Source organism: Cervus elaphus, chromosome 16, assembly GCF_910594005.1.
Source record: "Cervus elaphus chromosome 16, mCerEla1.1, whole genome shotgun sequence".
In the NCBI taxonomy this organism is placed as follows: domain Eukaryota; kingdom Metazoa; phylum Chordata; class Mammalia; order Artiodactyla; family Cervidae; genus Cervus; species Cervus elaphus.
In genome coordinates this window covers 31335253-31407341 of record NC_057830.1, presented here as the reverse complement: position 1 = coordinate 31407341, position 72089 = coordinate 31335253, and the positions used below count along the sequence as shown (strand labels likewise).

Below are 72089 nucleotides of genomic sequence, written 5' to 3'. Positions count from 1 at the left end.
CATACTGGAAGGAAAAGACTGTCACTTTTTTTTTTTTCTTTCCTGATGACCCTGATACCTAGTATTAAGGCTCTGGTGTCTGTGGTGGGAGCATCATTGTTAATCCTGACCTGTCATGACACCACTGCCAATTGGGATGCCTGCTGCCGTGGTGGGGCTTGGCAAATCTCATGCCAGGGCTGCCGGTAGCTCTTGCTCGTGGTTTTCACCTCTGCACAGAGGTTGTTCTGGGAAAGCCATTGACTCCTCTGTGCTCTCAAAGCCCCATGGAGTGTCTGTGGGTGTTTCTTTCCTTTCGATAAACCTATCTCAACTTAGGACATGAGGCACGTATCCTTAAGACTGGAAGGATAATCTGTACAACAGGCACATATGTTACTCAGAAATCATCTTCCCCTCTTACCTGGCTCCTTATTGTGAAATGGACCCAGCATCATTAACCTTGATAATTTCCCCTGTGGCTCCTTTGACCCTGGTTCACATAGCCTCTATTCTCAGTTATGCCTGGGTATGCCTTAGTCTTAGGGTGAGAACAACTGAACTGGCATAACTGCACGTACTTGACTCCATTCCATGTAGGAGCAATTAGATGAGCTAAGAATCAGAATTAGCATTCTGCAAGACCTGTCCAACACATGGGTCAGAATGAGGTCTTTTCTTCACCTACCTAGGCAAGGACAGGCCTATGTTTTGTGCATATGTGGGTGCGGTGAGGTAGAAATTCTAGAGTCCACTTCAGCATATCTTTTGTACAATAACTCTCAAATATATGGTTCCAGTCTACACCTTTCTCTGTGTCTGATTCTCATCTTCCCTACAAAATGATTCTCCTCGTATGAGCCCTGTTTCCGTCAATGGACCAACAAGTTTCTGTGCTAGAATCACCCTTATATCCTCCAACCCCCCATAACCAAAAACAGTTACCAAATTAAATGCTAAACGTCTGATGATTCTAATATTAGTGGAGAGGAATAGAAGGTAAGGACTATGAGACCTCTCAGGAAAAAAGTACTGGAAGATAATAATCTAATAATTGAAACATTGAAGTAATACTCCTGTCTGAGTAGGGGGAAAACATTTCCCTTGTAAATATCATGGAATGAAACCAGTCAAAATTCTTTTCCTTTCACTTATTAATATCTTCAATAGCCAAAACAATGTAGACTTTAACTTGACTGTATTTAGGACATGGAAAAGAATATATTGTCCTAAAAATAAGCACGCTTGATAAGTACACATTTAGTGAAACTGCTGCAAGTGTGCGTGTTTTACCCTTTAGCGCAAGGTAAGGAAATTACTGGGTGTAATTGTTTAGAAAACAGTGACTGTTTCCTGCATTGTATACTTAAAAACATTTTATAGGATTTAAAAAGAATTGATGACCTATCTGTAAATGCCCCTTAAGAAATTACTCAAGATAGAAGGTAGATCTATTTGCTGATGGCTGGTTAGGTCTGTTGAAGGCAGGAAGGTCTCTGAGCCATCCAGGATGCCCTGGGGTCCTGGGCAGGGGAAAGGAAGCCTTCCATTCACATAGACTTCTGGTTTTCTGCACCTAGAGACCAGGGGTGATATGGGCTTCATCCTGTCTGTAAGTTCGGTTGAGTGTGGAACTGAGTGATGAGTGAACCCACTGAGGAAAGCCTTGCCTCATCAGAACCTGTGAATTAACAGTTTAACCAACTGAACATCGAATTCAACTAGTTAAACATCTAACCAAACTACTTCTAAACTTCTGCTGCAAACTCCGATGGTTCTCTGCAGGTTAGTTTTATATGAGCGCAAATAGCTGCATAAGATTTCAGGTATCTTGGGATATCTTATCTACTGTTACCTTGGGATATCTATTCTAGAACAAGGTAAAAAGACCCTTTAAGATGTTTAGAAGTTCTTTACTTCTATCTCTCACATTAAAATGGAGTCTTAGGTCCTAAAACTATGTAATATATTATAATTCATGCTCTGGTTGAAGAGAGAGTTATAATTTTCCAAAAGCAAACTATCTTGAGAGTTCAGTAAGGGGTTTCCTTACTGAAACAATATTTTGCAGTTTTCAGTCCTGCAACCAAAGGACTACTGAACATTGATTTATTTACAGTGAGGCATTAGTACAAAGCTTAGTTAAATCAGCACAAATAAATGTTGAGCCAGAGGAGGTTTTGGGTATTGGCTTTTCAGCCTAATAGTTACATGGCTTTAGACAATTGATTTAAATATGCTCTTTTTTTTTTCTTTTAAAGAGTATTTCTCCATTTACTTAGATTTTATTTGATTTTTTTCCACACTGTTTCATAGTCTTCTGGATATAGATATGTACATATTTTGTTAGATTTATAATTAGGTATTTCATTTTTTGGTGCTATTGTAAATGGTATTTTTAAAAATTTCAGTTCTAAATACCTGGAACCAATATAATATTGTATATCAAATATATTTCAATAAGAATTCATTAGTCAAAAATGTCAATTCTGATTGTTCATTATTAGTGTAGAGAAAATACACTGACTTTTGTGTATTGACATTGTACTTTGCTATTTGTTTTCTCTGTTCACTGTCATCAAGACATGAGATATTGAATTCATTTCCATTTCCCTCCACCCTCCATGGTACTGCAGATCTCTTTTTATCCTTTTTCCTTAAAAGAATTTTATCGTTGTAAGAATGTTAAAATTTTAATGGAGAATACAGTATAGTTATCTGTATGAACAATGTTGAACAGCAGATCTTTTGAATTTATTTGTCTTGCATAGCTGAAACTATATCCATTGAACATCAAAGATCTAAACATTCTGAACTTCAGTGTTTGTTTTTCTTAGTGTCAATAGGTTTTATTGGAACACAGCTACACACAATAACTTATACATCATGTATGGCTGCTTTTGCATTGGAATGCAAGCTTTTTCACCCATCTTTATTGAGACATAACAGTGTAAGTTTAAGGCATACAATATGATGATTTGATATATGTATATAGTTGTGAAATGATTACCTCAATAGGGTTAGTTAGCACTTCCATCTTAGATCTCAGAAGCATATTCATCTTAGAACTGAAAGTTTGCACTTTCTGTCAATATCACCCCTTTGCGTCACCTCTAAACCTCTGACAACCATCATTCTGCTCTCTGCTCTGGTGAGTTTCACTGTTTAAAATTCCACATATGAGTGAAACCAAACAGTATTTGTCTTTCTCTGAGACTTACTCTACTTAGCATATTGCCCTCAAGGTCCATCCTTGTCACAAAAGGCAGGCTTTCCTTCTTTTTACTAACTGAAAAATATTTCATTGTGTTTATAAACCACATCACTTTACCCCTTCATCTGTTGGTGAACACTTGGGTTGTTTTCATGTTTTGGCTATTGTGAATTATGCTGCAGTGAACATGGAGTGCAGATATTGCTTCAAGAGAGTTATTTCATTTCCTTTGGATATCTACCCAGAAGTGGGATTGCTGGATCAGATGGTAGTGCTCTTTTAGTTTTTTGAAGATCCTCCATACTGTTCTCCATATGGGCTGCACCAATTTATATTCCTACCAACAGAGTATAAGATCAAGCTGTGTTTCTTATCTGTGAAAAGGAGCAAATAATACCTACCTAAATTGTCAAGGCTAGGTTTAATATAATGCTTGTAAAGCGTTTATGGTAGAGTGCTGTGCTTCCTGTGAACAGAGAAGCTATTATTAACTACCTTAATTCTGGAGGTGATGAGAACAGTCCTGAATGGAGTTGTTGTCAGTGGAGTGTTTGATTCTGGAGCTAGTACTGACACGTGTGTGCGCGTGCATGCGCAGTTGTGTCCGGCTCTTGGCAACCCCATGGACTGTAGCCTGCCAGGCTCCCCGTCCATCGAATTTTTCAGGCAAGAATGCTGCAGTGGGTTGCCATTTCCTACTCCAGAGGACTTTCCTGATCCAAAGATTGAATCCACGTCTCTTGAGTCTCTTGCATTGGCAGGCGGATTCTTTACCACTCTGCCACCTGGGTAGCCCATAGCACTCACATGTTATATTCTAAGTTTTATATGCCATTTTCTCCCACTATTGGTCTCCCCTTATTGGTCTCTGACACCTACTAGGATTCAGATGCTTGTTTCTAAATAAGTAAATAATGAGCTCAGATCCTTAACTCAGAGCTGCTTAAATTTTTTTAGTAAATAATTTGAAGAAGTCTAGATGTCAAGTTTTTTTCCCCCTCTTTCTCCCTTCTTTGACTAAAAAGCAAGGAATCTGGACATTTGGCCTGAGGGAGATTTTGGTAAAGCAATTAACTAGAAGTGTACTATTAAATATCAAACCCACTACAAATTAGCATGAATCTAAGAATTGTGTTTTATGAGAGAATTCTTATGTTATTTTTTCATGATTTTTCTTTGAAGCTATTTTAGCAATTTGCCATAAGTGTATTCTGGGTTTAGTCAATTTGTTGTACTGGATTTTTCCCCTAGAGGTGAATGGTTTTGTTGAATAAAACTCACTCGTTCCACATCAAATCTACAATATAAGATTATTGAATGTATTTTTTTTTTTTTACTTTCTAGCATGAATTGGAACCTTATGGACATTGACTCTAGAAACATATGCTGATGTGATTTATATGTAGAAAATCTCTGTTCATATTATTAACAAAATCACTATTGTGCTCCAATCTTTGTTCTCTGGGGATGAATCTTAGTAAATCACTTCCTGCCATTCGGATACCTCAGATCTCAAACTGCCTGAAGCTTTAACAGATTCACCAGAATAGACAATTCAAAACTCCAAGAAGGTTCTGATGACAGGAAAAGCATTCCCCATTTCTCCTGCAAGGCTGGGGAGGGAAAGGAGAGAATTTTAGAATCTGGTTCTTCTATGTCTGAAAGACAGTTCAGATTAATTACTAGTGCCTTAAATAAGAAACAGGAAAACATCCTCCACAGAGACAGTCACTTTAGCCAGCCATAAACATGTGGTACTCATTCACAAGCTCCGAGAGCAGAGAAATTTAGACAGGTCTGAAAAAAGTCAGGCGAGCTTGTCTTTAAAAATGAAAACTGGAAGTAAAATGCATTGTGCTCAGACTTATCCACTCTCTCTGTCTTGAGTCTATCACTTTAACAACTCTGGGAAGTTCGAGGTTTCCTGGCTATGTGTGTATGTATATATGTTATTTCACCCCACCCCCCACACACTTCTGATAGAACATATTTTACCAGTTTAGTTTACAAAGAGAATTCAGTTCTTCCCTGTTGTCTGAACTCACCTATGACGTGGGGACTGTACATATGTTTCCATCTTTGAAGGAACTTTCTCTCATATTGCATGTCCTAGATGTGCTAACCTTATGTGAAAGGTTAAGTCACTTTCAAAATTTCTTCAAAGCAGGAACATCTTAGTGGAAGATAGTGTGTTATTTATACAGTGACAGGTTATGAAAGCATACCTTTTTTTTGAACAGACAAGATGCATCTGAACTTCCATTTCTTTTCCTCTGCAGCCCTGGATTTCTATTATGGGGACTATGATAGAGAAGGGGCTGAGAGTTTGGAAAAGGTTTGAGGCTTCAGATCTATTATTTTCCAATTCCTGAACACAGATTTTACGTACTTGTTGCTACCTGTGAGTCTGAATTCTTGGGAGATAGCCTAAAAATGCTGGCGGGTCTGCCTTCCTGGTTATGGAGGCTGATTCTACTTAGTAACCATTGCTGTGTTGATAGGAGCAGTGACTTGTGTGAGTTAAGATCATTCAAAAGATGAATTTGATGATGCTGGCTTTTTTTCTATGAAGAACTGATCCTCACATTACATCAGTTAGAAAAAAATCCATTTTTGAAAAAGGGAATCAACAAAAGAAAAGTGGATGGTCTGAGAGGCCATGTAGTTTTATGCATTGATTCTACCCATAAAGTGGGCGAGGAGCCGGTGGGGCAGGGGTTGATAGCTGCAGCTGATCAAGAGTACAATAGGATTCTGTATTCCTTCTGCTTCTCTTTCCCTGTCCTTATAATTTGCTTTCCAAAACTTAAGTAAAGGTAATCTCACTGATTCTCGCACTTGTTTAGACTGTGAATATTCTGCACAGACACTTTGAAAGCCCTGAGCTACGTATCACAACATAATAGGATAACCTACTGTATCCATCATAATAGGAACATATGTATCACATCATATGTATCATATGTATCACATCATAATAGGAAAAAAGATTTAGAGTTAGATTTGGGACCTAAAGATTGGGGTTGGACTTTATTGGATTGCTTTGTGTCAATTTCTTAACATTTCTAAATTGCCTAATAAGTAAAACAATAATAATATTATTTTTCTCACAAGGTGGTTGTAAGGATCCAGTGAGACCTTATGGAACCATTGAAAATTAACTTTTTTTTGACCTTCACAAACTGCTATTTTAAATGGGCAAACTCATATAAGCAGTGTTTTGTAAATTTTAAAATACCATTTAAATTGTAGTTAAAATAATATATAAAGTTGCTTTTCTTCTCATTTGTGAGGGAGAAGTGAAACTTTCCTAATAGCTGGAGAATAATCGTTACAGGAGGGTATGTGCAGCTTTTAAAAAGAAAGACTGAGGAAGATAATAATAAGTATGAAAATAAATTTTTATTTTTTGGGCAACCTTTTGTTATTTTAATATGAAATGATGATTACATTAATCCATTTAATGAGCTGTATATATGTAAAAGAGATCAAATTGCCAACATCCCCTGGATCATTGAAAAAGCCAGAGAGTTCCAGAAAAACATCTATTTCTGCTTTATTAACTATGCCAAAGCCTTTCACTGTGTGGATCACAATAAACTGTGGAAAATTCTTAAAGAGATGGGAATACCAGACCATCTGACTAGTCTCTTGAGAAACCTGTAGGCAGGTCAGGAAGCAACAGTTAGAACTGGACATGGAAAAACAGACTGGTTCCAAATACGAAAAGGAGTGTCAAGGCTGTATATTGTCACCCTGCTTATTTAACTTATATGCAGAGTACATCATGAGAAACGCTTGGCTGGAAGAAGCACAAGCTAGAATCAAGATTGCCAGGAGAAATATCAATAACCTCATATATGCAGACGACACCACCCTTATGGCAGGAAGTGAAGAGGAACTGTAGAGCCTCTTGATGAAAGTGAAAGAGGAGAGTGAAAAAGTTGGCTTAAAGCTCAACATTCAGGAAACTAAGATCATGACATCTGGTCCCATCACTTCATGGCAAATAAATGGGGAAACAGTGGAAATAGTGTCAGACTTTATTTTTTTTTTGGGCTCCAAAATCACTGCAGATGGTGATTGCAGCCATGAAATGAAAAGACGCTTACTCCTTGGAAGGAAAGTTATGACCAACCTAGACAGCATATTAAAAAGCAGGGACATTACTTTGCCAACAAAGGTCCGTCTAGTCAAGGCTATGGTTTTTCCAGAGGTCATGTATGGAAGTGAGAGTTGGACTATATAGAAAGCTGAGTGCCGAAGAATTGATGCTTTTGAACTGTGGTGTTGGAGAAGACTCTTGAGAGTCCCTTGGACTGCAAGGAGATCCAACCAGTCCATCCTAAAGGAGATAAGTCCTGGGTGTTCATTTGAGGGACTGATGCTCAAGCGGAAACTCCAATACTTTGGCCACCTGATGCGAAGAGCTAACTCATTTGAAAAGACCCTGATGCTGGAAGGATTGGGAACAGGAGGAGAAGGGGACGATAGAGGATGAGATGGTTGGATGGCATCACTGACTTGATGGACATGGGTTTGGGTAGGCTCCAGGAGTTGGTGGTGGACCGGGAGACCTGGCGTGCTGTGATTCATGGGGTCGCAAAGAGTCAGACACGACTGAGCAACTGAACTGAACTGATATATGTGAAATATTCACACCATTCCATGTTAGCAGTTCAGAAACTTAGCTATTCATGTTAATAAACCATTGTATTTTCAAAAGGCAAAACATTCCCTATTCAAGCCTCTCAATCAAAGCCCTCTAATTTAATAGGATTAATGCGGTCATTTGGATGATATTCACACATTGTATGAAGGAAAAGTAACTTGATGTTCGAGGTCATCTGAAATAAATGATCTGTATACTATTTAAGAAAATAACAAAGAGAAATATAACATGGCTTTTTTTTAGGTGATTATATAGTTCAAGTTTCAATAAAGTTTAGGAAATAAACTGGGTAACAGTGGTGGGTGATAACATTTCTTTTCTTATGTAGTTGAGACATGTTATACATAAAGCATATTTCTGCTTCCTTTCTTTCAGACTGATGTTCTGAAGCCAGAGTTAATAGCTTAGGCTTAAATCCTTTAAAAATGATTGTAACAGTCAAAAGTGGAAGATTTAAAAGTGCAAAATCTCTACGTTAACAGAAAAAGATCAACTAGGAAGAGCTAATATTTTCCAAAGATGCAGGAATCCTGTAATTATATGATTTCATGTAAAAATCAAATGAGGGTATTCACACTGAAATTCTCAGACGTGAGTTTTTTGTCTTCGGGTTTACAGTGAATTATGCAGACTGTTAACCTGTTTGCAGCTGTGCTTTCACTGATAAAGATGCTTCATTAAGGACTTGACTTTTTTTAAAAAAAATTTATTGGCATATAGTTGATTTACAATGTTATGTTAGTTTCTGCTATATAGCAAAGTGAATTGATTATACATACATACATATGTACTGGGGGTTCCCTGGTGTCTCAGACAGTAAAGAATCTGCCTGCAGTGCAGGAGACCCAGGTTTGATCTCTGGATTGGGAAGATCCCCTGGAGAAGGGAATGGAGACCCATTCTAGTATTCTTGCCTGGAGGATTCCATGATGAGAGGAGCCTTGTGCACTACGGTCCCTGGAGTCGCAGAGTCACACATGACTAACTAAATACTCACACACACACATATATATGTTTTAAAAATATTTTTTATATCTTTTCCCTTTTAGGTCATTACAGAGTATTGAGCAGAGTTCCCTGTGCTGTACAGTAGGTCCTTATTATGTATCTATTTTATAAATAGTAGTATGCATATGTCAATTCCAATCTCCCAGTTTATCTCTCCCCTGCATTTCCGCATGGTAACTGAGTTTGATTTTTTACATCTATAACTGTTCCTGTTTTGTAAATAAGCTCACTTGTATTATTGTTTTTTAGATTCCACATATAAGTGATATCATATAATATTTGTCTTTGATTTACTTTATTCAGTATGACAATATCTAGGTCTATCTATGTTGCTGCAAATGGCATTATTTCATTCATTTCCATGGCTGAGTAATATTTCATTGTATGTATGTACCACATCTTATTTACCCATCCCTCTGTCGAAGTACATTTAGGTTGCTTCCATGTCCTGGCTATTGTAAATGGAGAAGCGTGTGGAGGTTCCTTAAAAAATTGAAAATAGAGCTACCATATGATCCAACAACTTCGATCCTGGACATATATCCAAAGGAAACCATCATTTGAAAAGATACAAGCACTCAATGTCCATTGTGGCACTATTTATAAAGACTTGACCTGTTTTTCCTCTCTTTTTCACTGAGTAGAGCGTTTCCATATGTGCAGAATGTGCGTATGTGATGAAAATCCAGATGTTTTTGAGACTCTATAAAATGAGCTATAAACACTGATAAGTTTCATTATTTAGAATATACTGCTGCTGCTGCTGCTGCTAAGTCGGCTTCAGTCGTGTCTGACTCTGTGCGACCCCATGGACAGCAACCCAGTAGGCTCCTCTGTCCACAGGATTCTCCAGGCAAGAATACTGGAGTGGGTTGCCATTTCCTTCTCCATTGGAATATACTATGTACATACTAAGGGCTTCCCTGGTGGCTCAGTTGGTAAAGAATCTGCCTGCAACACAGGAGATACAGGTTTGATCCCTGGGTTGGGAAGATCTTCTGGAGAAGGAAATGGCAACCCACTCCAGCATTCTTGCCTAGAAAATCTCATGGACAGAGGAGCCTGGAGGGCTGTGGTCCGTGGGGTTTCAAGAGTCAGATGTGAGACTTCCCTGGTAGCTCAGGCGGTAAAGGTTTCCACCTACAGTGCGGGAGGTCTGGGTTCGAGCCCTGGCTCACTAAACCACCACAATATACTCAGAAACCCAGGAAAGATCTTTCTGAAGGAAACCTGACCTGTGAAGTTGTTCTAAGCAATCCATCTCACTGCGGGGCAAAACCCTAGTGGAAATAAAATTGGTTAGCCAAGACAAGTGTGAATCATACAGACTTGGTTGGAGCTAGGAGAAAAGAAGGAGGGGGTGTTTATGTCTCTTTCCCAGCATAAGGATTATTAGCCTCTTTATTTATGTTCAGAACTGCCTTAATACAGATGATAAATTGTATGGCCACCAAAGGTTCAGAGAGTGTTACTCTCTGGAATATAATGTGGGGGCTAGAATATACCAGAATTTCCTTTGCCCCCTCAGGTGGGTACCAGGTCTGTAAGAATGTTCACTGTGCCCCCGTTGTGGTTGATCCTCATGTTATCGCTCTGTATTCCCAAGGTGTTCAGTAGCCTGATCTTGTATTCATCTTGTGAACTTGTCTTCAGAGTCAGCAAAGAAAGGATGGGAAACCTACCAAGGAAACTGTCGGTGTCAGGGAGAGGAGCAGTGAAGATGGAGTTGGTGGTGGTCTTGGCATGGACCTGGGGTTGAGTTATAGAAAAGCCTGTGGGCTCTTCCAATGGTGTCCTGTTGAATTACCTTGTCATGATCATAGCACTGGAATTGGGAGTGGTCTAAGAAGTTAATCTAATTTCTCCTTTGGCCTCCAGTAGACCTCAGTTCAGTTCAGTTCAGTCACTCAGTTGTGTCCGACTCTGCGACCCCATGGACTGCAGCACACCAGGCTTCCCTGTCCATCACCAACTCCCAAGCTTACTCAAACTCATGTCTATTGAGTTGGTGATGCCATCCAACCATCTTGTCCTCTGTCGTCCCTTTTTCCTCCTGCCTTCAATCTTTCCCAGCATCAGGGACTTTTCCAATGAGTCAGTTCTTCACATCAGGTGGCCAAGGTACTGGAGTTTCAGTTTCAGCATCAGTCCTTCCAATGAATATTCAGGAGCAATTTCCTTTAGGATGGACTGGTTGGATCTCCTTTCTGTCCAAGGGACTCTCAAGAGTCTTCTCCAAAACCGCAATTCAAAAGCATCAATTCTTTGGCACTCAGCTTTCTTTATAGTCCAACTCTCACATCCATACATGACTACTGGAAAAACCATAGATTTGACTAGATGGACTTTTGTTGGCAAAGTAATGTCTCTGTTTTTTAATATGCTGTCTAGGAGACCTATGCTGACATTTTAATGGCCTGTGGAATCTTGTTGTTGTATGTTATGGCACCAAGTTACCCCCAGGCATATTCAATAACTGATTTACTTGGAGAGCCAAACCAGCCTAGGAAATGAATGTTTCAAGGAAATTAGTGGAGTAGGTTATTAAAATGGAAGTACTGGCTAACATCCACTGCTCATAATTAATATAGAGTCAGTACTCTGTATTTGCATGCCTTCCATCCATTTGTTGTGATTCAGTCACTCAGTTGTGTCCAACTCTTTGTGACTCTGTGCGCTGCAGCATGCCAGGCTTCCCTGTCCTTCACCATCTCCAAGAGCTTGCTCAAACTCATGTCCACTCATGAGTCAGTGATGCCATCAAACCATCTCATCCTCTGTCGTCCCCTTCTCCTCCTGCCTTCAGTATATCCCAGCATCAGGGTCTTCTCCAGTGAGTTGGCTCTTCGAATCAGTTAGCCCAAGTATTAAAGCTTCAGCCTCGGCATCAGTCCTTCCAATGAATATTTAAGATTGATTTCCTCTAGGATTGGCTGGTTTGATCTCCTTGCAGTCCAAGGGACTCTCAAGAGTCTTCTCCAATACCACAGTTCAAAAGCATCAATTCTTCAGCGTTCAGCCTTTCTTATGGTCCAATTCTCACATCCATACATGACTACTTCCATCCATGGATTCAACCAATTGTGGATCAAAAATATTTAGAAAAAGTTCCAGGAAGTCCCTCAAAGCAAAACCCGAATTTGTCTCACTCAGCAACTAACTACACAGTATTTATTTACAACTATATGCATAGAATTTACATTGTATTTAGGTATTAAAAGTAATCTACATTAAGAAAAAGTAATCACGAGATGATTTAAGGAAGTTTTTGATATGCAAATGTGATCCCATTTCACATTAGCGACTTGAGCATCAGTGGATTACAGTGGATTACATTATCCAGGGGAGGTTCTGGAATCAATGTACCTCAAATGCCCGGGAGGAGGGAGGACTGTGCATGTATGTGTGTGTGTTGTGTTGTGTGTGTGTGTGTGTGTGTATGTACATACACATATATGTATATCCATATATATAATTCCAAAGTGAGGGTGAAGAACAGGTTGGATATGGATAAAACCCAGTCTCATTAATCCTGTGTAACCTTGCCACATTAAGGTTTTGGAGATTGATGAGAGGATTTTTAATACTGTCTGTCTATGTGGTGTAAATCATCCCCAATATTGGGGGAGAGCTATGGTTGTCTCTTAGCTAATGTCCAGGGAGCTTGACTTTAATGGGACAATTTGGACAGTTTAATACATGGCCCCTGAGGTTTGGTAGGTAGCGTGAACCGATGTTGGACTCAAATTTAGAAATCTACAGGATGAGTGACTGACTGCTCGGCTGCTGTGATGATGGACCACAGGCAAATTTCCTGCACCTCTGGGATCATCCTGCACTCAGAGTTTGTAGGAGCACAGGATTCATGAGCATTTCTTATGGAACAGACTTGCTCAAGAGAGAAAAACCAGGGTAGGGTTGTCTCAATTCCTCCCAGGATTCCATCTAGAGGAGCACAACTTATTCAACACAAAGGTGTGAGAGGCGTGCTGCTTGAAAACTATCGCCTGCAGGAAAAGGTTCCCGCAACCAGTTGGAGTGGAGACCCATTTGCCCAGGTTGAAGAAACTGCAGGTTCGAAATTCCTGTTGAGAGAGGGAAATGATGCCTGAAAAACCCTCAAAAATACTCAAAAGGAAGAAAGTCGACCTTAAACAAATGTCAAGTCCAGAGGGCCCCGTGGTCCTGTTGTAGGATAGTAGCACCCAGGAAGAACTCCCGTAGCTCCTTTTCTCTTCTCTCTTTGCTCCAACCCTGGAGGGCTACCAGATGGGGTAGAGGAATGGAAGGTCTAGATGGGGAAAGAGAACATATTCCCGCCGCATCTCCTTCTCTAACTGCAGTGGACCACATTTGGGGGTCATAAAACATTCTTCAAAATTCGAAGTAAGATGAAAGCTTTACCTATTACATATCATTAGGCATTTAAAATCTGAAATTGACTTTGTGCTATGTGACTTGAAACACACACTGTTCATGTTATGTAAAAGGGGCTAGAAAAATAAAGGAGCTGATCAAGTTTTCTTCTAGGGTTGTGGAAGGAAATAGATCCATAGTGCACATTTAAAAGGACAGTAAAGAATAAAAATGAAGTTCTTTTCTGATGATACCCTATGATTTCTTCTACTTCCATATAATGTTTACACTGTTTTCACAAGTTGCAACCTTTGATTTTAAATAAATATATTTAGATTGTCTTTTTGTTTTTCTAACAGTACTTAAAATATATCTGGTCAGCTCATGATTTATTCATGTCACCTTTAAATTTGTTTACCTTGTGTTGTTTTTCTTATGAAACAGTTCAAGAATTGAAAACACATTTTCAAACTGACACTCTTATTAGTCATTCCTGTGTTGCTTTCTGTAATTTTACATTAGTTCTAGTGATCTACTATTGTTTTTTTAAGCTGAAATAGGCCTTCCCGTAGTTGTCAACAAATAAATCATATAATTGTCACACACGCCTGCACAAATTTTATTTGTTAGTCCTAACAGCTTTATATCAAGTTTCTGCTTCTTGGATGGATGGCATTAAAAAGGCACAGACATTCCGAAAGGAATAAATCTTGTCAGAGCAGCATTTTGTAAGGGTTGTCGTTGACCTGATGACTGAATTTAATAAAATTTAACTGAAATTTGTGTTTTCCCAATTCAGATATCCAACTTTAGTGACATATTTGCAGGAATTCCCTAATTGAAGTTTTACACCGGTAAGCAAAGGAATAATTGAGAATAACTGAACATACAGATAGGAATGAGGAGTGTATTATAAACAACAGACAGCAAACAGATGACATGGGTTTGGGGTTATTGTCTAATCTCATCTCAGTGTGAATTAGTGAAGGTAAAAGAGTGAAAAGCTTTCTCCATTATCTCTGGAATTTTCCTTTTTTCCCCCCTAAAAGCATAGCAAGATTATATTTTAATACACAATCAAAATACAAAACACCACAGTAAATTAGCAGCGATAAAATGTAGTATTTCATTTGCACTACACTAAGACATTGATACACCAAGGAAAATGAAAGGAAAAAAAAAACACCCAGAGCAAAATGAAATAACACAAGAAACTGGTAAGGACTAAGCATGTATGAAGATGACAGAACTGAACAGTAACAGAAGAAAAGGCAATTTCTTTGTAATATAATATTGCCAAAGAATAAAAATTGTAACATTTGTACAGTTTGAGGAAATATATCCACATCAACACTCCTGGTAAGATTGATGAAATCCTGTCTGTATAATAGAGAAAAATCTATTTTGTTTGGATGCAAAATTATAAATTTTGGGTATTCTTATCTTCACAGTTTCATTGGAATTATTTCAACAAATTCAGTTCAGTTCAGTTCAGTCTCTCAGTCCTGTCCGACTCTTTGCGACCCCATGGACTGCAGCACGCCAGGCCTCCCTGTCCATCACCAACTCCAGGAGTTTGCTCAAACTCATGTCCATTGAGTCAGTGATGCCATCCAACCATCTCATCCTCTGTCATCCCCTTCTCCTCCTGCCCTCAATCTTTCCCAGCATTGGGGTCTTTTCAAATGAGTCAGCTCTTCGCAACAGGTGGCCAAAGTATTGGAGCTTCAGCTTCAACATCAGTTCTTCCAATGAACACTTAGGACTGACCTCCTTTCGATGGACTGGTTGGATCTCCTTGCAGTCCAAGGGACTCTCAAGAGTCTTTTCCAACACCACAGTTCAAAAGCATCAGTTCTTCAGCACTCAGCTTTGTTTATAGTCCAACTCTCACATCCATACATGACTACTGGAAAAACCAAAGATTTGGATGGACACCTTTGTTGGCAAAGTAATGTCTCTGCTTTTTAATATGCTGTTTAGGCTGGTCATAACTTTCCTGCCAAGGAGTAAGCATCTTTTAATTTCATGGCTGCATTCACCATATGCAGTGATTTTGGAACCCTCCAAAATAAAGTCCTTAGGAATAGTAACACCTAATATTTCAAATAGAAAAAACAGAGGCATATGGATACACCTCAGCATACACATTTAGTTGTTATCTGTTCAAAAATGACAATTAAAAGAATCAACTTAAAACACTCTTCAATATCAGAATATTTTTTCAGTGTTTGAATGACAGTCATACAAATTAGCTATCATTACAATTCTTCTTTTAATGATGTATATTTCAGATTTTCAAATTATGTTATAATCTCTAATATATTTTCTTTTTATGAATTTGAGAATAATAGGTAAAATTCCATCAATAAGTTTTATCATTTCAAAAGTTTTACATATTCAGATTTTGATTGTCATTGCCAAACTGCTACACAAAATAACATACACTAATTATACTTCTAAGAAATTTTCATTATTTACATTATAGGCAACTGAGAACACTCTTGACATTGGTTACTGATTATAATATACAAATTTAACTACTCACCAGAAAATTTTCAAAAGCTCTCAGAAGAATAAAATACTCATAATCATAGAAATTCTGTTCTCAAACAGAGGTATATATGGAAACATTAAAAAAAATACATAGCCACTTAAACATTTAATATAAAAATTAACATTCATTTAGATATAAATGAAGCAGACTTCTACATATTTAAGCTTACAACTGAAATTCCATTTCCATTTTTTTAAAAAAAAAGTATAGCAATGAACTAATAGGTGATTAAAAAGAAAATTATCATACTTATAACCATAAAACTAATTTTACATATGTATATGTATATACATTTACAATATGTGTATATATGCATATAAATTTGCAAGCAGTAGGTTTATATAGTATAGCAAAATAACCATTGCCTTATGTTAACTATGAAAATAGCTGTGATTTAAATGGTAATTTCCTTTAATGTCTTCCTTTCTTCCTAAAGATAAAAATAAAATTCTTTGGGCATTTTTCTATGTTAAAAGTATACAATCTAAACTTTTCTTATGAGAATCTAACAATCTGAAGACATGGAGACAATCTGTGTATCCCTATGCCCCCAAATGCACTGCATAAACACCAATTGTAATGATAGACCCAAGATAGTGGAGTAGAAGGTCGTGTGCTCATCTTCTCCTGTGAGAACTCCAAAATTACAACTTGCTGCTGAACAAACATTGACAGGAGAATGTTGGATCCCATCAAAAAAAGATACGTTATGTCCAAGGGCAAAGGAGAAGCCCCAGCAAGACTGTAGGAGGGGCAGAATCACTTTTAGAATCAAACCCCATACCTGCCAGAGATGCTCAGAGGGCTTAAACAAAACTTTGTGCTCACCAGGACCCAGGAGAAAGGAGCAGTGACCCCACAAGAGACTGACCCAGACTTGGCCGTAAGTGTCCAGGGGTCTCCAGCAGAGGCGTGAGTCGGTGGTGGCCTGCTGCGGGGTCGGGGTCACTGACTGCAGCAGTGGATTTTTTTTTTTTTCCCATTGGTGATTCTTCTATGACTCTTCTTTATGGTTGTTTTGTTATTCTTATTTTTTTTTTTGCTTTTTATTTTTAAAATTTTAAATTCAATTTTTATTTTATATTGGAGCATAGTTGATTTACAATGTTGTGTTAGTTTCAGGTACACGGCAAAGTGATTCAGATATACATATACATATATCCAATCTTCTTCAGATTCTTTTCCCATCTAGTTCGGGATTAACATATACATACTGTCATATATAAACTAATCAACAAGGATCTTCTGTCTAGCACAGGGAACTCTAGTCAATGTTCTGTTATTCTTGAGATCTGACTGGTCTTGTGTCAGCCACTTGCAGCCTTGTGAAGGATCATGCCATCACCAGGGTCTAGGAAGCTGGCCCAACCCAGCAGTCACCCTCCCCACAGACCAAGGAACCACCAGGCTGAATGCCAGCCAGCAGGGAGAGACCCTGGCATCCAGGGAACTAACTGGCTGATAAGACTCTGCAAGACTCTGGCTTCCTCAGTCACTGCCTTGAAATAATGGAACCAGAGTGTGGAGCATGGAAGTGGGATGGGAGGGCAAGTGGATGCTATGTCTGAAGACAGAAGAGTTTTAGGGGCTTCTCTGGCAGTAGATCGCAAAGGCCAAGTAATGGACTCCCTAGAACATACTGCTTATGGATCATCTTTCCTTTTCTATTACTTTTCTGGACTTTCTTCTTCCCTTGGGAGTCTCCCTTAAAAATCCTTCTTTATTGTATGTATTATTTATTCAGCAAATGTATCTTGATGGTGCTAGTACAGTTCCTTGTGGGCTGTACTAAGAAGTACTTAGTGACTAAGCAACAACAGCAACAACCTGGGTGTGTGACGTGAGGAAATGAATGGGTCATGTATGGAAATGAGGAAGTTGGCAGGGGTGAGGGGTCATGGGAGGATAACCAGTTTTGTGGGATAAATAGGAACATTTCAAAACTTTCATGGACTCAAAAGCACATCACTAATTCACCTCTTGAAAATCCCCTTTTCAGGAATTTCCCTGGTGGTTCAGCAGTGATCCTGTTTCAGCTAAACAAACTGTCTTAATAATATATACATATATATTTTTTCTTTGTACATACTGGATCATAGTCAACTGGGTAAAGATAGTGATTTAAAAAAACTCTCTGTTTTTAATTTTGTGACTCTTTGCCAGCTTCTCTTCCTTACCCATTAAGGAATTCTGCTGTCAGTATCATTGACTCATTCAATATAAACAATATATTTTGGTTAACTTTCTGCACTTGTGAACAAAACTTTATCTTTTGTCACCCCAATTATATGTCCTCTAGAACCCACACTTACTTTTCAGTACATAGCCACAAACCATACTTAGACTTACATTTTACATTTTAAATGGCCATTTTCCTTCATTCAATAGAAAATAAGTGCAAAGAAAGGGACAAATTTCTTTAGCATAAGCAATTTGATGAAGATGTTTCCAGAGGAACTAAGGGGATAATTCAGGGTGAAAATTTTCTGGAAAATACACAGTTTCTATTTTTTAAAATATTAGTTGTCAAGGAAATTTCATAAACCATTGGTTAATATCTGAAGACAAATATGGAATTCGACAGGCTTTCCTGGTAGCTCAGGCAGTAAAGACTCTGCCTGCAATGCAAGAGACCCGTGTTTGATCCCTGGGCTGGAAAGGTCCTCTGGAGAAGAGCATGGGAACCCACTTCAGTATTCTTGCCTAAAGAATTCATTGGACAGAGGAGCCTGGTGGGCTGGAGTCCATAGGAGTGCAAAGAGTCGGACACAACTGAAGTGACTTAGCATGAACATGAGCACATGGAATTACACAGAAATATTTTCCCCAGAAATATCCCAGCTGTTCCCAACACAACCTCAGAGTCGCACTTTCATTCAGGATCTGGATTGAACCACAGTCATTTTAGGACGATGTTCCCCCATGCCAAGATATTTGTGGCTGGGAAAGTCAAGAGAGAAATCTAGACCAGTTTTATTGTACTAGTTCAGTAATTTTCAGTACTGGTTTAGTAATCACACTGGAAGATAACAGCAAAATATTTCTAATTCAGAATTCCTCAGTAAATGATCATTTGGAATTTAATATAAGAATTTCCTCTGGACCTCACTAAATTTTCACGAATCTGTATTTTTCTGGTTTTCTGTGGCTATCCCTTGTCTGAACCTGATGGTCTTGATGAATACACATTTTAGAATCAAAAAACACATCAGAAATTTACTAAGGTTGATGAAGCTTATATCTAAGAAGGAAGATAAGCACTTTGTTGAACACTCACCATTCCCTGACCCTCAATTCTCTTTCCCATTTTTAGGTGGAAAAGCAGAATGGCAATAGCTTTTGGTAGGTGGAATATTAATGCTCCCCATCAATGTAAGCTTGGTGTTTGGAACAAGGAAGCGAGATCTTTGGTTTCAGGTTGGTTCATATCTTGAGTTTGAGACAGATTCCCTGTTTCCCTGGGGGCTGTTGTGGAGCTTAATTAATCTGTAATTTGTAATATGCTTTGAAGAATAAAAGGACTTCATAGAAATAATACTGTTTTAACTACAATTTCTGTGTTTGTAAGCAAACTATTAACACTATTGAGGCTGTTTACACATCAAAAATGAAATGAAAACTTGGCCATGTTCCATTTGATTTAATAAACGTAGATAGCTAAAAGATATACTTCATTACAGAAAATGGACTTTTTTTTTTCTGGAGAAAGAGGTACTCTTTTTTAGAGTAAAATATTTATTTATCTTTAGCTGCATCAGGTCTCACTTGTAGCATGCAGGCTCTTTGCTGTACACACACCCCAGAGCAGGCTCAGTAGTTGCATCTCCTTTGCTTAGTTGCCCCGAGGCATGTGGGATATTAGTTCCCCAACCAGTGATAGAACCCGTGTCCCCTGCATTGGAAGTCAGATTCTTAATCACTGGATCACTTGGGAAGTCTTAAAGAGGTACTCTTGAACAAACTAGTTTCCCTGTCTGTTCAAATAAACTGAACAACTGTTAAATGTTCACTTTTATTTGGTAGATGCAGTTCTACAAGAATTGTGAGTGGTTTTAGTCATTTGTTTTTAAAAGAAAGTAGGTACTTCTACTGATGATGCTAAGTGTTGGCAAGGATAAGGGTTACCTGGCAACAAGTAGGAGGCTCTGTTAAATTTGAAATTTAGATAAATAGGCATAATGTTTTGGTGTATGCACATGCCATGCAGCAGTGTAATGGAGAAATAAATTGTAGTATATATAGCATAAATAGAATAAATTATAGCATTTATTCTACAACAAATTTTAAAAATAAATTGTAGCGTGTCCGACAAAAAGAGTCAGACATGATTTAGTAATTAAACAACAACAAATATCCCTATAATACAGTACTATACAGCAATGTAGATAAACAAACTGCTACTATATGCAACCATGGGGATGAATTTCAGAAACACAGTATTGAAGCAAGGCAACAGTCACAAAAAGTGCATACTGGATTATCCCACTTATATGAAATTTAAACAGAGACAAAACAAAACCCTGGGGTTAGGTCAGCTTAGTGGTTACTTTCAGAAGGTTGTGACTGGAAAGAGGTGGGAGGAGGCAGGAGGAGGCCATGAGGTGCTGGTCAAGTTCTGTTTCATGATCTGGGTGCCAGTTACTTGTGTGTCTTCATTTTGTGAAAATTTATTGAAGTGTTATAATTATGGCCCCTGAACTTTTCTATATGTATGTTATGAAAGAGTCAGTAGCTCAGTCATGCCTGACTCTTTGTGACCCCATGGACGTTAGGTCACCAGGCTTCTCTGTCCATGGAATTCTCCAGGCAAGAATACTGAAGTGGGTTTCCATTTCCTTCTCCAGGGGATCTTCCTGACCCAGGGATCGAACCTGGGACTTTTGCATTGCAGGCAGATTCTTTACTGTCTGAGCTACCAGGGAAGCCCCTGTTAGGTTATGTCTGAATACAATTTACAAGAAAAAAAAAGTAGCAATGTTTAACCTACTTTAACACATTTCTTAAATGTACAAAGTTTTCAGAGAGAAATTTGAGAAAGTAAAAAATGACAAATATTCACATGCTGCTGCTGCTGCTAAGTCGCTTCAGTCGTGTCTGACCCTGTGTGACCCCAGAGACAGCAGCCCACCAGGCTCCTCTGTCCCTGGGATTCTCCAGGCAAGAATACTGGAGTGGGTTGCCATTTCCTTCTCCAATGCATGAGAATGCACTCTTCCCCTTGGCAAACACAAGTCTGTTCTCTATGTCTGAGTCTCTTTCTGTTTTGTAAATAGGTTCATCTGTGCCATATTTTATGTTCCCCACAAAAGTGGTATCATATGATATTTGTCTTTCTCTTTCTGACTTACCTCACTTATTATGATAATCTCTGGTTGCATCCATGTTGCTACAATTGGCATTATTTTGTTCTCCTGATGGCTGAGTAGTATTCCACTGTATATATGTACCTCCTTTATCCATTTCCCTGTGGATGGACATTTAGGTTGCTTCCATGTTTTGGCTATTGTGAACAGTGGTGCTATATACATAGAGGTGCATGTATCTCAGAAACCTGCTTTTCAATGTAAGATTTTCTCACATAGGCCAATGCCGTTCCTACTCTCCACTATAAGCTTCAGGTACTCATTGCCTGTACATAAGGACTGTGTCAGATACTGCTGGCTACGTCAATTAGACAAGAATGTTGCTTCTACTGCAGGTATGTACCAGTCAGGATTAGCTTCATAATGCTGCAACAACAAACATCTCCCAAAAGTCAATCGCCAAGACCCCAAAGGTTTGCTTCTCATTTACATTATATGTTCAGTGTAGATAGGCAAGGGGACTGTGATCATTCTCTCAGAGCCCCAGGGTGTCTAAGCAGTTACCACCCTGAATCACAGACCTCTGTGGCAGAGGGAAGAGAGAACTTGAGTCTGGTACCAACAAGTCAGTGTTCTGTCCCGAAAGCAGCCCATGTCATTTCTGCTCTCTACTCATTGACCAAAACCACACGTCCTCATCCAATGACCTGGGAGCCAGAAAGTACAATTCTCCCCTGAGCCTAGGAGATTAATCACTTTGATGAACAGCACCAATAGCCACCACAACATTCTGAATAAATATTTGGTGACAGATTCACTTTCTTTCCTCAGAAAGAGCTCATGGATTTTTCTCACTTTCTTTTGGGTTCTTTTTTATTTTTCTTCTTGAGGACCTAGAGATAAAATGGGCCTATCACACAGAATCAAGAATGCATTTTACTTTTCAGTCTGTTCAGCTTTATTTTCCTTGCATTATTCATTCCACTCTGGGGACTTGTGACTTGTTAGTTCTCACCTAGCTTTGACGGTACTCTGAAAACCCGAGGCTGAACCTTGTTGGGCTCCTGACCAACATGGGAAAAAGCATTTTCTTGGCTTTCTTTCTGGGGCCTGTCTTGTGTCACACTTTTTTCCCTTGCAGATATTCTTACATTAGTATTACGAGATTCCTGAGCTTTCCTGCGAGAGCCCCACATTCTTCCCCAACTCCTCTCTTGAACTTTCAACTCCAGAATCTCTTAGGCCTTGTAAAGGGATTGTGTTGAGAAAAGTCACAGAGTCTTTTCAGAGTCAGTTCTCTCTACCAGTAAAAAAAGTAGGTTTCATAAAAGAAGGAGATATGCTAGAAGATAATTCTAGCTGCTTCCTACATTGTATCTGAATTCAGATTTAATGCCCATGTTGTGTAGTTTCAGTAACCACCGTGGTTGTTCAAGCCAAATCTGCAGTCATATGAGTTATCTACTTAGATTTTAAAAATAGTAGCTGTTAAGAACTGTACAAAACTAGCTTCTTCTGAGTGAAAAAGCTTTGTATTTTTAAAGAACAGACACATTGCTTATAATCAAACCCTTTAAAAACTTTGGTATGTATTTAACAGGCTTAAACTTTCCCATGATGAGATAGTTCAGGCTGAGGTAAAACAGACATATGTTTATCCAAACATGGGTATAGTCTTACTTGTAAGTCCTTCCCTTAAAGCCATCCATAGAGATACACACAGCTATAGAAATGTCTTTGCGATAGGGAAACACAATGGAAAATAAACCAGATCATGCCTTGCATTGAAAGCAAGTGATGTGATATATCGTAGGGCAGGCAATTTAAACACTTCTGTTAGGTCAAGCTCATTTTCTAGCCTAAGATCAGAATTCACACATGGCTAAGCTACTATATGTGGATCTCCGTACGAAACACATGTGAATAACATTATTTTTTTTGGAGAGATTATGGGCAGGCCCTTTCTTGTAAACATAATTATCAGGGATTATAGTTCAATTCCTGGCACTGTCAGTGAGGCTTAGGAGCTTCCCAGGGAATGGCAGTTTTTACTCTGTGTATGTCACAGCTCCATTTTGACCAAGAATGACAGAACATGAAGCAAGAAAGATTTTTTTTTTTCCCCTGCCAGGTGTGAGATGCTCCTGTAACAAGAGCGGCACAGAGGCTCCTTTCCAGAGAAGAAAAGGTGATAAAAAAATTGGAAAAAATTCAAGTGACAAAAAAATTGAATAGAACAGGCTTTTTATAAGGGTGTTGATTTTGGTTCCACAAGGTGGCGGTAAATATGTTCTTAAGTAGCCATGTGCTTGGGGGAAGAATGAAGTCACTCAGTGGCTGAGGAGTTACTGTGTATGCTATGGGAATTGATGCTATTGAAACCAGCGGAAACACATTTAAAGACTGGGTGAGTGTTGTTCTCGAGAATCCCCCTCTGCAAATTGATGCATTATCTCTCAGGAGGGTCATGAGGCAGAGGAAGAAAAGACAAGCATGACTGGAGATAGTGAGATTCTCCCAGCCGCCAAGCTGGGGACCCCAGGACTGGCTTTCTCTTTACTACTGTCTTGATGTTTTCTTTAAGTTAGATAATAAACAACTCATCTGTTGGCTTCAAGGCTGAAAATACAGTCCATAACTGAATGATGAATTGGACGAGAAGAAATTCAGAAGCACTGTACTTAGAGCAAGTGGTCATAGAATGACCGAATGATACTAACATCAGTTCATTTAGATTTTTACTTCGAAAGATAAATTCATCTAGAAGTTTCACATAGTTAAATTCAGACTTTTAAAGATGTCAACGTTTTAGTCTGGATCAGTAGAATGAGACTGATGGCTTTAAAGCCATGCTTTCTGATGCTATTGATACTGGAATAAGAAAATGTAAGATTTAGATCAGATATAAGAAGTTTCTAAACTTGGAAATTGAAGTCCCTTTTCTGTAGATTTAGCCAAAATAGATGATTCCATATGAATTATTTAGGACCCTCCTGATCCTGTGTCTGGATCAACATCTCTCCTCTAAGGGAAGCATCAGTCATTCAGCAGCATGTATTGGATTACTTAGTACAAATGTCAACAAACATTTGATTGAACAACCACTATCCAATTCAGCTTCAGAAACTCAAGGAAGGGAGAGGCACACTGTCTGCTCTCAAGAAAAGAAAGTCCCTTCTTCTTCATCTCTTTGTGAAAATTGGTTAGTAGCTTTGTTTATGACCCTTGTTTGCATATAAAACTTGAGAGCACAGCTGATGAAGAATTAATCTGAAGATTCTATTGGGTCCCTGAATAGGCATTTAGCTGTGCAGCTAGTCCTAGTTGAGTCTTTCTCATGACTTTTACATAGGTAGTGGAATAAGAGTTTCCATTAACTTTCCTTGGCAAGGGCTACAGAATAATTTTATTTTCCTCTCTGATCATGGGATAACCCATAACTACTAAGTAGCACTTTCTTGGGACAAAGTGAGAAAATAATGTCTAAAAATTTTTTTTTTTTTTTAGAAAATAATGTCTAAAATTTAATATGAACTTTACTTTCCTTGAAGACCTTGTTTCTAGTGAGTGCAGTCTGCTCCTTACAATGACTATCTCAAGGCATAAAACACAGAGAAGTGCATTGTCCCCATTTGACAGGTGGGGACACTGAGGCAATAGCAAATATATCATCTGTTGGGGGTAAAGTTCATAATGGGGTACTATAGTATGTTGTATAGCATAAGGCCTCTGTTTGACTAGAAAAAAATTTTTTTTGTACATTAGGAAAGGTGTACCCCTGGGCAGATATAGCCCCATGGGTAATTGGCTTGGTAAAAGGAGCATGGGCTGGATTTCAATTCCTACTCACCTCCTTGGTTGAGTACTTTTGTGCAGTACAGAACTCGCAAAACTCCGTGTCATCCCTGTTTGCTTCATGAAGCAACTTCATGAAGTTGCACCACTTCATACGTGGGAATTAGACTCAAATAATTTAGGGAGAAAAGTGAGCATTAACATCCAGAGACATGGCAGATGTGTAAGTGAGTGTTCAATGGATGGATTAAGTCAGGCATTCCATCACATGGGCCTGGTCACCCTAACTCCTTGTATCACCATGGCCATGGATCTCACTAGGAGGGCATGTTTGGGGCAGAGGCAGAGGGTGGGGTTAGGCATGATTCTCAACTGAGTGCCACCTAAAAATGTTATACTCCTTTGGAAGCACTTGCTCCTAATCCTTATGCAAAACAGATTAGAGGAATAAAACCACCCAGACCACTTGTCATTTCCTTGGAGCTGACCATACACCTGTAAGTAGGTGGGGGCACCCTGAATTGGGGGGCTGGGAAGAGGAGACCACTGACTGGCCTCCTCCTTTCATGCCCACAGGAGTTTTGGGCAAGAGAAGGTGTGGCAGAGGACCATTTTAGAGATTAGACAGACTGAGACTTACTGATACGTATATTTATACCACTTCTTCTTTCTCCATTCATCTGCTGACAGACATTTATGTTGCTTCCATGTATTAGCTATAGTAAACTGTGCTGCTATGAATCTGGATATATGCCCAGGAGTGGGATTGCTAGATCATATGGTAATTGTATTTCTAGTTTTTTGAGGAACCTCCATACTGTCTTCCATAGGGTTATACCAATTTACATTCGCACCAATAGTGTAGGAGGGCTACCTTTTATGAGAAGTTTTTTTTTTTTTTTTTTTTTGCCCAACAATAATTATGTTTAATACTTGAGAGATATATATATGTAAATAAAAGCTGCAGGGTAGACACTGGATTTAAATAAAGGTATTACAGGTGTAAGTCATTATACTTTGTATTATGAATAAATAAGAAAAAAGTGGCTACAAAGAACAGCAGAGATTTTCCAACATTCTTTAATAATTTGGACCCCCCTGCCCCAACTGACCTTACTTCCCATCATTAGACCAAAATGATGACTCTGCCAGGCAATTACAGCACAGAACCAGCCCTGGTTCAGAGGAAGTAGTGTTTGGCCTATGGCTCCACAGGTTTTATCCTAACCTGGTTCCAGCTTCAGAAGCACAAAGTGCCTTTGGTCACTTGAGACTCTTAAAAAAGCATCAACTGATGCGTTAGCTGATTTGGACCTTAAATGCCACTACCCACCAGAGAAGAGGTTCTCATTAGATTGCAAACTGGTGGACCTTAAATGCCACTACCCACCAGAGAAGAGGTTCTCATTAGATTGCAAACTGGTTATTTATTTTTCAAAAATCAAAGGAAGAAGAAACCTATCTGTTAACCGAACCAGGCCATCCTAGGAATGGACTTAAAATTTCTATTCAGCTTTTAGCTAATATAGGAAATTATAGATAAATTAATATAACCTCCCAAACCAGGTGTGAGGCTTAACGAGCAGCTTCTGAGTTCTGGTCTATACAGTTCAGAAAGAAACTCTGCCTTAAAAGGTCAGACTACTAACACTGTAGTCCTAGCAGCCTCTGCAAATGAGGCCTTGCCAGCTACCAGCGGTCGGACACATAGTGTCCAGCACCAGTCATTGGGCCCACCCTCCTCCAGAGTGTCACAAGCAGGATCCATGTGAGGGGAGCAGCCCGTACTCCTGGAGGACGGCTGAAGTACTTTCAAGGGCACAACCAGGACGAATGATGCCAAACTTTCCAGGCACAGACAAGTCAACTACAGTTGAGCCTAATCGACACTCTGGGCTCTGGCCGTCCCCAATGGGTCCCCCATCAATGATCAAGGACAAGTGAGGCCACAGGTCCTGGAATTCCTCAACATTCAGAGAGCTGGACTGGGAGCTGAGGTTGGCACTGGTGAGCGCGAGTGGCCCCCCAAAAACCTGGGCCAAGTCCTGCATGAAGGCGTGGTCAGGAATCCGGATGCCTACAAGAGGAGTGAAAGGATTCAGGTCCTTGTTGAGCTCCTCTGAGCGTTCCATTACCAGGGTCACTGGTCCTGGCAACAGGTCCTTCAGGAGCCCCTCGGGTACTCTCACATGGCAGTACCTGTAGACGTCGGCCACGCGGCCCAGGCATACGGCCAGCGGCTTGGTCTCGCTGCGGCCCTTGACACGGTACACGGCGCCCAGTGCTTCCGAGCAGCTCGCCGAGCAGGCCAGGCCGTACAGCGTATCGGCGGGGACGGCCACCACGGCGCCGGCGCGCAGCTCGGCCACGGCGGCCCGCAGCGCCTCGGTCCAGCCGCCGCGCTCCGGGTTTGCGGCCCGCACGGCCCCGCTCCCCGGGAGCCGCAACAGCCGGCCCCTCGCTCAACCCCATGCTGGCAGCCACCGCGGCCCTCAGCCCCCTGCACGGACGTGCCTGACTATGAGAAGTTTTTAATGCAAAAAAAAATTTTTTTTAATGTCAGGCACAATTTTAAATGCTTTAACTCCGTCAGCACATTTAATCCTCATAATAGTCCCAGAGGAGCTCTTCATTGTCATCCCCACCTTATAGACAAACATGCAGGGAAGGTGGACTTGCATGAAGGTGGAGGAGGTTGTCCAGTTCAGTGAGTGGCAGGGCTGAGGTTTGACCCCAGGCATCCTATGCCCAGTGACTGTCTGAAACCACGATCCCATCATGCCTCTCAAGCTGCCAATGTTTCAGGGTTCCCAGGAGGAACATGATATAAAGTGAAATTCTTAAAAAAAAAAGATACGCTTTTTGCTTTAAGTCTGTCTGAGATGTTTGGGATTTGGTTCAGCACTTAGGGAGGGAAAGTGGAATCCATCAAGGTACACATCAATGTACTGAAATCTTATCTCTGCTAATTTCCTATCTCATATTTCATGTTGCACATAAAATACCTCTGACTTCTTTGTCCTCAGAAATTCTCACAAAGAGCACTTGATTTGAGGACGTCTAGTGATCAATCTTTGTACTGTAGTCTTATCACAAATGTTACAAAACTATTTTTATTGTGTTTCCTTTTGAGTAGCTATCAAGACAGTCCAGATCCACAACTAATTCCCATTTCTATGAAACTTCCTCAGCACATGATGGGTGTTTATGTCTAGACAGTCTGGCCATAAAACTAAACTTGAGGCTAAAGGGCTGTGAATCTGGATCATGGATTCAGTTCCATAAGCACCTCTTGTATCCTTTTTCTTATTTGTAATTGTCAATATGCTTAGGAATTATGAAAATAATACATAATTGTCATAACTGAAACAATGTGAAGATATATAAAGGAAAAGTTAATACTTCCTTAACACACACACACATGCACACATACACACAACTTTCTTTCTCTTCTAGCATACAAAATAGTAACAGGCAAGTATTTATCTTTCACATCTTTCCTTATGCTCATGAAATTATATAAAATTATATATATATATATTATTAAACACAGTTGTGTGCATTTTAAAACAATTTAATAGACTTCCTTTTTTAGAGCAGTTTTAGGTTCACAGCAAAATTGATTAGAAAGTACAGAAATTTCCCATAAACCCCCTGCCTCTACATATGCATAGCTTTCCCCATTATCAACATCCCCAGCTAGAGTGGTACCTTTGTTACAATTGATGAGCCTACATGCATGTATTTTTAAATACATAGTTGCCAATATGAAGTTGCCAGTATTTGACCATTTTGACCTATAAAATTGGTAATTTCATATGGTTCAACTTAATTTGTGGTTATTCAGTCGCTCAGTCATGTCTGATTCTTTGTGACCCCATGACTGCAGCACACCAGGCTTCCCTGTCCTTCACCACCATCCTGGAGCAACAAGGATGATGATGGCTGGAAATGCCATCCAACCATCTCATCCTCTGTGGTCCCCTTCTCCTCCTACCTTCAATCTTTCTCAGCATCAAGGTCTTTCTAAAGAGTCAGATCGTTGCATCAGGTGGCCAAAGTATTGGAGCTTCAACTTCAGCATCAGTCCTTCCAATGAATATTCAGGATTGATTTCCTTTAGGACTGACTGGTTTGATCTCCTTGCAGTCCAAGGGACTCTCAAGAGTCTTCTCCAATATCACAGTTCAAAAGCATCAATTATTCAGTGCTCAGCCTTCTTTATGGTCCATCTCTTACATTCATACATGACTACTGGAAGAACCTATGCATTTATTTTAAATAATTTAATAATTTAAATTATTATTGCAATCTATATCAGTGGACCTGCTATTATGTTGAACTCTTTTTCCGTATTCTTATACGGATGTGAAAGTTCAACATGATAGCAAGTCCATTGATATAGATTGCAATAATAATTTAAAATAAATGCTTAGACGCATAAAATTCCATCATGGTTATTTAACTGTTCTTTATATAGAGTCAGTTGTTTTTAGTTAGCTCACTTAGCACAATTATAGAACATTTTTATCACCTCAAAAATAAATTTCATGGCTTTTATCTATCACCATCCTATCGCTCCTCCCCCCCCCCCCCCCCCACCTACCCTCACCCAGCTCTAATAAACCACTAGGCTCAGTTCAGTTCAGTTCAATCATTCAGTTGTGTCCAACTCTTTGTGACCCCATGGGCTGCAGCATGCCAGGCCTTCCTGTCCATCACCAACTCCTGGAGTTTATTCAAACTCATGTTCATTGAGTTGGTAATGCCAGCCAACCATCTCATCCTCTGTTGTCCCCTTCTCCTCCCGCCTTCAATCTTTCCCAGCATCAGGGTCTTTTCAAATGAGTCAGTTCTTGGCATCAGGTGGCCAGAGTATTGGAGTTTCAGCTTCAGCATCAGTCCTTCCAATGAATATTCAGGACTGATCTCCTTTAGGATGGACTGGTTGGATCTCCTTGCAGTCCAAGGGACTCCCAAGAGTCTTCTGCAACACCACAGTTCAAAAGCATCAATTCTTTGGTACTTAGCTGTCTTTATAGTCCAACTCTCATATCTGTACATGACTACTGGAAAAACCACAGCTTTGACTAGACGGACCTTTGTACTCTCTCTCTATAGTTTGTCTCTACAGATTCCCCCATTCTGGACATTTATATTAATGAAATCATATAATATGTGGTCTTTTGAGAGCATAACAATACTGTAGTAAACATCCTTTAACATTTCTCTCTCTTTTTCAAACAGCTGTTCACAGATATATCCCACCTTCTTAGCACGTAACCTGGCACATGGAAGGTGTTCAGTAAACATTTGTTGAATGACTAAATGAATGAAGGGGCTCTGATGCTGTCATACCAGCTATGTGACTCTTAGGCTGCTCATTTGATTTACTAACTTGCCATTGGATGGGATCATGGGTTCCACGTGGCCCTTCTTACCCTTCCTACATCCTCCTGCCATTCACTTCTACCTGGGGAAGCCAGTGAGTGTTTCTTATACTCACAGCTTCCTTTATATTTCCTTTAAAACAAAGGTTTGCTGATATATAATTCACTTATCATACAATTCACACATTTGAAGTAAACAGTTCTGGTTTTTTTTTTTTTTTAAGCATATTCACAGATATGTGCAACAGTTAGCACAATTTTAGAACATTTTTATCACCTCAAAAATAAATTTCATGGCTTTTATCTATCACCATCCTATCCCTCCTCCCCCTCCATCCACCCTCATCCAGCTCTAATAAACCACTAGTCCACTCTCTGTCAAGGCTATGGTTTTTCCAGTGGTCATGTATGGATGTGAGAGTTGGACTATAAAGAAAGCTGAGCACTGAAGAATTGATGCTTTTGAACTGTGGTGTTGGAGAAGACTCTTGAGAGTCCCTTGGACTGCAAGGAGATCCAACCAGTCCATCCTAAGGGAGATCAGTCCTGGATGTTCAAAAGACTGATGTTGAAACTGTAACTCCAATACTTTGGCCACCTGATGTGAAGAGCTGACTCACTGGAAAAGACCCTGATGTTGGGAAAGACTGAAGGCAGGAGGAGAAGGGGATGACAGAGGATGAGATGGTTGGATGGCATTACCGACTCAATGGACATGAGTTTGAATAAACTCCGGGAGTTGGTGATGGACAGGGAGGCCTGGCGTGCTGCAGTCCATATGGGGTCGCAAAGAGTTGGACATGACTGAGCGACTGAACTGAGCTGAACTACTCTCTGTCTACAGCTTGTTTCTACAGATTCCCCCATTCTGGACATTTATATTAATGAAATCTTATAATATATGGTCTTCTGTGATTGGTTTCTTCCACTTAGCATAATGTTTTCAAGGTTTATCTATGTTGCAATGTATAGCAGTTCTTTATTCCTGTAGGTACTGAATAATACTCCAAGTCTATACCTCATTTTATTTATCCATTTATCAGTCAATGAACCTTTGAGTTGTTCCCACCTTTGACCATTATAAATAATGTTGCTATAAATATTTGTGTGCATATTTTTGTGTGAATGTTTGTTTTCTTCTTTGAGTATATATCTGGGAATGAAATTGCAGGGTTATATGGTAATTCTACTTTTAAGTTTTAAAGAATTGCTAGACTATTTTCTAAAATACCATTTTATATTATCACCATCAGTGTATGAAGGTTCCAGGGCCTCCACATATTTGCCAACATTTGTTGTTATCTGACTTTTTTATTCTAACCATCCAGTAGTGTGAAGTGATATCTAATTATGGTTTTGATTTGCAGTTCCTTAATGACTAATAATGTCAAGCATCTTTTTATGTGCTTCTTGATCATTCATATCTCTTTCTTGGAAGGACATGGATTAACCCTATCTTAATTGGGTTGTTAGTCTTCTTATCATTGAGTTGTAAGAGTTCTTTATGTATTCTGGATGCTGGCTCCTTATCAGTTACATACAAGTTCCTTTTTACTGAAGTTCTCTATGTGGCATCCCCACTTTCTTCACCTCACTCTGCTTGCCCTTGGATGATGTGGCCACAAGGCATAGAGAGAACCAGGAAGAAAGTACTCTCTGTGTAAAAGTGTAAAGTCTAATGTCTTCAGCTGACATTCAGGAGCCTGCGTACATATCTCCGCAGCCTAATAGATCCTAGACCAGTAAAGCCAGAACTGGTCTTTTTCAAAAACCACCTCCTTGCAGAGTGCTGCTTATTGAGTAGCAGATTAATGTCCAAACCTCTTAGCTAATTAGTGTGGAACACAAATCACCATTACGTAATAGGGCTTGACAATCAAATGAGAAGTCAAAGCAAATGTTTCAACTGAGTGTCTGCCTCTTAGAACCTTTGAGACAGCTGGATGGGCTGTTTTATGTCTTCTCTAGTATAGGGCTGATAACTTCATATTATGACGAATACTTTCTATTTTGCACAATCAATTACTTCATGGAAAAATTCAAGAATGCTTTATATATTAAGTTTATTTTCTCAAGTTCTAAACAGAGAATTAATCTTGAATGATTGGATTTCATTCCAGTATGAGATATTTGTGGATTTCTTTGAAAGGAAAAATCAGAATTAGTTAAAAGGAAGAGGACTAATCTTGGACTGATTAGTGAGGTAACTGTTAAGTTGCAAATGGAGAGAATAACAATCTCTACCCCAAAACCCCTCCCAGTATTCCTTTGAAGTCCTCTTAATAGATGGGCTATATCTAAATTGGCATCTGAAGCTGTTACTCCAAGGACATTCCTTTGGATAGACTCCTAACATTTGTCCTTTTATGTAACAGTCTTTCGTTACAAGAACATATTGTGTAATGATAATTGGTAAATGATAAATTTGGTTGTAATCACCAGCTGTCCAGAAACTGAGATATTCAGTCTGTGACAATATGAATATTTGTTTTTAATTTGTTTATCTTCATGATTTTTTTTTAAATTGTAAGTTCTCTTTATTATTTTCAAACTATTTCATCTTCTCCTTAAGGCAAAAAAAAAAAAAAAAAAAAGGAAAACAGTTCTTCAGGTCAAGTGTTTAAATATACAGGTTTTTAATCTAATTCAAAAAGTGCTAAGTCAACTTTTTAATGGATTAACTGATTATGGGGCTCCATACATAGAGTAATTCAGTTTATTTTATGCACATTGAGTTATTTACTGGGAATATCTAAATAATGACAATATGCATGTATCGTGTTTTTTATTGACTATGCCAAAGCCTTTGACTATGTGGATCACAATAAACTGTGGAAAATTCTGAAAGAGATAGGAATACCAGACCACCTGACCCACCTCTTGAGAAACCTATCTGCAGGTCAGGAAGCAACAGTTAGAACTGGACATGGACCAACAGACTGGTTCCAAATAGGAAAAGGAGTACACCAAGGCTATATATTGTCACCCTGCTTATTTAACCTATATGCAGAGTACATCATGAGAAACGCTGGGCTGGAAGAAGCACAAGCTGGAATCAAGATTGCTGGGAGAAATATCAATAACCTCAGATATGCAGATGACACCACCCTTATGGCAGAAAGTGAAGAGGAACTAAAAAACCTCTTGATGATAGTGAAAGAGGAGAGTGAAAAGTTGGCTTAAAGCTCAACATTCAGAAAACTAAGATCATGGCATCTGGTTCCATCACTTCATGGGAAATAGATGGGGAAACAGTGGAAGCAGTGTCAGACTTTATTTTTTTGGGCTCCAAAATCACTGCAGATGGTGATTGCAGCCATGAAATTAAAAGACACTCACTTCTTGGAAGGAAAGTTATGACCAACCTAGATAGCATATTTAAAAGTAGAAACATTACTTTGCCAACAAAGGTCCATCTAGTCAAGGATATGGTTTTTCCAGTGGTCATGTATGCATGTGAGAGTTGGACTGTGAAGAAAGCTGAGGGCGGAAGAATTGATGCTTTTGAACTGTGGTGTTGGAGAAGAGTCTTGAGAGTCCCTTGGACTGCAAGGAGATCCAACCAGTCCATCCTAAAGGAGATCAGTCCTGAATATTCATTGAAAGGACTGATGCTGAAGCTGAAACTCCAATACTTTAGCCACCTCATGTGAAGAGTTGAAAAAGAATTGGAAGAGTTGAAAAGCATCATTGGAAAAGACCCTGATGCTGGGCAAGATTGAAGGCAGGAGGAGAAGGGGATGACAGAGGATGAGATGGCTGGATGGCATCACTGACTCGATGGACATGAGTTTGAGTAAAGTCCGGGGGTTGATGATGGACAGGGAGGCCTGGCGTGCTGTGATTCATGGGGTTGCAAAGAGTCAGACACGACTGAACAACTGAACTAACTAACTAACTAACTAAAAGTTACTAAGGTAATATAAAAGTTCTTAAAAAGGAGAAGCATATTTTGTATTATTTAAGCACAAATTTGGACTCTTAAACATAGTCTATTGATTATTCAAATGATCTAATATGAATGTTGAAGTAAATTATTCAAATACATCTCTGTGATTTTAAAACCACCTACTCTAAAGAAGATTGACACACAAGAGAGTCTTTTTAAAAACTGAAATATAATTGAATTGTAACATTGTATAAGTTTAAGGTATACAATGTAATGATTTGATGCATTTATATATTGCAGTATGAGGACCACTCTGGTGATAGCTAATACCTCTGTCATGACACATAGTTTTCATTTTCTTTCTTGGTGAGAACAGTTAAGACTAGTCCCTTAGTAACTGTGAAGTTTATAATACAGGATTGTTTTCTATAATCACCCTTCTGCACATTAGGTCTCTAGAAGCTGTTTATCTATTAGTTGCCAGTTTGTACCCTTAAACAACATCTCCCTAATTCTCCCATCCCCAGCCCCTACTAAACACAGTTCTCTGTTTTTATGATTTTGGCTTCTTTAGATTCCATATCTGAGTGAAACCACAGAGTATTTGTCTTCCTCAGTCTCCCTTATCTACTTAGTGTAAGGCCCACAAGAGTCTTAAGTATTGAAGATTAAAAACACTACGTGAAACTGAATTGCCAATTCCAATTGGCTGGCCATACGAAGGTGGTATTGACTATGGGAATGGAGATGTTAGGGAAGCAGAACCCAAAGCTACAAACAAGGATCCTCTGGATGGTGGGCATGGAAACTTGCATCTACCTGACTTTTCTGTGCAGGTCATAGACTCACTTTTCCACTGATATTTCCACTTTGGCTAGGAAAGGGCATACACGTGGGAAGGAGACAGACCTGGGACATCTTCCGAGGTTCATCCCTCACCAGCTGAATGACGCGGGACCAAGTTTCTGGTATCTCTGAGACTCTATAGAGGTGAAAATCTAGCTTATCTAGCAGGAATAAGTGGGAATACATCTATAAAGTACCTACTCCAGTCCCTGGCTCAAGGCAAGCATTCTCCACATGCTACTTTCCTTTCCCTTCCTTCTTCATTTTCTGTTCTCTTTCCTTCCACCAAACTTGCTCCTCCACAATTTAGGCCACAGTTCCGCACTTGAACTCTCAGGAGTTGACGGCCAAGAAAGAGGAGGATGTCCTAATGTGGATACTCAGATCAACGTGAAAAGCAGAACCCCCTTCCAGTTACCACCAGTCTTTGAGCAAAATTAACTGCAATTCCCATCCCCCAACCCTTTTCTGTGCACATGTTCTTACCAGTTGTTCTTTTTTTTAAAAAAATAGTCATGCAATTGACATATAGCATTATATTAGTTTCAGGTATGCAACATAATGATTTGATATACATATAGACTGCATAATGGTCACCACTGTAAGTTTAGCCAGTGTTGATCACCATGGTTACAATTTTTTCTGTGATGAAAAATTTTAAGATCTACTCTTCAGTCAGTTCAGTTACTCACTCATGTCGAACTCTTTGCTACTACATGGACTGCAGGACACCAGGCCTCCCTGTCCATCACCAACTCCCAGAGCTTACTCAAACTCATGTCCATTGAGTTGGTGATGCCATCCAACCATCTCATCCTCTGTCATCCCCTTCTCCTCCTACGTTCAATCTTTCCCAGCATCAGGGTCTTTTCAAATGAGTCAGTTCTTCTCATCAGGTGGCCAAAGTATTGGAGTTTCAGCTTCAGCATCAGTCCTTCCAATGAACACCCAGGACTGATTTCCTTTAAAATGGACTGGTTGGGTGGGAGGGGGCGGGGGGGCGTTGGGGGGGGGTGGGCAGAAGCCCAGTTGCAAGGACTGAAGAGTGAGTAGAAGTGAGGAAGTGCAATTACTGAGGGGAGGTTCTTCTTCAAGGACCCTTGACTGTGCGGTAGATCCTGTATACTGTATTGGAGGCATGTCCACTGTACTATTCAATGAAAAAATATGAGTGCCATTGTGTCTTTGTGTGTGAAATAAACTCCCATTAAGTTCTAAAAAAAAAAAAAAAAAAAATGGACTGGTTGGATCTCCTTGCATTCCAAGGGACTCTCAAGAGTCTTCTCCAACACCACAGTTCAAAAGCATCAATACTTTGGCACTCAGCTTTCTTTATAGTCCAACTCTCACATCCATACATGACTACTGGAAAAACCATAGCTTTGATTAGACAGACCTTTGTTGGCAAACTAATGTCTCTGCTTTTTAATATGCTGTCTAGATTAATCATAACTTTCTTCCAAAGAGTAACCATCTTTTAATTTCATGGCTGCCATCACCAACTGCAGTGATTTTGAAGCCCCCCAAAATAAAGTCTCACTGTTTCCATTGTTTCCACATCTATTTGCCATGAAGTGATTGGACCAGATGCCATGATCTTAGTTTTCTGAATGTTGAACTTTAAGCCAACTTTTTCACTCTCCTCTTTCACTTTCATCAAGAGGCTCCTTAGTTCTTCTTCACTTTCTGCTGTAAGGGTGGTGTCATCTGCATATCTGATTTGTTGATATTTCTCCCGGCAATCTTGATTCCAGCATGTGTTTCACCCAGCCCAGTGTTTCTCATGATATACTCTGCATATAAGTTAAATAAACAAGGTGACAATATACGGCCTTGATGTAGTCCTTTCCTGATTTGGAACCAGTCTGTTGTTCCATGTTCAGTTCTAACTGTTGCTTTTGACCTGCATATAGATTTCTCAGGAGGCAGGTCAGGTGGTCTGATATTCCCATCTCTTGAAGAATTTTCCACAGTTTGTTGTGAGCCACACAGTCAAAGGCTTTGTTATAGTCAATAAAGCAGAAGTAGATGTTTTCCTGGAACTCTCTTGCTTTTTTGATGACCTGATGGATGTTGGCAATTTGATCTCTGGTTCCTCTGCCTTTTCTAAATCCAGCTTGAACATCTGCAGGTTCACAGTTCACATACTGTTGAAGCCTGGCTTGGAGAATTTTAAGCAATACTTTGCTAGTGTGTGAGATGAGTGCAATAATGCAGTAGTTTGAACATTCTTTGCTAATGTCTTTCTTTGGGATTGGAATGAAAACTGACCTTTTCCAGTCCTGTGGCCACTGCTGAGTTTTTCAAATTTGCTGGCATATGAGTGCAGCACTTTCACAGCATCTTTTTTTAGGATTTGAAATAACTCAACTGGAATTCCATCACCTACACTAGCTTTGTCTGTAGTGATGCTTCCTAAGGCCCACTTGACTTCACATTCCAGGATGTCTGGCTCTAGGTGAGTGATCACACCATTGTGATTATCTGGGTCGTGAAGATCTTTTTTGTATAGTTCTTCTGTGTATTCTTGCCACCTCTTCTTAATATCTTCTGTTTCTGTTAGGTCCATATCATTTCTCTCCTTTATTGTGCCCATCTTGAATGAAATGTTCCCTTTGTATCTTTAATTTTCTTAAAGAGATCGCTAGTCTTTCCCATTCTATTGTTTTCCTCTATTTCTTTGCACTGATCACCGAGGAAGGCTTTCTTACCTGTCGTTGCTATTCTTTGGAACTCTGCATTCAAATGGATATATCTTTCCTTTTCTCCTTTGCCTTTTGCTTCTTTTCTTTTTAAAGCTATTTGTAAAGCCTCCTCAGATGACCGTTTTGCCTTTTTGGATTTCTTTTTCTTGGGGATGGTTTTGATCACTGCCTCCTGTACAACGTCACGAACTTCTATCCATAGCTCTTGAGGCACTCTGTCTATCAGATCTAATCCCTTGAATCTATTTGTCACTTCCACTGTATAATCCTAAGGGATTTGATTTACGTCATATCTGAATGATCATGAAAGCATACCTGAAAACCAAAGTAGTGGTTTTCCCTACTTTCTTCAATTTAACTCTGAATTTTGCAATAGGGAGTTCATGATCTGAGCCACAGTCAGCTCCCATTCTTGTTTTTGCTGACTGTATAGAGCTTCTCCATCTTTGACAGCCAAGAATATAATCAATCTGATTTTGGTATTAACCATCTGGTGATGTCCATGTGTAGAGTCTTCTCTTGTGTTTTTGGAAGAGGGTGTTTGCTATGACCAGTGCATTTCTTGGCAAAACTCTATTAGCCTTTGCCCTGCTTCATTCTGTATGCCAAGGCCAAATTTGCCTGTTACTCCAGGTGTTTCTTGACTTCCTACTTTTGCATTCCAGTCCCCTATAATGAAAAGGACATCTTTTTTGGGTGTTAGTTCTAGAAGGTCTTGTAGGTCTTCACAGAATTATCCAACTTCAGCTTCTTTAGCATTACTGGTCAGGGCATAGACTTAGTTAGATTACTGAATGATATTGAATTACTTGGATTACATAGACTTGGATTACTGAATTATTGATGTTGAATGATTTGCCTGGAAACAAACAGAGATTATTCTGTAGTTTTGAGATTGCATCGAAGTACTGCATTTTGGACTCTTTTCTTCTAAGGGATTCTTGCCCATAGTAGTAGATGTAATGGTCATCTGAGTTAAATTAAGATCTACTCTTAGCAACTTTCAAATTTTCAATTTCAAAGTATTATTAACTGTAGTCCCATCCCAGTTATTTTGGACCCTGACTCTACATTCTATGTGTTTTCTGTTTACCTTGTGGGTATGTCACTTAAGAGAAAACTTAGAAAAAGACAATAAAAATAAATTACTGAATAAAAATATTGGTTATTTATAGATGAGTGAATCAAAACAACTAAAAGAGTTGTGAGAGATGCTCAAACACACTGGTAACTAGGAAAACACAGATTAAAGTGACAACAAAAATAAGCTATAAGTATATATTGTATAGCACAGGGAATATAGCCAATATTTTATAACTTTAGATAAAGTATAATTAATAAAAAAGTGGAACCACTCTGTTGTATATCTAAAGCCAATATAATATTGTAAATCAACTACATTTGAATAACAAATTTAAAAGTCACACACACAAATAAAATAATAAATACCACTGGCAAAAATTTAAAAGACAGTAATCTTGGACTGCAAGGAGATCCAACCAGTCTATCCTGAAGGAGATAAGTCCTGGGTGTTCGTTGGAAGGACTGATGCTGAAGCTGAAACTCCAATACTTTGGCCACCTGATGCGAAGAGTTGACTCATTGGAAAAGACCCTGATGCTGGGAGGGATTGGGGGCAGGAGGAGAAGGGGACGACAGAGGATGAGATGGCTGGATGGCATCACCGACTTGATGGACATGAGTTTGAGTAAACTCCGGGAGTTGGTGATGGACAGGGAGGCCTGGCATGCTGCGATTCATGGGGTCGCAAAGAGTCGGACACGACTGAGCGACTGAACTGAACTGAACTGAACTGAATATTTATGCATGGCTAGTAGCAAGGTGAATTACCATCTTCTTTATGGAAATAACCAGGCAACCATTAATTAATTTATCCATTAAAATGATCTATTAAAATTAAAAAATTAGCATGGTTTCCAACCTAGCAGTCTACTGCTATGACTGTAGTCCTTAGAAATTAAATCATTAATATGGAAAGTTACATTTACAAGCAAATTTACTGAAGCTTTGTTAGTTAAGGGAAAAGAAAAACACACACACACAAATGCAAGCTAAAAACAAAAAGCGGTAGGGGAAAATCTGGTGAAATTGTTGGTATCACCTCACCAAGGTATATTTTTAGGTATCAAAAACAATGAACTCAGAGATATAGTTGAGAAAGTATTATAGAATGAGAAAGTAAAAGGTGCAGAAGAATCTGTATAAAATGATCCAATTTATAAAATAAACATGGACCAACAAAACTCCAGGTGAGTGTTTATGATGATATGAACAGAGAAAAATAAAGACAATAATTTTAGTCTACTAATATGGGAGACTGAGGAATTGTGAGGATAGGAAAAATGAGGGCAAGAGAAAAAGAAAGAAAAAGATGACATTAAGCAGGTCTTTGTCAAAGATGATATAATTCCATTTATGTAAAATTAACTTGTGTATGCATGTGTGTATAAAGAAGTAGGAAAAAAGAAACCAACCTAGACACAATTGAACAGACCAACCTAGACACAATTTGAGAAGTTTGAGAAACCAACCTAGACATAATTGAATAGATTGAAAAAGAAAGTATCAAAGTAATGGAGACAGTATTATTTTAGATTATACAACAGAAGTTATCCAATCAATTGTTAGTGAACCCATCTATGTGTATATGTATGCTTTGGTATTTGCAGATACTTGTGTAATAGGGAAGAACAAATCTGACTCCATATTAGATCTGTTTTTTTTTTACACTTTAACCTTTGTATTCTATTGCTTTTGCTTCCAGTTAAGACTGTTGCCTATAGTGTAAAATATACAGGATAGTTCATTCTTAAGGCTCTGACTTTTAAAGGTATAACCCTTTCCCGTTTATATAGAGATAAAGAGTTGCAGAGCAGAGAATAACATTTGTCTTGTTGGAGGTTTGCTGAAGCATTGTGATCTGACCTCTGTGGACAGTTGCAAGAATAAAGGATTCTGACGCCAAGAAGTTTGCAATGACCAGCTACACCTTCTCCCTTTTTTAGTATAAGAAGAAGTCTAAATTCTAACTCAGGTAAGATGGTTCTCTAAGACATTAGCCTGCTATCTTCTCGGACCTCTGGTTTTTCAAAGAAAGTGTTTTACAATGACTTTCCTATTTCTTCATCTCCCTATTTATTGACCTGTCATGTGGTGAGCAGAACAAGCTTGGACTTGGTAACATGTGTGTATATATATGTGCCTAGTCAGAGTTATGAAAGACACACATGGACATGTTGGACAGCTTTTTATTCACACATCTTGTGGAAATTTGAAAAAATATTTACTTTAAAAAATTTCATTATTTTTATAATTTAAAAAAGTCTAATAAAGGAAAATATTATTTTAAGATAATAAAATATTTTTTCAAAGGAAAAAAAAAAAAACCCAAAGCAAGCTAATGGTTATCAAGGGCTCAGAAGCACTTTACAATTCTATTCAGACAATCTGGTTAACTACCTCAGTGGGTATTAACTCAATGTTAAATAAGTTATTAGTGAGTTAAAATGAAAATGGTAATAAGACTGAATGTGATGTGTGCATCCAAAGTTCGCTTTGAGCCAGATCCATCCTAGTTCTTGAGAGTTTTGGCCAGAAGTCTAAACTGCAACCACTTGTTCTAACCCTGACCTCTGCCTAGGAGGGGCTTATCTTTTAAAGGCAGGGCCTGGCTGATAAAATGCCTAGACAGGGTTTGTGGTTTTCTTGCCCAGCACAGCAGATTTCAACTTGGACTGTCATTACAGCTTCCATGAAGAGTCCCAGGAGTTCTATAAACTTGAGGTTAAACCCTGGCCAGTACACAGAGACCTGGGAACAACCTTTCCAAAACAATCCTCTACAAATGCTTTTTGCCTCAGTGGGAGGAAGGGAGGAACAGGCAGCATTATGCGACTGTGGATGTTCCATCACACAATGTCATGCAGCTGATTAGAGCCTCGGACAGAAAATTAATGATAGTTTGTTTTCCCATGACTTGGGGTTTGTCTCACAGCCTGTCTTGGAATTCCAGACTGTTTTGGATCACTGTGATTGTTAAATTCCTGCTGGTCTTTAAGAAGAGATACTTGAGACTCAAGAGAGGTGGACACTGAGTACCTCCGAGTATCTGGACTTTTCACCACTCAGAAGGATGAACAGTGAATTAAAAGGCCTCCTCTGCATTCTGCCTCCACGTCCCGTCCCAATTTTCTTCCTCTTCAATTCACTATCATATATTAATAACAAGGCAGTTATAGATGTTGAATCAAAGTACCTAAGTGCAATGGAATTTTATCTCATCTGAATATTTCTTTCATTGGAGATTATGAATCTCTTAAGAGCCCTAATTTATTTGTTTATTATTATTCAAATATTTAATTTATTTATTTGGCTGTGCTGGGTTGTCTTAATAGTTCTGGCAGGCGGAATATTTAGTGTTGGCATGTGAACTCTTACTTGCGATATATGACTCTAGTTCCCTGACCTGGGTTCAAACCCGAGCCCCTTGCATTGAGAATGTGAGTCTTAACCATGGGACCACCAGGGAAATAACCAAGCCCTGCTTTATAAACTAACCCTAATCCAGAGAATTCACAGACACATTGGCTAATTATGACAAAGGCTCATTGACTGATGAGGACTGGTGATTTCTGATATGTTGGGCCATTTGCAGGTTTCCCTTTCATTCTGCAATTTTTTTAAAGCTAAGAATTCTACATAGATATGACAGGAGAGCAGCAATATTTCTGAACATACTACTTCCCAGTCTTACTGTGGGAATACTTAGTCTTTAGGAAAGTATAGAGTAATTCAGAGAAAGTAGAACACTAGCTGATTTGGGTGAATTTGTATTCTTTGCATTTAAGCTTACTTTTGGACACTCCTTTATCAAAAAATCACCCAGCTCCAGTACTTTTCCTTCAAATAACTGTGGCTGTTCATCCCTTAGTCTATATATTTTTATTCTGTAATTTCTCCTTTGGAAGTCATGTGATACACTTATTTATTATAAGACGCCTCAAATATCATGCCTGACACATAGGAGGTATTCAGTATGTATTTTTTATATGAAGGAATGCCATGATCTTTAATACATTTCATCGGGACAGGCTAGGCTGTACTGTAGTAACAAAGAACTCTGAAATCTCAGTGGCTTAGCATAACAAAAGTACATTCCTTGCTCACCACAAGCTCTGATATAAGTTGGCAGGGGCAGGTCTTCTACATCTGGTGAGTTAAAGATTCCCTTTAATTTGTGAGGTTGTCTTCTCAACAACTGACTTCCAGACTAGTCCCAGTAAAGGAAGGGAAAGATCAAAGAGACCTATCGACTCTCAAGTGCGTTGGGATAGAAATGGGAAATAGAAGTGGGAAATCACTTGCTCTTACATTTCTGTGTGTCAGATGCAATCATGTGCTCCTGACCCAGCAACAAGGGAGTGTGGGAGATGCGAGGACTTCATGAATATTCAGTGAGGACTACAGGCCTCTGCTGACCTTGAATTTTAGGAAACAATGGGGTATAAATTTAAAGTCAATGCAGTATCGTCCATATTTAGTTGTCTAGACTTCATTGTCTCTGAAAACTACAGAGAATTTTGTGGGGAAAAATTTTCATGGCAAAACAAGTTTGGGAAATTCTGTGTACTACATTTAACTCTTTGAATTTACAATGTGTAATTGTTTATTAAAGATTTTGAGAAGTTCCACATTAAAGAAACCTGTTAAATGAGAATAGACAAGATATCACAGAGAGAGGTCAATTTATTATTATTTTTATTTGATAAATGTTTTTTGAATATCATTCTTTGCCAGGTGTTGAGCTAGACTTTTGGGGAAATTATATGAAAAAGATCCTTTCCTTGCTTACAAGGAGATTAATTCTGAGGGAAGAGTATAAAGCAATTCCAAATGAGTGATCACATTACAATAGTGGATAAATATTTTATGTGTTCACCAATGGGTATCTATATCTTTTTATACCAAAGAAAATGGTCTTGTGGTTCATTTGTACATAGTTGGGGTGTTATTTTACAGGATTTTTATCCTACTGTAGGCAGGAAATTTTTAAAAATATGCTATTTTTTAGAGCAGTTTTATGTTCACAGTAAAATTGAGCAGAAGGAACAGAGACTTCCCATATACGTCTGTCAGACAGTTTAAAATATTATGACACCAGTTTACTTTCTGCACAGTTGACAGTTTTCCTTAGTAGCATATACTATAAACAATTGTGTTATCAAGATAATATATCATAGATGCCAAATTAATAACAAAATATTCTAATGTGACTCTTACATTTTTAACTAGAAATGGTGCATTCTTATGTTATAAACATTAAACAAGTCAAATGGAGTATATAAAAATGTTAAAACTTTTGCCTACAGCCTTTAAGTCCTCTAATCTCTTTTTCCAGAAGTAGCTACTGTTGCCTTTTTTTCTTTCTGTATTCACATTTGTACATGCCTATGCACATGTAGCCCTGGCCCTCCGTATGAGAAGATTCTACATTTGACGGTTCTGCATCTGTGAATTCAACCAACTGTGGATGGAAAGTATTCAGAAAAATATTCCAGAAGTTTCCAATAAGCAAAACTTCAACTTGCCATACACTGGCAACTATTTACATAACGCTGACATTATATTTACAACTATTTACATCGTGTTTGATATTACAAGTAATCTAGAGATGATTCACAGTATGTAGGTGGATGTGCATTGGTTATATTCAAATACTATACCATTGGGTATGTACCCTTTAGGACTTCCCCGGTGGCCCCAGTGGTAATGAACCTGCCTGACATGCAGGAAATGTAAGAGATGCGGTTCAATTCCTGGGTCAGGAAGATCTCCTGGAGGAGGGCATGGCAACCCACTCCAGTATTCTTGTCTGGAGAATTCCATAGACAGGGTAGCCTTGCGGGGCACAGTCCACGGGGTTGCAAAGAGTCGGACATGATGAAAGCAACTTAGCACACACGGACATGTACCCTTACACATCCAAGCATGTATCCTTCAGTGAGTCCCTTGACTTGAACATTTGTAGATTTTGATATTCAAGGGAGTTCTGGAACCAGACCCCTCAGATAGAAAAGGATGATTGCACATATCCCTTTTAAAAACATAAATGATAAACTATGCTAAGTATTGTTCTGTATTTTTTAAAATAAAAAATGTATCTAGAATTCTATTCCATATACACACAAATTGCTTGGATGTACCATGTAGCTAGCACCCTAATGATGATCATTTAAGTCAAAATGGTCTTCAGAGTTTATTTTTCAAAACGTTATACTTTTGAAATTAAAGAAAAGCAGCCAAAGTAAACTAATGCATCCTTAAAATGTGGTTCTTGTGAGATTTTAATACCCAAGTGGCTTTTTTTTTTAAGTACACTGTTTCATACTTTTAACATATACTTATGTTCACTCCACACAGTTACATGTGTCTTTGTGTATAAATGTTTTATGTGCAGTTTAAAACATGGGTTTTTTTTTTTTTTTTTAAAGAACATTAATTGATTTAGGTGTTAGACTCACTAGGAGATAGCATTCAAGAGTTAAATATTTTAAACTCATAGAAATACACCCTTGAACATAACATGGGTATAATAGAAAATGTTACTGATTATAATTCCATAAACTTTGCGGAGCTTCTCAAAGATATTAATTTTATGTTATCACATCTAAAAATATAATTGCTTTTTATACTGTGATGAAAACGTAGAACTGAGAACACAGAAATTTAGGAAAAAAGGTTAACAAGTTTCCCTTTGAATATTTAATGTAAATAGGAAAATGGACTGGCAAGAGTAATGAGTTACTTTTTCCTCCCTCATCTAAGAGAGCTGCCAGGAAACAGGGAGGAAGGACAGGGGCCAGAGATCTTCCACCTGCCGCAGCAATGAGCAATCACTCCCATCTTCAGAGTGATTTACAAACACTAATGTAGCTTCCCAACAGCCATATAGGGCAGGGAGGTTATAATTACCCTGTTTTACAAATGGGCGATGGAGACACAAATAGGTTAAGGGTTTGCCATAGGCACACCGTGATTTCTCTGGTTGAAGAACAGGCGAGCTTGGCTTCCCTGGCTCCCCTCACACCCCAGCCCAGTGTGGCTTCTTCTTCCAGGAGAAGGTCCTGACCCTCAGACACCAGCACTGTCCTAGGAAAAACACAGCCAGGTCTCCACTAGGACAAAGAGGTAGAGAATTAGGGCCACGTGCAGTAATTCAATGACTCTGTGTAGATAATCTCATTAGCTGTCAAAGGGCAAGGATGTGCACCCAGAGGGTGTTTGTCAAGAACCTGCTGGTAATCATGGGGAAATCACTCGGGTCATAGAGGCAACCACTCTACCCCTACTCTGTAGATAATGGTCTGATCTGACTTTTCCGAAGACTGGCAGGAGCTAGGTTTCAAGCTAAAACAAAAGGTCTCTCTCATCAACTGGTGTTGAACTCTTTCCCAAAGAGTTTCCCTGCTGCTTTCAGGTGTAAGGCAGATAGTTGAGAGAACTGCATGACAAATATTAAATGATATGTAGATTGGCCATCTGGGAATGAGTCATTGAGCTTATCTTTCTATCTGTCCTAATCCTATTACTTTCAAATGTAATAGTGGTTAATATTGCTGGACTTCTAAAGGTGGAAAGTTGTGTAAGGGAAAGTGTAAAGAGAAACTTCTTTTTGGCTGCACTGCATAGCATGTGGGATCTTACTTCCCTGACCAGGGATTGAACCTGAGAGCCCTGCAGAAGTGCAGAGGCCTAACCCCTGAACCACCAGGGAAGTCTCAAAGAGAAACTTTTAAAATAAATATCATTTGTCCATTCATTTGCTATTGGCTAGGCATAGAGTGCATTTTAGGAGGGAGAACAATCAGAGTTATAAAGATTTTTAGAAACAGAGCTTTATTATAGCTCAAGAATCGATGAACAACCTCAAACCACCTTCCTATTATCTATATCCCTGGGGATGGCAAGTGGGCAAGCTGATTGATAGGACACACATGCTGATTATGGAGAAGGCCTAAAACAGGCTCCTAGATAATCTATATATGTCTTGGACAATATATGCATTTGCATGCCTGTATACGTATAGACACAGATACACAAGCACACATATATGACAGATACATTCCCCATCTGCAAGTGTGCATTGGGAATAAATACATACAGCATATATTCACTTAATTATACATATACATATACACATATATATATATACATATGTGTTTCAGTTATTTGTGCAAATGTCTTATCTCCTAACTGGAGGGTAAACTTCTTGAAACTGCAAGTAGCATGCTCTTCTCATCTTTTTCACCCTACCCAAGACCTAGCAGTTTTTTGCTTATCACATATCAAATAATATCCCAATATATGTGAATAAAGATGTAGTCTCAACTCTCAAGACACTTTAAGCTCTGAAACACCTTCCAGGATTGGCTTGATCTTTCAGAGCCTGCTACCCAGAAAAATAAATCTAAAGTCTCTCTTTGAATGGGTGTTCTAAAAGACCCTGGTACAATTATTCTTGTTCTGCAGACAGGGCCCAAAGGTAAAGACCAAAGTTTATAATTTAAATGTCTTCATCATTTTCACATTGTATTTTCCTTATAGCAATGAACTACAAATTAACTATTATTAAGAAATATTAGGAACTACTCCTGCAAAAGATGATAATAGAATACTATTCTATAATAGATTCTATAATAAAATCTTTTGCAGGAGTAGTTCCTAATATTTCTTAATAATAGTTAATTTGTAGTTCATCGCTATAAGGAAAATACAATGTGAATATTAAAGTGATTATTTCTTTATACCATCTATATTTTGGGGGAGTTTAGAATTTCAATGAACTCTGCGTTTTCTTTTTTCTTTTTTCTCTCTTTCCCCAAACTCCTAACCCAATGAGTAACCTTCAGTGTTTACTCAAATTTTCATTTTTCTCTTGAAGGGTACTGGTTAAGTCTGAAGATGTTGAAACTGCATTTCAAAAAGGCACAAAACCCTGCTTTTTAAAAATTAAAAAATCAAAACCAAACCAAACCACAATGTTGAAAATGCATTCCTTTTATATTTGTTTATATAGATAACTCGGAAAGTTCCTGTAAGAAGAAATTCCATTGACATGTTTTCATCTTATGCATTTCAATTGCAATAAAACAACCTTGCTGCCTTTTTTTTTGTGGTTGTGATGCTGCCCCAGCCTTTGGTGGCCTTTTCTCTCCTGTGGCTAGCTTCTTTTGGTTGTGGGTCCTGGCTGGTTGCTGACGGCCTGTGCTGATACCCGATTGATTCTTTTGCCTTCCGCCCCTGGTCCTGGGTGTTCTTTCAGGCAGCCCAGGCCCCTTCTGCAACAGAGGCGCTCCTCCACCTGTGAGTAGATCAGTTCCATCTGTCCTCAGCCCTCTTTGAACAGTGGCTCAGTTCAGAGCCATAAATGCCTAGGTCCATGAGCTAACCCAGTCTCCTTGGTTGATAGGATCCATGACAGGATCACAAGCCCCAGGGTCATAAACATCATTTGGGCGCTAATAAATTTCAAGCTTTGAAAGGAGGTGTTTATGTCTAGTAAGAGATACTGTTCGCAGAAGGAACTTTCTTGGGGCATCTGTAATTTGTTTGGTAGCAGTGACACGCTGGAGGCCGGCAGGAGAACTTCTTTCAGGTGTCAGGTAAAGGGAGACAGCGCCACGTGGTGGCAGGAGCCCTGGGACCGCCCAGTGTACCCTCCTGTCCCAGCCTGCCCCGCCTCTGACAGCTCCTTCTCAGCACAGTTACTTTCACCACCCGTCTTTTGTAGCTGTCTCTCTTCATCTGCAAAAGAATAGCGATGCATACTTTAAATATTCCAGGAAAAGCGATGTTAATATTTATTACACTGCTTCCCTGATAGCTCAGTTGGTAAAGAATCTGCCGGCAATGCAAGAGACCTCGGTCCGATTCCTGGGTGGGGAAGATCCGCTGGTGAAGGGATAGGCTACCCATTCCAGTAGTCTTGGGCTTCCCATGAGGCTCAGCTGGTAAAGAATCTGCCCGCAATGTGGGAGACCTGGGTTTGATCTCTGGGTTGGGAAGATCCCCTGGAGAAGGGTAAGGCTACCCACTCCTGTATTCTGGCTTGGAGAAGTCCATCGACTGTATAGTCCATGGGGTTGCAAAGAGTTGGACAGGACTGAGCGACTTTCACTTTTTCAGCCCCCTTTGGTCTCACCGTTTGCATCCTTCCCTACTTGTGTAATAGAATTTTGGAACTTTGATATTGCAGTTCAAGGTCTTGGGTTGGATTATAGAATAAAATGTATGGAAGTTTGTTCTTTGGATGTCTTTAAGAATAGGATAAATTCCTATTTCAGTTGGTCTGTGTGGTGTGGTCGCATGTGTTCCACTAGCTGTTCACACAGAAATGTATTGATCGATCAGCATTGATGAATGATCTCTCAGGACTCTTCAGTGATGCTGGAGATACAAAAGGGAAGATAAGCCGTGGGTATGCTATCTCGCTGGGAAGGAAAGAAGTAGGAACATGAGAAAAAGGAGTGAGCAAGCCTGTGGTTAGTGGATGTGTGGTCCACCCCCTTTCCTCAGCAGCGTCAGGAGCCTGGCTGGCCATTGGTGTGGCTATGTTTCTTCCAGGCTGAGGGGAAATGTGAGGACACTTGGCTTGGCTTCAACTGGCCATCAGGATTTCAATTTTTGCTCTACTTTGGCTGACTGCTTTACAAGGACGAGACTATACTGACAGGGTGGTTTAGTGCTTTGATGGCTCCCAGAGATGGTGGTACGGTTTAGTTAGTAGTGTCGAACCCTGGGTTGGGAAGATCCCCTGGAGAAGGGTATGGCAACCACTCCAGTATTCTGGCCTGGAGAGTCCCCATGGACAGAGGACCTGGTGGGTTACAGTCCATAGGGTTGCACAGAGTCGGATACGACTGAAGCGACTTAGCACGCAGGAGGGGTTAGGTGGTTTACTGAGGTGCCTCTGGGTTTTCTCTCTCCCTTGTTGACTTCCTCATTCTGGTGCTGCTGCCCGGCCTCAGAGATGTCTATTCGGGACGTGTTCCACTTTGGAAGGGCTGCTAGGTTAATATATGAGTGCAAAATAAGATCTTTAGAGGGTAAAACATGTGACAGCCATAATGAGTTTTATGACCAGAAATTGAAAGGTTAGCCTGTGTCAGCCCTTGGTGGGGGTTTCACCAAAGGGCATGGTGAATTTACCTCCCTATTTTAAAAGATGAGAGGCCATGTAGCTGCCACCAGCATAAAGTTGCCTTGCATGGAGAAGTACTTCGGTGAACTGCAGCTCCCGCCTTCAACTTCTGCCCTAACTCCTAAATCTCCCCGCCCCCCTCCCCCTTATGAAATATGTAGCTGACACCCTGATGAATGGATGCATCTCTATGTAGGTCCTGTGGTGAGCAAGTCTGCAGCTGATTAAATCACACATTTCCCATATCATTCTAATGAGTTCTGTGGCATAGTTCCTTGAGCTGACAGCAGTACAATAGCACCTTTTGAACTGTTCCTGGTTTCATGCCAGCAAACTTATCTTTTAATGGTTTTGTACCCACCTTCCAACTCTTAGGGCAAGAGGAGAAAGGAAGGAGTATGTTTTGAAAGAAATTCCAAGCTTCTATTGTGTGTTTTCCCACTTACAGTCCAGTTTGTCATTGATAAAAAGCATCGTGGAAAACAGAAGATTGTTTTAGACTTGTTTTAAAATCCAAGTTCATCAGGTTTGAACACTTTCACTGAATGTCTACATACACCAGGCACCCTGCTAAGTGATGGAGATAGCAGGTAGGCAAACTGTTTTGTAATTAGCATTTTTTTGTTGTTGTAATTTTAGTTATCTAAATTGCACATCCTGATTACAAAGTGGGCGAGGAAATGTCTTTTTTCTGTTTTGTTTTCTTTTGAAGAAGATCCCACATTAAAAAGAGCAATAATATATTTTTTTGTTCTTTTGTTCTGTTTTCCATAACTCAAATAGATATTGCCCCATGAAAACTCATCTCTGTAGGATTTTCTTGAGAATTCTGTTAACATAGCAGTATTTTTTTCTCATAATCATGAGAGAAATGTCTTTCAGGATTCACCACCCTGAATAACTGGACTCTTCACAAGTGATTGGTTTGCTTTGATCTTGTGAGCACAGTGAACTCTGAAACTGTTGTTTTTCTCTTTGTGCAAACATTGTACCCCTGAAGCTAGGGAGACACTGGGATGTTGCAGTGTACAATTTCCCCCTACTTCTCCTATTTCTAACTTCATTTATTTATCCTCCCCCTACTGGCATTCTATTAGATTTTCTCACTTATTTTAATCTTCTAGAACCATTTACACATATTTTAATAGATCATATTTTTGATAAATCTCAGATTCTTTTTGGAATGAGGCACAGTATTGGTAAATACACCCATAAAAAAGAAAATAATTATACCTAAGACAAACTGCATGCCAGATACCTTTATGGTTAAAATTTTCTGGAGGTTTTGAGTTTATGTAGACAGTTTTCATGTTCTTCAAGTTCCCAAGTAAAGAATTTGTATATTTCCAGAGAGTTTAATAGGCAAGATGGACTGTAGTTCTATCTAGTTTATTTTCTAGAATATTTTTCATTTACTCTTGTTTGGGTATGTGCATATAGAATAAGAACAGTTTTTCCCATTTTATATTATGAAAATAATACAAGTTCATGTTAAAACATTTCACACAGCATATAAGTTGGAATTAAGTATGAAATTAAAAGTCTTTTTCCCTCATTAGTTCTCTAAATTTTACTCCCTTTTATGTAACATTATAGACTTTTCTATGTACTGATAAGAATATGTATGTATATATATACTTTGATGTTACCTGAATGGATTATACTCTTCTGTGAAGTAGGCTTTGTCAGTTGACAAAATAAGGAAATTCTTTTTCAGGTCCGTATAAACAAATCTCTTTTATTCTTATTACTGGTTTATTGCTCCATACTTCATAGCTTATGTGACTAGTCTCCTAATAGTGGGCACTTAGGACTCCCTCCCTTTTATGAAAGCAAACATCGCTGCCAAAAATATCCTTGTTCATGTAACTTTAACACACCTGATGGAAAAGTATATTTCTGGAAATACAATTGCAGAATATGTGCATTAAGATTTGTGATAGTGATTGTCAAATGACTCTCTGAAATGACATTCTCGAGAAAAGGTGATTGTTATTCCCTTATCTTAGACAAAACTTGATATAATCAAACTTTTATATGCAAAAAACAACTTTTACATTTATTTTAATACGAATCTTATTATGAATGAGTTTGAACCCCTTCATTTATTAATTGCCTCTTTGGGTTTCTTTTTCTGGACTACATCTTTAGGATCTTTGCACATATTCCCCTCACTGGATTGTTTAGATTTATCTTATTATAAAGAGTACTTAAAAAATACTTTATATAAATTTTCTGTCTGTCAAAGATAATTTAAAAAAACCATAATTGGTCACCTACTTTTTTCCTTGTGCTGTATATAGATACATGTATATATCCTTCCATACTGACTTCCTTTTTTATTTTAATTAATTAATTTTTATAGTTAATAATATATTACAGTTACTTTTAAAGTAGATAAATTAAGATTTTTAGTTGGAGTTTCAACATCAAACTTAAAAATTAATAGAATGAATAGACAGAAAAGTAGAAGAATATAGTGTACCTGAAAAGCACTATAACCCAATTCAACATAAATGGTCAACATCCATCAGATCATAGAAAAAGCAAGAGAATTCCAGAAAAACCTCTACATCTGCTTCACTGACTATAGTCGTTCAGTTGTGTCCGACTCTTTGCGACCCCATGGGTTATACAGTCCATGGAATTCTCCAGGTCAGAATACTGCAATTAGTAGCCTTTCCCTTCTCCAGGGCATCTTCCCAACCCAGGGATCGAACCCAGGTCTCCCGCATTGCGGGCGGATTCTTTACCCACTGAGCCAGCAGGGGAGCCCCTTCATTGACTACACTTAAGCCTTTGACTGTGTGGATTACAACAAACTGTGGAAAATTCTTAAAGGGATGGGAATACCAGACCACCCTACCTGCCTCCTAAGAAACCTGTATGCAGGCAAGAAGCAACAGTTTGAACCAGACATGGAACAACGAACTGGTTCAAAATTGGGAAAGGAGTACCTCAAGGCTGTATATTGTCACCCTGCTTATTTAACTTATAGGTAGTGTACATCATGAGAAATGCTGGGCTGGATGAAGAACAAACTGGAATCAAATTGCCAGGACAAATATCGATAACCTTAGACAGGCAGATGACAAAACCCTTATGGCAGAAGTGAAGAGGAACTAAAGAGTCTCTTGGTGAAGGTGAAAGAGTAGAGTGAAAAAGCTGGCCTAAAACTCAGCATTCAAAAAACTAAGATCATGGCATCTGGTCCCATCACTTGATGGCACATCAGCTCAGTTCAGTTCAGTTCAGTCGCTCAGTCGTGTCCAGCTCTTTGCGACCCCTTGGGCTGCAGCACACCAGGTCTCTCTGTCCATCACCAACTCTCGGAGTCCACCAAAACCCATGTCCATTGTGTCAGTAATGCCATCCAACCATCTCATCCTCTGTTGTCCCCTTCTCCTGCCTTCAATCTTTCACAGCATCAGGGTCTTTTCAAATGAGTCAGCTCTCCGCATCAGGTGGCCAAAGTCAATTTCAGCTTCAACATCAGTCCCTCCAGTGAACACCTAGGACTGATCTCCTTTAGGATGGACTGGTTGGATCTCCTTGCAGTCCAAGGGACTCTCAAGACTCTTCTCCAACACCACAGTTCAAAAGCATCAATTCTTCACTGCTCAGCTTTCTTTATAGTCCAACTCTCACATCCATACATGACTACTGGAAAAACCATAGCCTTGACTAGACAGACCTTTGTTGGCAAAGTTATGTCTCTGCTTTTTAATATGCTATCTAGGTTGGTCATAACTTTCCCTCCAAGGAGCAAGTGTCTTTTAATTTTATGGCTGCAATCACCATCCACAGTGATTTTGGAACACCCCCCAAAATAAAGTCAGCCACGTTTCCACTGTTTCCCCATCTATTTGCCAAGAAGTGATGGGACCGGATAGCATGATCTTAGTTTTCTGAATGTTGAGCTTTAAGCCAACTTTTTCTCTCTTCTCTTTCACTTTCATCAAGAGGCTCTTTAGTTCTTCTTCACTTTCTGCCATAAGGGTGGTGTCATCTGCATATCTGAGGTTATTGATATTTCTCCCGGCAATCTTGATTCCAGCTTGTGCTTCATCCAGCCCAGCGTTTCTCATGGTGTTCTCTGCATATAAGTTAAATAAGCAGGGTGACAATATACAGCCTTGATGTACTCCTTTTCCTATTTGGAACCAGTCTGTTGTTCCATGTCCAGTTCTAACTGTGGCTTCCTGTCCTGTACACAGGTTTCTCAAGAGGCAGGTCAGGTGGTCTGGTATTCCCATCTCTTTCAGAATTTTCCACAGTTTATTGTGATCCACACAAAGGTTTTGGCATAGTCAATAAAGCAGAAATAGATGTTTTTTCTGGAACTCTGTTGCTTTTTCAATGATCCAGTGGATGTTGGCAATTTGATCTTTGGTTTCTCTGCCTTTTCTAAATCCAGCTTGAACATCTGGAAGTTCACGGTTCACATATTGTTGAAGCCTGGCTTGGAGAATTTTGAGCATTACTTTACTAGCGTGTGAGATGAGTGCAATTGTGTGGTAGTTTGAGTATTCTTTTGCATTACCTTTCTTTGGGATTAGAATAAAAACTGACCTTTTCAAGTCCTGTGGCCACTGCTGAGTTTTCCAAATTTGCTGACATACTGAGTGAAGCACTTTCACAGCATCATCTTTTAGAATTTGAGAAAGCTCAGCTGGAATTCCATCATCTCCACCAGCTTTGTTCATAGTGATGCTTCCTAAGGCCCACTTGACTTCACATTTCAGGATGTCTGGGTCTAGGTGAGTGATGACACCATCGTGATTATCTGGGTCGTGAAGATCTTTTTTGTATAGTTCTTCTATGTGTTTTTGCCACTTCTTCTGAATAGCTTCTGCTTCTGTTAGGTCCATAGTATTTCTGTCCTTTATCAAGCCCATCTTTGCCTGAAATGTTCCCTTGGTATCTCTAATTTTTTAAGGAGATCTCTAGTCTTTCCCATTCTATTGTTTTCCTTTATTTCTTTGCATTGATCGCTGAGGAAGGCTTTCTTATCTCTCCTGGCTATTCTTTGGAACTCTGCATTCAAATAGGTATATCTTTCTTTTTCTCCTTTGCTTTTCACTTCTCTTCTTTTCACAGCTATTTGTAAGGCCACCTCAGACAGCCATTTTGCTTTTTTGCATTTGTTTTTCTTGGGTATGGTCTTGCTCCCTGTCTCCTGTACAGTGTCACGAACCTCCATCCATAGTTCATCAGGCACTCTCTCTATCAGATCTAGTCCCTTAAATCTATTTCTCACTTCCACTGTATAGTCATAAAGGATTTGATTTAGGTCATATCTGAATGGTCTAGTGGTTTTCCCCACTTTCTTCAATTTAAGTCTGAATTTGGTAATAAGGAGTTCATGATCTGAGCCACAGTCCACTCCCAGTCTTTTTTTTGCTGATTGTATAGAGCTTCTACATCTTTGGCTGCAAAGAATATAATCAATCTGATTTCGGTATTGACCATCTGGTGATGTCCATGTGTAGAGTCTTCTCTTGTGTTGTTGGAAGAGGGTGTTTGCCATGACCAGTGCATTCTCTTGACAGAACTCTGTTAGCCTTACCCCTGCTTCATTCTGTATTCCAAGGCCAAATTTGCCTGTTATTCCAGGTTTTTCTTGACTTCCTACTTTTACATTCTAGTCCCCTATAATGAAAAGGACATCTCTTTTGGATGTTAGTTCTAGCAGGTCTTGTAGCTTTTCACAGAACCGTTCAAATTCAGCTTCTTCAGCATTACTTGTCGGGGCATAGACTTGGATTATCATGATATTGATTGGTTTGCCTCGGAAACAAAGAGATCATTCTGTCATTTTTGAGATCCAAGTACTGCATTTTGGACTCTTTTGTTGACTATGATAGCTACTCCATCTCTTCTGAGGGATTCCTGCCCACAGTAATAGATATATTGGTCATGTAAGTTAAATCCACCCATTCCAGTCCATCTTAGTTTGCTGATTCGTAGAATGTCGATGTTCACTCTTGCCATCTCCAATGGGGAGAAAATGGAAACAGTGACAGACTTTATTTCCCTGGGCTTCAAAATCACTGTGGATGGTGACTATAGCCATGAAATTAAAAGACACTTGCTCCTTGGAAGAAAAGCAATGACAAACCTAGGTAGCATATTAAAAAGCAGAGACATCACTTTGCAGACAAAGGCCTGCATAGTCAAAGCTATGGTTTTTTCAGTAGTCAGGTATGGATGTGAGAGTTGGACCATAAAGAAGGCTGAGTACTGAAGAATTGATGCTTTTGAACTGTGGTGTTGGAGAAGACTCTTGAGAGTCCCTTGGACTGCAAGGAGATCAAACCAGTCAATCCTAAAAGAAATCAGTCCTGAATATTCATTGGAAGAACTGATGCTGAAGCTGAAGCTCCAATAATTTGGTCACCTGATGCGAACAGCCAACTCATTAGAAATGACCCTGATGCTGTGAAAGGAGGAGAAGCAGACGACAGAGGATGAGAAGGTTGGATGGCATCACCGACTCGATGGACATGAGTTTGAGCAAACTCCTGGAGATGGTGATGGATGGGGAAGCCTGGCATGCTGCAGTCTGTGGGGTCACAAAGAGTCAAACACAACTTAGTGACTAAACAATCACAACAATGATCCTATTACCATTTTCTAAATTGTTTGGGGTTTATTTTTTGTAGGTCTTCTCCTTCTCTGTGTTTTCTGCCCAGTGAAGATCCTTCAGCATTTTTTGCAAAGCCAGTTTTGTAGGGCTGAATACTCTTAACTTTTGCTTTTTTTGGAAAGCTTTTGATTTTTGCCATCAAATCTGAAGGAGAGTCTTGCTCAGTAGAGTATTCTTGGTTGCATTTTCTTCCCTTACATCAGTAAATATATTATGCCATTTCCTTTTGGTTTATAGAGTTTTTGTTGAGAAATCAGCTCATAACCTTATGGGAGTTCCTTGTATATTATTTGTCATTTTCTCCTTGTTGCTTTTAATATTTATCTTTAAGACTATATCTTTTCCCATGTTTGGGAAATTTCAGCTAATATCTCTTCAAATATTTTCTCAAGTTCTTCTCTCTTCTCCTTCTGTGACCCCTATAATGGTGTGTTTAATGTTATCCTAGAGGTCTGCCTGCATTTTTTTTCATCCTTTTTTCTATATTCTGTTTTTCAACAGTGATTCCCACCATTCTGTCTTTTAGGTCACTTAACTTGAGGTTTTTCTGCCTCAGTTATTGTGCTATCAATTCCATCTAGTGTATTGTTAACCTCTTTGTTACTTCTTTGTTCTTAATTCTTCTTGGTCTTTGGTAAACATTTCTTGTATCTTCTCCATTCTGTTTCCAAGACCCTGGATCATCTTCACTATCACTATTCTGCATTCATTTCTGGAAAGTTCCCTATCTCCTCTTCATTTAGTTATTTTTCTGGAGCTTTATCCTATCCCTTCATCTGGGACATAATCTTCTGCATTTTCATTTCGATTACTTTCTGTGATGCGGTTTCCATTCTGGCAGCTGCAGTATTGTAGTTCTTCTTGCTTCTTCTGTCTGCCCTCTGGTGGGTGAGGTTAAGAGACTTGTGTAAGTTTCCTGATGGGAAGGACTGATAGTGGGAAAAACTGTGTCTTGCTCAGTAAAACTTTTATCTGATTGTCTACTGATGGATAGAGCTGTCCTGTTAGCTGTTTGGCCTGAGGTGACCCAATCCCAGAGTCTACAGGCTCTATGGTAGGATTAATGGCAACCTCCAGGAGGGCTCACAAGGGGCCCCTCCCAGGACTGCTGCTGCCAGTAGCCCCGTTCCCATGGCCGGCCTCTGCTGAACCGCACCTCACAGGAAGCAGTCCAACACTAGCAGGTAGGTCTGCTTCAGTCTCCTGTGGGGTCACTGCTCCTTCCCCCTGGGTCCTGGTGCACACATGATTTTGTTTGTGCCCTCCAAGAATGGAGTCTCTGTTTCTTCCAACCCTGTGGAAGTTCTGTAATCAAACCCCTTCACTGGCCCTCAAAGTCAGATTCCCTGGGGATTCATAGCCCTTTCGCCTGATCCCCTGGCTGGGAAGTCTGATGTGGGGCTCAGAACTTTAACAACCTTCTTTGGTATTATTTTTCTCCAGTTTGTGAGTTGCACATCCAGCAGGAATGGGATTTGATTTTATCGTGATTGCACCCCTCCTATTGTCTTGTTGTAGCTTCTCCTCTGTCTTTGGACATGAATATCTTTTTTTTGGTGAGTTCCAGAGTCCTGCTGTCAGTGGTTTTTCTATAGCTAGTTGTGATTTTGGTGCTCTCGCAGGAGGAAATGTGTGCATTTCCTTCTACTCCACCATCTTGAACCAATCTCCCATACTGATATTCTTTTTTATAGTTGAATTCAGTATTTCTGTTGTGCAGACTTTTTATCATTCTTTAATATCCTCAAAATTGTAAGCATATCTAATTATGCTTTTCTGATACTTTTTATGATTTAATTTTTTGAACTGAAGTCTTTGACCCATTTAGAATGAATTTGGTTCAAGAAGTAATGTATGAATTGAGTATTTTTTTGTTTTTGTTTTTTTCCTAACCAGTTTCTCCAATACCAGGTTTTACTCATTGTTTTGAAATGCCACCTTCATCTTTTTTCCTGGACTCTTTAGCTTATCTCATTGATCTATTTGTCTTATCAGCTCTAGTACTAGAAATGTTTACTCTTTTTTAGTCTCTTCTTAGTCTTAAAATGTATTCAACTTTGAGTCGAATTATTTGCCTCTGCTTGAAGTCCCTGTGGGACTTAGGGGAACCTGCTAGTGTGGGAAATGGGCTAGACCTGTTCCCTTGGGATCTGTGTACCTTTAAACACAACCCACTGGGGCAATCAGCTGATATTCCACTACCATCATATGTTTATTTTACATTTCAGATAGTGCTTTAGTGTGATTATCTCGTTAATCCTAACAACAGTCTTATAATGTGGAGGTTTTGCTATTTGGCAAGTGACTTTCATAGAGGTTCTGGGGTTGGACCAGCATTGCATAGCTCCCACGTGCCACAACCAGGACTCCTGCCCATTTCTCTGTATGCTTTCCCCAAAGCACAGTGGCTCCATTTCCAGGGTTACACTGGATCTTTTGCTCAAGGTTATTTCTACCAAAAGGTGTTCCTTCTTCAGGCTTTTGAGCAGGGTGATGCCTCAACAGGATCTGATATTTTATTCGTGGATCTTTTCAGTTAAATCCTCAAACACCCTTTGGAAATACACCCTTAGTAGCTGACAGCAGGCTGGCCAGCACTGAGAGCCTGCTCCCCTGGCTTTTATCTGCAGCTCCACCAGCGAGAGGCTGGCAAGATGGGGGTGTCCATTGCTGACTGTTTTCAACTCTCTGCTTTTTTTTTTTTAAAGAAGAAATCTTTTAGATAACACTCTAAATTCTTGGAGCTGATATTTATCAGCACCCTCCGTGATTGCAAAGTACTTTTCAGCAGAGAGAAAGTAGGTTTGACAGATACGCTGCATAATTAAAGGATTAACATCGTTTCTCCTGAAATTAAATTAGGAACAGACGACTTTTGTGCTGACTTGTTTATGATAAAATTATTTGATGTCATTTTGCAGGGAATAACCCCCAAACCATGAGATAGTGTCAGTTTTAATATTTTAGCCTCAGAGGTAAGTGGGAAATGACATTTACACTACGTGACAGGTGGCACATACCTGAATTGTCTCCAACTTGTCAAATCTAGGTGTTTCTCTTTTCATGAGTAGATAAATATTTCCTTTCCTCCTCTTTTTTATCTGTGGAGAGAAGTTTTTTTCTTCTAGTTGTATTCTGGAAGCAATCTAAATTTTATGCGGATTGGGTGATGCTCTAATTGGGTGATTCAATCTCTTCCTCTGACCCAGGCCTCAGTGACGGAAAGCATGTTTGGAGAAAACAGATTGGAGGGATTTGGGGTGGGGGTATAAGACTTGGATAAAAAAGTTGTGCAGAAGACTAGTTTTTTTCCCCCTTGAATCAAATTTTTATTTTTTTTAATCAGGTCTGAACAAACATCTACTACTGTAACTAACTTTTATTTTCACATATTTTCTTATTTGTCTATTTAAAAAAAAGTCCTCAAGGTAATTTTAACCTCTCTGGAACCCAGGGATGTGAAAACAGAGAGAGAGAAAAATAGAACACCATGTTTAGAAATTAAAAAAAATTTTTAAACAGAAAAAATAGTTCTTCTTTGATATATCCAGAGAAAGTGGACTCTCCCTATCCTTTGCCTAATCTTTTTCAGGAAATTTTAGAAACGTAATGGGGAGAGGGAAAAGGCATTGGTAAGAGAAGACGGGTTTCAAACAGTTATCACAGTCTGTTCCTTCTGATCCTCTGCTGCTTTCTTTTCTTGCAGGTGTTTTCTCTTTCCCAGGGAAGCCGAGCTCGTTTGGCTGCAACATTCTGGAATTTGCTTTGAGACCTTCATTGCAGGGGAATGTCATCTTCAGCAGAGGCTCTGGCTGAGTCCGATGCCCTATGACTGTGCTTGGTGAGGTCACATGCATAGAAACCTTTAAGTCTTAGGTGCCTCAGGAAGAGCTGAGCTAGGACTTGTTACCACTGTTGGCCCCCAAAGCCCAAAGATGGTACTCTCAAAGGTGGTACTCAGAGTGGGATTTTGAGAGACTGTAGGATTATTTTATTTTATTTATTTATTTTTTTTTGTAGGATTATTTTAAGCTCAGAGGTGTAGGGATCATTGCATGGGGAAGAAAAAGCATAAACTAGATAGTGAAGGCAGAAAAGTTAGAGCCACTTTTGGGAAGGCGAGGGAGATGCTGCCGGAGCCAGGTTGGGGCTCGTTTGGGACGGGTAGCAGCAGGCGTGCTCCCCGACTGGTGTCACTTCCCTGTGACCCTCTGGTGACTTGGGTGTCCCTGTGGTGCATAGTCACCTGCGTGCTGGCAGCACCCCATCCCATCCATGCCTCAGGGTCTCTCTTGCTTTGTCCCAGGGCTTCCTCCGGGGTCCAGAAGGGCATTTGCCTGACTGCAGGAGCTTCTCAGGCTGAGAGCGACCCCCAGCTGAGTGGGATGAGAGTTGGTGGACAAGTGCCCTGGCAGCTGGGACGCGTGGTCCGGGCAGTTCCTCTGAGGGCTGAGTCTGGTGCCCACAGAGGGAACCAGTGCAGTAATACTACTAAACTCTTCCTCTTTCTCGTTTCTGCTTCTTGGGCTCATCTCAAGTAATCACCTGCACATGAATCAGGAAAAGGCTGAAGGGTACACAGTTGATTGTTAGCATGATTGCTTGGTGCGGAGCAGGGAAAGGAAGATGTGGAATACGGGTGAGGGAGGAGAGCAGGAAAGGGAATGGGCATCAAATATGCTGGGAAAAACACCCAATGTCCTTGGACACAGTATGCCAGATCCTGCTAGTGTGGGAAGTGGGCTAAACCTGTTCCCTTGGGCTGTGTGTACCTCTAAACACAACCCACTGGGGCAACCAGCTAATATTTCACCAAAGTTCATTTTACACTTTGCAAAGTGATTTTAGTGTGATTATCTCATTAATCGTAACAATGGTCTTAGAAGGTGGAGGTTGCTATTCTTATTTTTGGAAAGTGACTTTTTAAGGAAAAGAGAGGGTAATTGTATGATAGGAAGAAATAAAGACTTTTTAAAAAAATGGACAAGACTAAGCTGTCCTGCCTAGGATTTCACAGTTGGGTGATAAGACCATAAAGAAACACAAAGAAGAGATTGTTACCAAAGTCCAGAAAGTGGTTTTTTTTTTTTTTTTTTAAAGGGGCCAGGGAGTGGTTATGATGTAGTGCTTGACAGAGATTTCCATGGTGGCAGCAAAGTTCTATTTCTTGACCTGAGTGATACTTATAATAATTCTTTGAAATGTACATTGGTTTTGAATAGCTTTCTGCATTTGTATCATATTTTATCAATAGTTTGCAATGAAAAGATTAAAATCCCTAGTACGTATGGTACTATCAATCTGTGCATTTATGCAAAATTATATGTGTGTGTGTGTAAAAACAAGCACACATAAAAACAGCAACTGCTAATTTGTCCCTCCCCCCAATTTAGGAGGTTGAGATTAACCTATGCACACTATTATATATAAAGTAGATAACCAACATGGACCTACTATATAGCATAGGAAACTATGTTCAATATTTTGTAATAACCTATTGGAGAAGGAAATGGCAACCCACTCCAGTACTCTTACCTAGAAAATTCCATGGATGGAGGAGCCTGGTGGGCTACAGTCCATGGGGTTGCAAAGAGTTGGACACGACTGAGCGACTTCACTTTCACTTAACCTATAAGGGAAAAAATATGAAAAAAAGACATCTACATATGTATGTGTATAACTGAATCACTGTATTCTACACCTGAAACTGACATGATATTGTAAATCAACTATACTTCAATGAACAAAAAAGCCAGCTGCTGACCTGTGGGTATATAAAATTACCCCTGACAGTTAAAGAGAATGTTCCAGAATTAGGTTGAGAACTCTCCCTTTCCAAATCCTTGATGCCTTGAAGTGTCAGGCTGGGCAGCTTTCCTACCTAACTTTGTTCAGACAGATGAAGGCAGGAAGGATTAGTTTTGATCATGCCGGCTAGATGTGTGAGTAACATTCTGCCTGGTAATTATTTTTGACATTTGACAGTTCTAGGCACAACCTTTCACAGTCCTGAAATGTTGGCAGTACATTTATTTTTTAAGGGTTCATATTTTCCTATGACTAACCAAGTGTTCGCAGGATACTTCTTAGGGTGCCTTGTTTCAAATTAAGCTAGAGGGTTTTGGAGTCACAAATCCAGAGGGCAGTTTGAAGTTTCAGGGAAGAACTCATCACTTAGCAAACACCACCACCACAACAAAAGTGTGTCTTTTAAATTGTTTCTAAAAGCCGGTCTCAGTGTGTGGAACTAGACTTACAATCTTGCAGCATAGAGACAAGGTGAATCTTTGTTCCCAGATATCTCCCCTGCTTGTCTGCCACACTGCTGAAATTTTAATTCTCTTAGATTATTCCTTTGGCTACTTTCCTAGAGGAAGTAGCCAGGTTAAGGATTTTATGAGAACTTAATGCTATGGTGGGGCTTCCAGGTGGTACTAGTGGTAAAGAACCCGCCTGCCAGTGTGGGAGACATAGGAGACGAGGGTTCGATCCCTGAGTTGGGAAGATCCCCTGGGAGAAGTTATGGCAACCCACTCCAGTATTCCTGCCTGGAGAATCCCATGAACAGAGGATCCGGGCAGGCTATCATCCATAGGGTCACAGAGAGAAAGAGCTGGTCACGACTAGAGAGAGTGAGCATGTGCTTGCAATGCTATGATGAAAAGAATGCATGGAGAAAGGGCTTCTGAATTGGAGAGGAGGGAAAGGCCATTGTAAAGGACAGGGAACTGCTCAGAAGAAAATTGTCTGGAACTTTTCAAAGGCAAGCAATGAAAAGCCACTGAGTATCTATAGTGAGACTTATGGATATTTGTGGATAAATATCCACTTATGGATATTTAGTCAATCAAATTATTTTGATTTCAAGTGATTAAAAAACCCAACATAATTGGGCTTAAAGAAAGAAAAGGAATCCATTGGCTCATATGGTATAAAAAGTCTCATGGTAGACTTTTGGGTGGGGTTTCATGCTTGGCTTGATCCAGGGGTACAAACAACGCTTTGAAAATTTGATCTTCTCTGCTCTTGAATCTGCTTTCCTGTCTTTTGAATTTCCTCCCAGCCTTGTGTTCCTTTCATCTCCCAACTGTAGTAAAAAAGGTTCTTCCTTCTGATCACTAAGGCAAAGTTGTGGGTTTAGCTCTCGCTACCTCTGAATCAGTCATGGTAACCAGCGAATCCAACTCTCTGGTGGGTCATCCTGGAGTTATATGTTTCCTTCTGGAGCCAGGGTGAGTAAATTCCACTGGTTCACCCGCACTGTGGAAAAGCAAATGTGAACAGAAGAGGGAGGTGGGTCTGAAGATACAGAGAGTGTCTGTCCCCTTCATCAGTCTCTGCAAGTCCCCATCCAGAGTGACTATGAAATCATGTTGGTGGACCACACCAGCATCAAAAAATTCTAATAGAAGACAATTTAAAAGACCAGGAGATAGCTGAGTGTGTCATATGTAGTAGGTCACACCCAGGGGTATGTGTACATATATATACGTGTGTGCGTATGTAGCTGTATCTATATGTGTGTATCTGCATTCATATGTATGGATCAATGTGTAGGTACATATGTGTGAAACATACCTCTCTCCATGGGGCATGGTAAGAAGGTGTAAGAACACTGTTCCCTAAGATCCTATGTGTCAGCCACATGGGCTGATGCCCTTTCACACTGTTCCTCCAGCTGGAAATGACCTCTCCCCTGCTCTCACCCATTCCGTCCTCATCTTCAAGGTCTGACTCAAATGGCATTTTCTCCACTGAAGCCTTCGCTTCCTGATCTCCCACCCACGCAGGAGTACAGAGCCTTCCTCTGTGCCCTCCGGGGAGGCTGAGCTGTGTCTCATCTTGCTATGGACGGCTGCCTGGAGAAGGGTACAGCGGTGCTCCTCACACAGTCACCATTAATCTCAGGTGGCCACTGAACCCTTGAAGTGTAATCAGTCCAAATTGAGATGTCCTGTAAATGTAAAATGTGTATTAGGCTTCGAAGAGGAAAAAAATTGCACAGGATCTCAATAATTAAAAAAAAATATTTTTTGGGCTGTGCCATAAAGCTCACAGAATCTTAGTTCCCCAACCAGGAATTGAAAACAAGGCCCTTGCAGTGGATATGCCAAGTCCTAACCACTGGACCACCAGGGAAGTCCGTCTCAATAGTTTTTGTGCTTATTTCATGTGGATAGGGGGCTTCCTTGGTGGCTCAGATGGTAAAGAATCTGCCTGAAATGCAGGAGATCCTGGTTCTATCCCTGGGTCAGGAAGATTCCCTGGAGCAAGGGAATGGTAACCCACACCAGTATTCTTGCCTGGAGAATCTCATGGACAGAGGAGCCTGGCTGGCTACAGTCCACGGGGTCACAAAGAGTCGGACACGACTGAACAGCTAACACATGTGGATAGGATAGTATTGGGGGATGTACTGGGTTAAATAAATTATATAATTAAAATTAGTTTCACCTGTTTCTTCTTACTTCTTTTTCAAATGTGGCTACTAGAAACTGAAAATTATATGCATGGCTTGCATCTTATTTATACAAAGCAGTACTGGGGTAGAGAGCACAGTAGATGAAGGCTGAGCCCTGGAGGTAGAGAGCGTTGAGCAGGGGGGCAGGTGAACTCCTGAACATCCTCATTTCCCATGTAGACAGAAGAGGAACTGGACTTGTGGGGTTATTTGTGCCTATTAATGGAGTAACTAATAGCACATGGGGCATACTTACCAAACGGTTGCTGTGGCTTCTATTATCCACAGTGAGGTCCAATCTCCCTGCTGGACTAGCTGCCAGCTTTACCTTTAAAGCGCCTAACAGACTGCTGGCTCACAGAGGGAAGTCAAGAAATGTTTCTTAAAGGAAGAAAGTAAGGAAACAACATCAGTCATGATTTGAGCAGATTTCTTCAAAGATAAAATATACCCACTTGATAATTTTGATGAAAGACAAGTATGTCAGAGATTGTAGACAGCATTGTGATTGCTGAAGGAAAGTTCTTAGCTGTAAACTGGCCATTCCAGGCCATTCATAATAACCCACCTCACCCCAAGCCTGTCTCACGTTTTGTTGGTGGGCCTGGAGTTTGACCTAACTTCTAATCTGAATGAGCGTTTCAGTCATTTCAATTCCTACCTCATTCTTGTTCATTTTCTTCTTTTTATTTAAACTTTGTTTTTTCAATAGCCACAGCTTTTTCCGTTTTACACTTGATATGTAAAATCAAAACCATGTGAAAATTACATGCACTTTGCAGGGTAACTTCATGTGGTTTTCCCATGAGCTATTACATATGTATGTGTGTACATGCATATGTGCATGCACACACACTTTTTTACCCTAAGGGTGTTTGATGCAGCAGATTCAGAAAAGAAATATTCATATTACAAGTCCCTACAGGATATGGGGGTGTAGCAAAGGCAAATCTGCCAGGATAGAAGATAGTGAAATATTAGGGTAGAAAGGATGAGCCTCATAGAAACGGGCAAGAGGGTGCTGGGAGAAACAATTTCAGATACTTCTTGTCCTTCTTACTCCCTGCCTTTCTCCTTCTCTCCTGAGATTTTGGCTACAGCATTTACTTAAAATGCAGTGAAGGCAATTCCTATGAATATGGGAGGCTGGGAGTCTGGAGCTGCTGGTTATTGTCCCCAAGGGGCATTTGGGGGCAAACTTCAAACTCAGCAAGTTACACTGACCTGTAGGCAAGTTCTTTAACTCTTAGCAGCCTCAGTTTATTCATTTGTAAAGTGAGACTACACCACTTATCTCATGAGATTTTTGTAAAGACTAAATGTGATAATATGTTTGAAAACAGTGTATCAAGTATGAGATACCTTAAAAATGTAGATAGCATGATGCAAGCGAGTCTTGGAGTTAGCAAGAGAGTCGAAGACATGAGATAGGGACTGAGGAGGGCGTGTCAGAGTTGGTCAAACTCAGTTTTCCATCTTGCAAGACCAGGCTTGAGTGATGAATAATTGGAAAGTCTATTTAATGAATCTCTAGCTAAAGCAAAATTATGCCCTTGAGACACATAACAGATCATCAAATGAAACAAAAATGAGGTCCTGGAGACGCTGAGCACGCAAGAAAGCTTGAAGGTCCCACTCGGGGACAGGAGTCAACAACAGACATATCTAAGCCCAGACAAGGCCACATTGAAGAAAGAGACCTTCAAAGGGTGTGGATCATGTCCAAGCCACACTCTATAAACATCTGGCCCCCAAGTTTTAACTCCCAGAAAGAGGTGCAAGCAACAGGCTATAGCTACGCTAATAGAAGCATCGCCAAATCCTGATTGGAGGGAAAAGGTCCATGGCTGGCTTCATGAAGGAGGCTGGGCTAAGCCTGTGAGAAGGCAGAAGGTGGGTAAGTAGAGAAGGGACATGGGAAGGGAGAATGGTCTTGGAGGAAAAAATGGTGGTGGCCAAAGGACCATGCCACCTGATGGGAGAATGAATAGGATAATTCAATAGGACTAAAAGATTGGGAAAATATAGGGACATGGGAATAAATCTGAGAGGTTAAGTTGGGGTCATACCAAGAGCTAAATGGAAGTGCCTTTACTGTTCTGGGTAAATAATGGAGAGCCACTGTGAGCAGGAGAATGTCACAATCAAACTGATGTTTTAGGAAGATTAAATGGAGAGAATATTTAGGATGTATTGGAAGTACACAGAGGAAGAGCTGCTGTTGTCAGATTCTAGTGCAAAGAAAAATGAGAGAGATTTGGAATTAGATAGACTTACTTTGATTCTTGACCCTGTGACTTGTTGGCAGTGGGGATTTGGGAATGTTACTTAACTTCCTTAAGCCTCAGTTTTCCTATGGATAAAATGAGGGTGATAATAGTTCTTATCTCAAAGGATTGGTCGATGAGATTCTGCAATGAATTTAAAGTACCAGATACAAGGTCCGACACACACCAAGGAATGGGTAAGTGTTATTATTAGGGAGAGGGCAGATAATAAGGCTTAGACAAGAAGCCATGAAGGAAGCCATCAGAAGTGTGGGTAGGTAACATCCTTTCTGCCCTCCTGTCTTCTAAATCAGAGGTTGGCAAACTATGGCAGACAAAGAGAGTCTGGTTCACACTATCTTCAAACTAGAAATGATTTTCATATTTTTAAAGGTTTGTAGAAAAAAAAGAAGATTCATCAGAGACAATACATGGCTGGCAAAGCCTAACGTGTTTACTATTTGGCCTTTTTCAGAAAATTTGTTGTCTTCTCTTCTAGAGCAAATCCTTGAGCATCTGAGCAAAGAACACATCCATGGAAAGCACACATTCATATAACGAGGACCTTTCTCTTGGCTAGGGGACCAGCAAAGCCTTTTGCATGTCAGGAGCAACTGCTTTCTTAGATGCTTCACCCTCTTATTATTTTCTGAAATGCAATCATCTCCCAGGCCCAGGTTCTCCATACCTCATTCCTCTCCCAAGTCTCTGTTCTTGCTTCCTACAGAGGAATATTGTAAGAATCTCCAATGTCTGCAAACATTCATAGGCCCTTGACGGGAAAAGACATCTTTAGTATTTGCATAATATTTTGGAAAAGAGAGTCTTCGTGTCCTGCAACCTTGCAGAAAGTTTACATTATATAAATGATAAAACAGCAAAAAGAGTGTCCCCAGGTACACTGATCATATCATTGTGCTACAAATATGAGGCTTATCTAAGCCAAAACAGATTTTCTGGTCCAGAGAGTACTAAGAAATCAGATATTCAAGCTATAGTTACAAAATACATGACATAATGGAAATATATAGGAAAATTTCAGCCAAAAAAAAGAAAAAAGAAGAAGAAAGAAAAGGAAAAAAAAAAAAGGAAAATAAAAAAGACAGCAGCTTGGAGCTGAATAAATCAGAGCCAGATGGCGTATGTAGATTTGACAAAAAGGAATGAGCTTGAGGAATAGTATATTCCCTGATACTATGTACTGTGTTTCTGTAGTACTGTGTCTAACTGTACCTTTAAAAAGTCATTTAAAATATGTCCTCTTACTCATAAAACTGTCAGGATGATACTTTAGTTTAAAAGCTTTAATATTATCAATGAAAAAAGTCATCTACTTTAAACTTTATTTTGAAATTTCAGGAGTAAATTCATTAATTCATACACCTATTCCTTCAATAGACATATATTAAGTGCTTACTACATACCAGGAACTAGGCTGGTTCAATTAAAGAAAATTAGTAATACCAATGGAATATTTCATGCAAAGATGAGCACAATAAAGGACAGGAATGGTATGGACCTAACAGAAGCAGAAGATATTAAGAAGAGGTGGCAAGAATATACAGAAGGACTATGCAAAAAAGATCATCATGACCCAGATAACCATGGTGGTGTGATCACTCACCTAGAGCCAGACATCCTGGAATGTGAAGTCAAGTTGGCCTTAGGAAGCGTCACTAAAACAAAGCTAGTGGAGGTGATGGAATTTCAGTTGAGCTATTTCAGATCCTAAAAGATGATGCTATGAAAGTGCTGCACTCAATATGCCAGCAAATTTGGAAAACTCAGCAGTGGCCACAGGACTGGAAAAAGTCAGTTTTCTTTGCAGTCCCAAAGAAAGGTGATGCCAAAGAATGTTCAAACTACCACACAATTGCACTCATCTCACACGCTAGCAAAGTAATGCTCAAAATTATCCAAGCCAGCCTTCAACAGTACGTGAACTGAGAACTTCCAGATGTTCAAGCTAGATTTAGAAAAGGCAGAGGAACCAGAGATCAAATTGCCAACATCTGTTGGATCATGAAAAAAGCAACAGAGTTTCAGAAAAACATCTACTTCTTTATTGACTACGCCAAAGCCTTTGACTGTGTGGCTCACAACAAACTGTGGAATATTCTGAAAGAGATGGGAATACCAGGCCATCATACTTGCCTCCTGAGAAATCTGTATGCAGGTCAAGAAGCAACAGTTAGAACCAGACATTGAACAATGGACTGGTTCCAAATTGGGAAAGAAGTGTGTCAAGGCAGTATATTGTCACCCTGCTTATTTAATTTATATGCATAGTACATCATGCTAAATGCTGGGCTGGATGAATCCAGGGAAATCTTTCTGAGAGTTTTGACATTTCACCAGATACTATAGGTTGTCTCTGATTAGGTTCCCAGAAGCAGAGACTGAAATGAGGACTGTGTGTAAGTCATTTTTTACTAAAATTTTCTAAGTGGCCAGGGACTAGGATGGGGCCCTACAGTATATAATTTAAGGGACCATGAATAGCCAAATTAATCTTAAAAGTAATGAACAAAGTTGGAGATCTCATATTTCTGACTTCAAAAGTTACAACAAAGCTACAATAATCAAAACTGTGATACTTGCATAAAGACTTACACATAGTCAGTGGAATAGAATAGAGAGCCCAGAAATAAATTGCCTATATGGTAAAATAACTTTTGATAAGACTTTCAAAGCCATTCTGTGGGAAAGAAGTACATCAAGGCTGTATGTTGTCACCCTGCTTATTTAATTTGTATAACAAAGTATATAACAAAATTCACAATATGGACCTGAGATTCCTGGTGGCCAGGTTTTAGGGATAGAGGGAAGGGGAGAGTGTGAGTAAAAAAGAGCAACATAAAGGATTCAACTGTTCTATATCTTTACTGTAGTGGATATGTAAATCTGCACATGTGGTGAGACTCCATAGAGCTAAATACACACATACACACACATGGGTACAAGTGAAACTGGGGAAATCTGCATGAGATAGATGAGTTATCAATGCCAATATCCTGGCTGTAATATTTTCTACAGTTTTGTAAGATGCTGTCACCATCAGAGGAAACTGAGAAGAGTACACCGGGTCAGGCTATCATTTCTTACAATTGCATGTGCACCTGTAATTATATCAAAGAAGTTTTAAAAGAGTAAGTAAATAAAACAAATCAAAAGGATGAGGGCCTGGCATTGGGCCACACAGCCAGCTGTCCCCGGACTCCAGGGTCTTTGCTTTACTGCAGACACATATAGGAAATGGGACAGGGAGATCGGATTTACACAGAGGGAGCTCCTACAGACCTGGACCAAACAGGAACTGGTGGGTCCAGGAGTGGCCCTGAGTCTCCCTCTGCTCCTAGCTCTGTTTTGCTTCTTGTCTTCCCCAAATCATACCTAAAAGGAAAATCAAGAGGTTCTCCCAAAGCAGGAAAACTCTTTAACAGAAGAGCAGTGAGGGAAAAGACATATTTCACTTTTGTTGTTCAGCCACTCAGTCATGTCTGACTGCAATTCCATGGACTGCAGCACGCCATACTCCTCTTTTCTCCACTATCTTCTGGAGCTTGCTCAGATTCATGTCCATTGAGTCACTGATGCTATCTAACCACCTTATCCTAAGCCAGCCGCTTCTTTCTCTTTTTGCCTTCAATCTTTCCCAGCATTAGGGTCTTATCCAATGAGTTGACTCTTTGTATTAGATGGCCTAAGTATTGGAACTTCAGCATCAGTTCTTGCAATAAGATATTCAGGGTTGATTTCCTTTAGGATTAACTGGTTTGATCTCCTTGCTATCCAAGGGACTCTCAAGAGTCTTCTCCAGTACCACAATTTGAAGACATCAATTCTTTGGCATTCAGCCTTCTTTATGGTCCAACTCTCACATCCATACATGACTACTGGAAAAACCATAGCTTTGACTATACAGACCTTTGTCATCAAAGTGATGTCTCTGCTTAATACACTATCTAGGTTTGTCATAGCTTTCTTTCCAAGGAAAAAGTGACTTTTAATCTCATGGCTGCAGTCCCCTTACTGTCTGCAGTCATTTTGGAGCCCAAGAAAATAAAACCTGTCACTGCTTCCATTTTCCCCCCTCTATTTGCCATGAAGTGATGGGACCAGATGCCATGATCTTAGTTTTCTGAATGTTGAGTTTTAAGCCAGCCTTTTCACTCTCCTCCTTCACCTTCATCAAGAGTATCTTTAGTTCCTATTCACTTTCTGCCATTAGAGCGGTATTATCTGCATATCTGAGGTTGTTCATATTTCTTCTGGCAATCTAGATTCCAGCTTATGATTCATCCAGCCCAGCATTTAGCATGATGTACTCTGCATATAAGCTAAGTAAGCAGTAAGACAATATACTGCCTTGTACTCCTTTCCCAATTTGTAACCCACCAATTTTTCCATGTCCGGTTCTAACTGTTGCTTCTTAACCTGCATACAGGTTTCCAGGAGACAGAGAAGGTGGTCTAGTCCTTTTATCTCTTTAAGAATTTTCTACACGTTTGACTTGGAAACACTTTCAAATGCTTTGTGCGCATTCCAAGGGCTCACAGAGTGGTATGAATGCAGGGACCATCACTCACCTTGTTCAAATGGTGCTCTGACAAGTGATCACAGCAGGCATGGGGCTCCCTGCAGTTACCCTGCACCAAGCCTCAGACCCCACTCCTAAAGTGAGGGGGACATATGCATGAATGTGCAAACATCCTTAGGGTGGAGATGACACAGGTAAATCAGGGTCTGTTCCTTCCTGGGAAGGATGTGGTCTGGGA

The 72089-nt window shown here is 39.6% G+C and overlaps 1 pseudogene across 1 annotated transcript; it reads right to left on the bottom strand.

The window, feature by feature from the left end:
* Window positions 1-25794: 25794 nt before the first annotated feature.
* Window positions 25795-50408, bottom strand: LOC122710037 (annotated as a pseudogene). The gene is made up of 5 exons (XR_006345805.1): window positions 50381-50408; window positions 49694-49830; window positions 45707-45909; window positions 26256-27402; window positions 25795-26198 (listed from the first exon to the last, which is right to left on the bottom strand). The product of XR_006345805.1 is annotated as a yrdC domain-containing protein, mitochondrial-like (transcript).
* Between the last annotated feature and the right edge of the window lie 21681 nt (window positions 50409-72089).